Below are 72089 nucleotides of genomic sequence, written 5' to 3'. Positions count from 1 at the left end.
CGCTAACTGTGCTGAGCAGTCACTCAGCAGATGTGAGCTGCACAGACCTGAGACTTCTCAAACACATTTACATTATTCTTGTTAAAACAGTAGCAGTTGGATCAAGGTATAATTGACTTTTCCAATAACCGTATCAGTAAAAAGGAAAGGCCAAGGATGCATGGTTTCACTTATTATTTGGCTCATTTGTCATTTGTCAAAGAACTTGTGAACAAAGTATACGTCTCTAAACACTTTTTGGTACTTTGTTCTCCACCTGTTAAATTATAAGAATGTTTTGCGCTTGATACAACGGCTTTCACGTCGGGAGGACGTCTCAAAGCACTTGACAGGATTCCATGTAATGTGAAATGATTGTATTTTGTAGGTGAGACAGAAAACCTTGAGAATATTCCTCTATTAGTAGTCACTGTTGCTCGCTCCCAAAAATTCAATAAACAACCCCCCCCACCCCCCACTCCAGGTCTGATGAAGTAATGGACTTGCCACAGCTGTTTGGCTGAGTGCAGGTCTGCACCTTGAGCTTGTGTAGAGAAACTTGTTCGTTGGAGCCAACTAACCTTCCTATATAAATGCCAGACCCTCCTGCAACTGGTTTTAATACAGCTCAGTTGGTGAACTCCGACCCTTTCCATAAAACACCTGCCTCTATTAACACACGATTACGTTACACACCGGAGTGATTTTGTGAATCGGAATTTAATTCATAAAAGTAACCAATCATACAATAATGAACCCAGGTGCTGCAGCTTAGTGTAGTCCCCGGGGAGGTGTGTGATACAGTATTTTGGACAGCGGGATGCGGGACTATTGAGTTTCATTCTTTGTGTTGTGTGTGTGTGTCTGTGTGTGGAGAGGTTGGGGGTTGGAGATGATAAGATTCTCCAAAGCTCACTGAGTGTTCCCTGCAACAGGACAGGACGGCTACAGCAAAGATCTTAACCCATTGAAGCCTCAACCAGCTTCAGCCAAACCTATTCACTCTGTGTTTGTGTGTCAGCCTAGCGCAGCGGTAGTACTCTCCACTGTTAATCAGAAGGTTGTGGGTTCAACCCCCACATAGGCATTTGGAATCACATAGGCTAAGCTGACACTTCAATCCAGTGCTGAGGATGTGCTGGGTTGTCAAAGGTACCGTTCTTAGGATGAGATGTTAAACCGAGGTCCCAGCAGCCTGTTCAGGTGGACCTAAAAGATCCCATGGCACTATTCGAAAAGAGAAGGGAGTTTCCCCTCTCCTGGTATCGTGGCCAACAAATCCCCCAAATACAAAATGTGGTCACTCACTCCATTTCTGCTTGTGGGACACTGCTGTGCACAATTGGCTGCTGAGTTTCACTCAAAAGTCAATCCACTTTACAGTATATCCTGGGAAGCTCTTTGAGACATAGCAGCCAATTGTGCACAGCAGTGTCCCATAAACATGGATTGAATGACCAAATTTAGGACTTTGAGCTCAAAGTCAAGGATGACACTCCCAATGCCAGAGTGCTACATTGTCAGAGGTGCCATCATTCAGATGAGACATTAAACTGAGGTCTTGCCTGCCTGTTCAGGTGGATGCTAAAGATTCCATGGCACTACTTAAAAAAGAAGGGAATTTCTCCCGGTCTCCTGTCAGATAATCCCCAGACACTTTAAGACCTTGACATAATAGCTGCTATATAAATTAAATAATCATTATTATTATCATTATTATTGAGGAGCCAAAAGCATTGTCAATGTCTGAAAGTGAAGTGGAGGGAGAATTATAAAGCCAGCTTCCCATTGCACATCCCTACACTGCTGGTGAACGAAGCAGCTTTGCTCCCATGAGAAGAAATGCAGTCTAATTTCTTGTTACATGGGAATCCTTGTCAGCGCGGCAACCAGGGGAATAGAAACATGGAATACATCACGACATCAATGACATGATAATCGTCTCCACCAGTGGGGCTGTCCAGATGGATCAGATCTGAAAAAATCATAAGTGAATTATGGACATCTGGAGAAATTTATCTATTGTTAACACTAAAGAAAGAAAAATCGCACTGGATTTGTTTTTGTTCTGGAGGCAATAACATATAGTCCCGTAGTGTAGTGATTTGCGCGTTCGCCTCACAAGCGAGAGGACCTGGGTTTGATTCACTTACTTTGAGATATCTCAACAACATGATGAAGCACTATGTGTAAGGATTATTTTTAATACTGGAGTACAGTTCAATTGGCAGACTCTGGGATCTTATTCGTGTCAAATCATCAACTGTATTGCTTAGCCTGGTTCAGTCAGGAGTGCTCTCACCTCTCAGTCAGAAGGTTGTGGGTTCAAACTCCATATCAGGTCTCAGTCTAGGCTGACTCTCCAGTGCAGTGCTGCATTGTTGGAGGTGCTGTCCTTCGGATGAGATGATAAACCGAGGTCCTATCAGCTTGTTCAGGTGAATATTAAAGATTTTATGGAATTATTCAAAATAAGAAGAGAACTTTTCTCAGCAATCTGGCCAAAAATCCCTCAAATAAAATTGATCCATTCACTTCTCTTTATCTGTCTTTAAATCCCACTTTAAAATCAACTTCTTTGACCACCTTTCCCTCCCTTTCAGGATCCAACTCCACCGTGAGACTCTTAGAGACATTATCCCATGTGAAGGGCGTTACATGATGCTGTTGTTGGTGTGCGACATTGCTGTGTGCAGTTTGTTTAGCACTTTCGCTGACAGTCACTACACTTTATAGCAATCCCATACAGTGCTTTGAGACGTTTCAACAATATGAAAAAGCGCTGCGTCAAATGGAAGGATTATAATATCAACAACAACAAAAAAATTACATTTGTATAGCGCCTTTCACATCAGGAGGATGTCTCAAGGCGTTAGTCAATCAGTACTTTGAAACCGAGCTGAGGGTCAGGATCGAGTCGGATAATAATAATAATCCTTGCATTTGATATAGCGCTTTTCATGTCTTCTAGACGTCACAAAGTGCTTCACAGAATAGACTGTAAAGTGAAATGACTGTATATTTGTGGGCAAAATGTGGCAGCCAATTGCGGACAGCAGTGTCCCACAAATGGTCATGACCAATTTATTATTGTTTTTTTTCTTGAGGGCTTATTATCAGGCGTGTGGAGTAAGGAAACTTGCCCAAGGTTTCAACCTGCTGGGAATTGAACCCAGGTCTCTCGCTTGCAAAACGAATCCTCAAACCACTGAGCTACGGGACTCCACATGAAGAGTAGGGGGGTGACCGAAGGTACAGTCGAAGAGGGTCTTGAAACAATTCTTGAAAGAGGCAAGGGAGGGAATGAGACAGGGATTGGGGATGGAGTTCCAGAGGCTGGCGGCAGAGTAGCTGAAGGCCCGCCCACCACGGCAGGCATGACAGGGTATGTAAAGCAGGCCGGAGCCTGTTGAGGGGAGGGAGTGGGCAGGATGGTAGGGGGTTAGGAGATCGCAGTGGTAGTGGGGAGCAAGACCATGGAGGGCTTTGAAGGTGAGAATCAGGATGTTGAACTGCATTCTCTGTGTGATGAGAAGACAGTGGAGTCGGGCGAGGATGAGGTTGATAGGGTCACGGAGCCTGGTGCAGGAGAGGACATGGGCTGCAGAGTTCTGGATGATCTGCAGCCTATGGAAGGAGGAGTTTGGGAGGCCGACAAGCAGGGAGTTTGCATAATCGAGCCTGTATGTTATGAATGCGTGTAAGAGGGTCTCAGTGACCTATGGTGTTAGACAGTGGTGTTTGCTCTTGGTGAAGCATCCATGGACAATGAGCCTCATACCAGAGGTCATTCAGAGGCCAAATGCCAAGTGGACTATAACATTAGTGCCCCAAGAGCAGCAGGAAGCAGTCACTTCAGTGAGCGCATCTTCCCATTGAACACTGGCAGAGATTAATGCAGAGATTGTGCCAAGATTGTGAGCTCATGCACCGGTTTGAGGGCTTGAACCCACAACCTCCTGATCCAGTGTTAAGAAAAAACAACAAACAAAAATGGTGAAGGCTTTCTTGCTCAATTGGTAAAAAGCATCAATTCTCACTAAAACAGCCAAGATTTTGTATTAAATGTAGCGGATTTTAGTGAACAAAATCTTGAGAGAATTTTGATATAGTTTATAACAACGTGCTGTCCTGTAGTGTATTGGATCAAGCACTCGCCTCGCAAATGAGAGGACTCAGGTTTGATTCCCTGGCAGAGTGAAACCTTAGGCAAGTTTCCGTATTCTACACACCTTTGTTTACTTAGTAGTAAATAGGAACCTGGTTACTAGTCGATTGGCGGATCACTTTTCCAGAGATAATAATCCCTTAAAAACAATTAAAGAAAATAATAATTTGGTTTCTACTGTGAGTGGCACACTGCTGGGCAGAATTGGCTTCTGCGTTTTGCTCACAAAATATCCAGTCAATTCACTTCACAGTCTATTCTGTGAAGCGCTTTGAGATGTCTCGAAGACGTGATAAGCTGCTATATGAAATGCAAGGATTATTATAGAGAAAAGTGTATAAGACAATTTTATTCGAGCTTTGCGTTTTTCTTTTCTAAAGATATCAAGGGCCAGTAAAAGAGGAAGAACATGTCACCAGCGCCAGAAACTATAACATGAATCATGCAATGAACTCGTCAGATAAGGTCTCCGATAAAACTCCAGTTGAATTCCACATAATTTAAAATGACAAATCTACTGCTGCGATTTGTCTTTCCAATTATTGCTCCAAAGATTACTCCAGCTTTTTTTAAAAAAGAATTGTTTTTATTGGATGCGTTGCTGCTCCTTGAGAAATATTCAAAGTCTCTTGTGTGACAAAGCGTAGTTTTGTAATGAGCAAAGACACCTTATTTATAGTAAAAATGAGTGCAGATGAAATACTAGTCGAGATATTTCCAGAGTAATGCTCTCAGGGGAACTCAACTTGATACCTGGCCAGGACATTAATCTTGCAAAACCTCTGACAGGAACAACGAGATCTCATAAAAGCTATTTCCTCCCAAAAGGCCTTAAGCAATTCAAAGTCTATACTACGGCGTGCTTAAGCACTCATATCTGCCATGTTGAACAACCTATTTAGAAAAACCCACAATTACCAGGACCACACCTCTTCAAAAAGACACTTTAGCGATTAATTTCCTCTTGTTTCACTCAAACCATGCCCAGGAGGGACAGCTCAAACCGGAGGAGCGGGTTTGGTGTCTTTTATTTGTTTCCTGTGATCTCTTCGCCACCTGATGGTTCAACACAAATTCTGCAACTCACAGGTAAGAGGCAAAGTTTCAAAACTTCCAAACGTCCTAGCTCCTTCACAGGTCTGAACCATAGAGCTTTACAGTATATAACGTAGCCTTTCATGCCTGTGCTAGCTCTCTAAAAGAGCTATCCGTTTGAGTCCCACTCCCATGACCTTTTCCCACAGCCTTTTATGTTTTTTCCCTTATCAAAGTATTTGTCCTATTTCCTTTTGAAAGCTATTATAAAGCCACTATTTTTGGTAAAACATTTTTCCTAACCTCTGCCTTTGTTTTTTTTTGCTGATGATCTTAAATCTATGCCCTGCAGTTACTAAATTCTTTAAACTGTCAAGCCTGGCTCTTGCCTCTGAGTCAGCAGGTTGTGGGTTCAAACCCCACGTCGGGACTTTGACGTCACATACTCCAGGCTGATGGCCGATCAGTGATGCAGTGCTTGGAGTTTTGTTGCTTGGAGCTACCGTCCTTCAGATGAAACATCAAACTCACGTCCTGCCTGCCTGTTCGGCTGCAGGTTAAAGAGAAGGGAGTCTCTCCCTTCTCTTCATGGTTGTTTGTGGGAAATTGTGTGTCAGTGCGTTTGTATGTCAGTCTGGATCAGCGGTAGCACTCTCGCCTCTGTGTCAGAAGGTTGTAGATTCAAGCCCCACATTGCATGGGGACTTGGAATCACATAGACTAAACTGACACTCCAATGTCGTGCTGGGGGCATGTTACATTGTTGGAGGTGCCGTCATTCAGATGAGATGTTAAATCAAGATCCCGTCTGCCCATTCAGATGGACGTTAAAGATCCCATGGTGCTATTCGAAAAGAGAAGGGAGTTCCTCTTGGCCAACAATCCTCAAATAAAATTAGTTATTTGCTTTATGGCTGTTTTGGGGGAAATTGCTGCGTGCAAACTGGCTACAGCACAGAAAGCCATTCAGCTCATTGTGCTATGCTGGATTTTTGAATGACCAATCCATTCACAAAATCACAAGATTGGTTTGGATGAAAGAGGCCCTTTGGCCCATCTGATCTCATCCCTCCAGAACACCCACCCAATCACAGCATCAATTAGGGCAGTGTCTTCAATCACCCTTCCTGGCAATCCCATTCACCTTTCCTTTCCATACACTAGCAAATAACTCAGTTTCAGATATCTATGTAGTTCCCTCTGGAAAGCTAATATTGTTCCTGTTTCAATCACCATACCTGGCAGGGTATTCCACAAATTACAAGGAAATGCCTTCTGTTTTGCTAACTAGTTAACTTTTTTAAATTATTGCCCTCTGGTCATCGACTTCATCTCTGGTCAGTAACTCAAACAGATTTCTAAGGCAGTAATAAACTCACATCAAGTATGAGAATAGTGAAGCAATGCTATTAAGAGGTGTTAGATAGTTAAAACAAATCATTAAAGATCACAAAGAAAATGCAGCATGTGATATTATCACCAGTGATAATTATCACATCAACCAAAAGTCTGATCAAAATCAATTCATAGAATCATATCATAGAATCGTAAAGCGCAAAAAGAGGCCATTCGGACCATCGAGTCTGTGTCGGCTCTTTGAAAAGAGCAATGCAATGTCAATCCCACTCCCCTTTCTCCATAACTCTGCAAACCCGTCCTCCTCAAATACCTGTCCACCGCATTTTTAAAAGTAGCTATCGAATCGGCCTCGACCACCCTTTCAGGCAATGCGTTCCAGATTCGAACAACTCGCTACGTGAAAAAATTTCTTCTCACCTCCCCTCTGCTTCTTTTAGGAACTATTTTAAATCTGTGACCTCGAGTCACCGACACACCCACCAGTGGAAACAATTTTCCCTTTTTAACCTATCAAATCCCCTCATGATTGTGAAGACCTCTATTAGGTCTCCTCATAACCTTCTCTGCTCCAATGAGAATAATCCCAGCCTCTCGTGCCTTTCCTCATAATCAAGGTCCCTCATTCCTGGTACCATCCTCGTAAATCTCCTCTGCACTCTTCCCAATGCCTTAATATCCTTCCTATAGTGTGGTGCCCAGAACTGGACCACAATATTCTAACTGAGGCCTAACCAGTGTTTTATATAGGTTAATCATAACCTCCTGACTCTTGTACTCTATGCCCCTATTTATAAAGTCTAGTATCCCATATGCCCTTTTTACAGCCTTATCTACCTGTCCTGCCACCTTCAAGGATTCATTTACCTGCACCCCCAGGTCTCTCTGTTCTTTCACCCCCCTTTAAGATTGTATTACCACCCTGTATTGCCTCCCCTCATTCTTTCTTCCAAAATGCAATACCTCGCATTTCTCCACTTGATATTAGTTATTAATTAATAATTAATAGTTATTGCTTGGCTATGAAGGGATGTTGACACATTGTTGGTTGATGTGTTAACTCTCACCAGTACCTGCTCCATTTTCCTTCCCAAAGAATGACTGACAGCTCCAATTTAAGGCTCAGTATTCACAGGAAGTACTCAAAAGGGGAACAAATTGCAAACTGAGGAGATTAATATTGAAGCTTATTCCAGCTCTCTTGGGAGATTCTCTGGATCTTAAGCACATTGAAGCTGCTGGGTATGATTGACTGGCTCCTTCCAATCCTCTTCCCTCTGACAGTGGATAAAATAAACCACCTGGTTTAACAATAACATAAAATAACCATGACATTCTCAAGTTCGTTATGAGCTGGGGTGCCCAAGGGGAAACAACAATAATAATAATCCTTGTATTTGATAATGCGCCTTATCACGTTGTTGAGATATCTCAAAGTGCTTCACCAAATATATTGTAAAGTGGATTGACTATGTATTTTTTGGGCAACACACGGCAAGCAATTGCATACAGCAGTGCCCCACAAACAGTTGTGGATCGAGTGACCAAATGTTTTGTGAGGCAGAAGGGGTGAGGGATTATTACCCCTGGAAAGCAATCCGCCAATCAACTAACAACTGGGTTCCTACTTACTGCTGGGTAAACAGAGGTATATCAAACCCGGGTCCTCTCAATTGGGAGGCGAGAACACTTACCACTCCGCTACAGGCCTCCACAATATGAGGCTTCAGCATTCTGACAAGTGAGGGAATAGGGCAGATGATCGAGTGGTGTTATCACATAAGATTACAAGATCGGGATGTGTATAAGTGATGAAGCAAATATCTCCTGTATCTTTGTTGTCCTACTTGCCTGCTAAAAATAAGAAATCTTGCATTTGATATTCTGTCCCTATGCGCTCACTGCTTGGATGGAGTCTTTTGACGTTTTTCATTGGAAACACACCTCAAAGCACTTCAAGGAATTACTGTAAAGTGTAGTGACTGTGTATTTTGCAGACAAATGTTTCAGCGCCTCGGGACATCTTCCGGATGTGAAAGTCGACATGGAATGACAAGATAATCTTAATAATCCTTGTACTTGATATGCAAGGATTATTGCTTTATCATGTCTTTGAGACGACTCAAATCCCTTCACAGAATATAACAACAACAACTTGGATTTACATAGCGCACTCCACGCCGGAGATCATCTCAGAGCGCTTCACAGCAACGGTTCCCGGGACCGAGCCGAGGGGAGGGGGAGGAAGGTGACCAAAGGCACGGTCGAAAAGAAAGGTTTTCAGCAGAGACCTGAAAATAGGCAAAGGGAGTGAGGAAGGGAGTTCCGGAGCCTCGGGGCATAGTGGCTGAAGGCACGGCCGCCGAGGGTGGAGCGGAGGACTCGGGGGATGAGGAGGAGGCCAGACCCGGAGGAACGAAGGCAACGGATACTGTTTTGAGGAGAGAGGAGGTCAGAGAGGTAGGGGGGTGCAGAGGAGTGCAGGGACTTGAATATAAGGGTGAGGATCTTGAAATTGATCCTCTCTGGGATAGGCAGCCAGTGCAGTCTGGCAAGGACTGGGGTCATTGGGGAGTGATTTATATACCATAAAGTGAATAGACTGTATATTTTGTGGGCGAAATGTAGCAGCCAATTCCACACAGCAGTATCCCACAAACAGTTGTGGATTAAGTGACCAAATTATTATTTTTTTTGAAGGGACTATTACCCACGAAAAGCGATCCGCCAATCGTCTAACAACTGGGTTATTTCTTACTGCAAGGTAAACAGAGGAGTTTGAAGTAAGGAAACTTGCCTAAGGTTTCACCCTGCTAGGGAATCGATCCCGGATCCTCTTGCTGGTGTGTGCTCTAACAAGACTCCAAGCCTGAAGAGCCCAAAAGCTTTGGCTCTTCAACTCTGTAAAGAGAGATCTATAGGGGTAAAATTTACTGAACAAAAATACAGTCACTACACTTTACAGAAAATTTATAAAGCACCTTTTATGTTAAGGTACAATGTTGAAACTACAACAAAATTACATTTATAGAGCGCCTTTCACGTCCGGAGGATGTCCCAAAGTGCTGAACAGTCAGATATCGGGGGCCAGAGCATGGGGGAGGGGTGGTGTAGGGGTGAGGGAAAGTAGAGAGGTGAGAGGGAGACCAAAGGCACGGTCGAAGAGAAGAGTCTTGAGACCGGCCTTGAAGGAAGCAAGGGAGAAAGCGAGGTGAAGGGACTCTGGGATGGAGTTCCAGAGTGTGGGGCAGAGAGGCTGAAAGCCCGGCCACCGATGGTAGGACGGGTCGGGCGGGAGACATGGAGCAGGCCAGAGACTGATAAATAATAATAATAATAATCCTTGCATTTGATATAGCACTTTTCACGTTGGGAGGACGTCCCAAAGCTCTTCACAGAACACACTGTAAAGTGAATTGACTGTATATTTGTGGGTGAACGCAGCAGCCAATTGCGCACAGCAATGTCCCACAAACAGTCATAGATTGAAAATGACCAATTTATTATTGTTTTTGTTTTTGGAGGGATTATTATTAGGCGTGTGGAGAAAAGGAAACTTGCCCAAGGTTTCGCCCTCTGCCTGGAATTGAACTCAGGTCTCTCACTTGCAAAGCGAGTGCTCTAACCACTGAGCTACAGGACTCCACAAGTCCACAAGATGAACGGAGAGAGCGGGCAGGTTGGTAGGGAGTCAGCAGGTCAGAGAGGTAGGAGGGGGCAAGGCCATGGATGGCCTTAAAGGTGAGGATGAGGATCTTGAACTCAATCCTTTGGGGGATGGGGAGTCAGTGGAGTCAGGCGAGGGTGGGAGTGATGGGGTCGTGGAGCCCGGTGCGTGAGAGTACACGAGTTGCAGTTTTGGATGATCTGCAGCTTGTGAAGGGAAGAGTTGGGAAGGCCGATGAGGAGGGAGTTCCTGTAATCAAGCCTTGAGGTGACAAATGCATGTGAGAGTTTCGGCAGCCTGAGGGGTGAGGCAATGTTGCGGAGGTGGTGGTAGGCAGTGCCGGTCATGTCGTGGATGTGGGGGAGAAAGGACAGTTCAGGGTCAAACAAGACACCCAGGTTCCTGACTGGCTTAGTGAGGTTGAATGTACATCCATGGAGGCTGAGGCTGCCAGCACCTGAGGTGCGGAGGTGCTGGCACGAGTCAATCAGGAGGGCCTTGGTCTTGTTGACATTGAGTTGGAGAAAGTTATCCCTTGTCCAGGACTTGATGTCGGACAGGCAGTCGGTCACGACGCCAGTAGTCCTGGAGTTCAGGATGGAGGCAGAGAGGTAGAGTTGGGTGTCATCCTCATACATGTGGAAATTTACCCCAAGTCAGCGGATGATGTCACCAAGGGGGAGCATGTAGAGGGTGAAGAGGAGGGGACCAAGGACAGAGCCCTGAGGAACACCGCACGAGACAGTACGGGGGCTGGAGGAGAAAGCAGCTGGAGGAGAAAGCAGCTGCATTGAATGAAATTGAAAACATCAAAGACAAGAGGACAGCCACATGGCTTTTATCGTATCATGGCTGCTGTCATGATTTTAGATTTTAGATGAGAACGTGATGAACAAGAGGCTTAGATTAAGGAAAGTCAAAAAACTCCATCCAAGCGGTGGTAGGGCCAGAATGGCTAAACTGGAACGAACAAGGAGCAGTACCCAAGGAGATTGAGGCTCTGCAGGGAGGCGATTATTGAACTGTATCTAATGCTAGCAGATGACATGAGGATCCCCTTTGAGAAACACTGCTCTGACTGTGGCTGTGCAGGTCACACTTGCTCTGAATTGCTCACTGACTTATTCAAACACATGCTTGTGATTTAGTGGCCACTAATCAGAGTATGATGTCCATCTGGACTAATGGTATGGTTGATGCACTGTTGCAGAAGGTACTCACAGGCTTATCAATTGGTATATAGATACAAAACCAGAGAGTGTTAGCCTGGCACAGTTGAGTTAGAAAGTTGTGGGTTCTTTGAACCCACTGTCTAGTCTGACACTGCAATACAGTGCTGGAGGTGTGCTGCAGTGTCGGAGGTGCCACCCTTTAGATGAGAAATTAAACTGAGTTCCTGTCTGCCTGTACAGGTGGACATTAAAGATCCTGTGTCACTATTTGAAGAGAAGGGAGTTAAGGCTGTTATGTTAACTAGCAATATGTGGTATGAACACCCAACTTTCTGACGCAGAGGCAAGACCACGATAGTACCAGCCACACCAAATCTAAGAAATGCACCCACGTTGTGACCAACAACAAATAACATTGGTCATTCATTTCAAGATCATTTATGGGAAATTACTGTGTATAAATGGGCTGTCGAATCTGAACACCTAGGAACCTAGGTGTATGTTTGACCCTCAACTGTCTTTTCTTCTCCACATCCAAGCCATGACAAGCTCTGCCTTCCCTCACCTCCGTAACATCGCCCAACTCCGCCACTACCTCGCCCCTCAGGCCGCTGAAACTCTTGTTCATGCCTTCATCAACTCCAGGATCAACTCTGCAAACGCCCTGCTTGTCGGCCTTCCCAACTCCTCCCTCCGCAGGCTGCAGATAATCCAGAACTCTGCAGCCCGTGGTCTCTCTCACACCAAACTCCCCCATTCTCGCCCGACTCTATTGGCTCCCTATCCTTCAGAGGATACAGTTCAAGATCTTGGTCCTCACCTACAAAGCCCTCCATGGCCTCGCCCCACCCTACCTCTGCGACCTCCTAACCCACTACTAACTGCCCATTCCCTCCGCTCAGTCGGCTCCGGCCTGCTCCATGTCCCCCTACTCACCCGCCCCACCATTGGCGGGAGAGCCTTCAGCCACTCTGCCCCCAACCTCTGGAATTCCATCCCCCAATCACTCCACCTCACCCCCTCCTTAGCCTCCTTCAAGTACTGCCTCAAAATCCTCCTCTTCGACCATGCCATGGGTTACCCCCCCTTCCCCTCTCCTCCCTTCTCTCTCCCTGACCCCAGCTCATGTCTGAAATGCTGTACACTGTCCAGCGTCTTGGGACGTCCTCCCTAGGTGAAAGGCGCTATACAAATGTAATCTTGTTGTTGCCCAAAAATTCACAAGCACTCCACTTCACAGTAAATCCTATGAAGTTTTTTGAGATATGAAAGGCACTAAAGTAAATGCAAGGATTAATTATTATGTAAAGAAAAAATAAAAGTAATGAGGTTATAGAAGTTTAAGGTCAATCAATTACCAATTGTTGCAGTTAGGGCAATCTTCTGGACATGGAAAGAGATGTTACCTATCTAGCTATTCTCAAGCATACAAACAGATGTCTCATGCTAGCCTTGCACCCTTGGTAAATGTCAGACATATACCAATGATTACTAAATAGTATTTCAATCCTTGCATTTAATAGAGTAATCATATATTCAAAGGTAATTGCTATGGAGTACACAGTCACAAATTTGCACACAAGGTTTTACAAACAGCCATAAAGTGAATGAGTGAATTATCTGGATTATCGGCCAGGACACCAGAGAAAAAAAAACCTACCGGTTTTGAATAGCGCCATGGGATCTTTAACATCCCCTAAACATGCACACGGACTTCACTTTAACGTCCCAAAGATCTGCAGCTCCCACGATGCAGCACATACCCAATAGTGTACTGGAGTGTCAGCCTATGCCATTGGTAGCCAACCAAATCATTTATTCTTTATTGAATTTTTCTTCATTTATGGCATGTCATGGGTATCGTGGCTCCTGGAAACAAGATATTGATATGGCGCGGACTTGCCTGGACTGGTGTGGGTGTTTGGTGGGCCACTTCTTGATGCTCCAAAAAGTCGAACTCGTTCAACCAGTGGAGACCCCAGGCCTAGACCGCGACATTAAAGTCCTAACGTGGGGCTTGAATCCTAAATCTTCTGACCTGAAGACAAGAGTGCTACCAATTGAGCCAGGCTGGCAACCCTTAACCACACTAAACTGTTGTCAACAGGGACAATAACATGGGTGCCACTTCTTTATAGGCAGTAGGATTATTAGCAAAGTTATGGTGCCAGTATGACTCACACATGTCTCTCCCTCCCAGGCACCTCCCCTCAAACCGTCTTGCAGTTTTCTGCATTCAGAAGTAACAGAAAATATCCCACAGGGTTATAAGTATTTGCAGGAAACTAGCTTTGTAGGGGTGGCTGTGGTCAAGGGTTATGTTGATTCCAACCCACTTGATTTATGGGAATGATCTGAAGGGAAATGGCAATTGCTTGGGGCCATTGTGCACACAGGGCCATGATTTTCTGTTAATATTAGCTTTATATTCCAAGGGGTCACCACTACTGCCCACTTTTCCTTGGTGAATCAGGTCTTTCTGGGGTTCACATCCAGCTATTTCGCAGATTCGGAAGGAAATCTCGAAACGTAACACCTACCAACAACCAGTACCTTGGAGATAAAAAAATAACTACATACAAGATTGTGAAATATTCAGATGGAGAAAGCCCTTGGATCTATTTCATCTAATTGTTCCAAGAGTACAAGCCAATATTTTGTCATTCCTTCATCAGTGCTGCATGATTGTCGTCGGTGTGTAAAAACATGCTTACTGAAGTCTATCCTAAACTTGACATTCAGAATCCACATTTTGTCCTGCCGGGAATCGAACTCTGGTCTCTCATTTGCGAGCTGAGAGTTCTAACCACTGAGCTACAGAACTCCACTATGCTCTGATGAGGCTGCACCTAAAACACTGCGTACAGTATTGTTCCCTGCGACATAAGGCTTCCTAGGCCCGAGGCAGGACAGATGAGAGCAACAACGATGATTGCAGTGTTAAGTGTTAGAGGAATGAGCTATGAGCAACAATTAGACAAACTGCAAGGCTCTTCAACCTTGAAGACAATGACTCAAAGGGGACCTCAGACCTGTAGAAATTATAGATGGATTGTAAAAGTAAACCCAGAGCAATACTTTAGGATGCAACAACAGCAGAAGGGGACATTGGTTTAGAGTTGTAAAAGGCAACTTAATAACAAACACCAATGTTTTTCTTTACTGAAAGGGAATTAACAATTGGAACAGGTTCCAAAAAAGGTGGTTGAGGCCAGGACACTGATCTTGTTTAAAAAACACCTTGATGCTTGATGGGAGGTCAGTAGATATTCTGGAAGGATGAGATCAGATCACCTGAAGGCCCTTTTGCAACCAAATCTTATGATTTCTAGCAAATCAACTCTTTATTAGTTTGCATAGCCCAAGCTCATTGTTCATTATACCTAATTGGGGAACATCATTGTTGCTCTGCTCAATGCCTCTATAGGACCTTGTGCACTTCAGGAAAAAGTTCACCAGAAAAATGTACAAATCGAATGTGAACTGTTAAGATTTGAATTCACCCAAGGCCTGAAATTTCACTGCATTGCAATGTCAGCTAGACTGTGAGCTCAAACTCCTGACTTCGGGCTTGAACCCGCAACCTTCTGACTCAGAGATAGGTGAGAGTGCTACCAAATGAGCCAGGCCTTTACACGGTCAGCTTCATAGGATAAAACATACTGCAGGAAGGTGAAACTTTAATAACAGATTTTATTGTGCACAAACTCAGTTTTATATTTCACTGGTTATAATTTACTTTCAAACAGAATGAGGTCCAGTTGCTATCTATGTTCAAAAGATGTCAAATGATGATTTGAGATCACCGAGATTAGTTGATTTAATTGTGTGAAAATACAACCAAATCTTATTTTTCGGTGTAACAGAAGATAATATATCTAACATCTGAGTACAATTTAACTATGTAAAATAATGTACAGATTTTTTTAAAACTATTCCCACAGATTATCTCATTAATGAACTATACAACACGCATCTTGCATGCATCTCAACACTTCGTTCAATAAGTTGTACTGCTGAATCAAAGATTTGTGTCCTGAATAAAAATTGTGTTCTTTCCTCGCAGTTGGGTAGATGCACATCTTGAAGCTTCTGAAAGACAGAAAATTGAGCTTCCATTTAATTTAGATTTCCTACATTGGAGTGCAGTGGGGTCAGATTTGCAGGATTCTTGGCTGGTTGAATTAATTATAAGCTTCTTAAAGTGCTTTACAGAATATACTGTAAAGTGTATGTGTATTTTGCAGGTGAAACATGGTGGCCAATTGTGTATTGCAGTGTCCCACAAACAGTCGTGGATTGAGTCACCATTTTTTAAATATTTGGAGGGATTATTACCCCCAGAAAGCAATCTGCCAATCAACTAACAACCGGGTTCCTACTTACTGCTAGCTAAACAGAGGTGTGGAGTAAGGAAAATTGCCTACGTTTTCGCCTCGGCCGAGAGTCAAATCCGGGTCCTCTCGCTTGAGCGGCGAGCATGCTAGCCACTATGCTACGAGACTCCGAGGCTATAAAGTTACAAAGGGTACAGTGACAGGGTGGGGCATTGGGATTAAAAGACCTCTTAAGATTTAATAAAGAGGTGCAACAGGCTCGATGGGTTGAACAGCCTCCTCCTATTCTCAGTTTCCTACACTCCTATGATTCACAGGAAACGATTGTAAATAATGAATCCTGCAGGAGTATCCTCTCATACTCCGCTTAAATGCAGACCTCAATTTTGACTTCTGTGAAAACAGACCTCAGCTGAAGGAAAGGATTGTTCTGGTGTCCAACAAAAAGCTGTTGTACAAGTGGACTCCCAGACAGTCGGTTTGCAACATCCAGGTAACTGCAGGATCCACTGTTATCAAATCCTTTTGTAAATCTTGCAAATTACACTCCAGCTTCTTTAGTAAGTGCACACTAGAAGTTTTTTTTATATTTTCCCTTTACTTACCTTTTCTAATATTTAAATTATCCCACCAGCACCCCCAACTGAATTTAAAATCTTTGTGCATATTTTGTTCACACAGAGGTTGAAACCTATTCCTGGGCCACATCAGAAGCTTTAAGGATAGAAATTACCATTTGTTCCCATTGGCAATGTAGTTTCATTGTCAACTACATTTCTTTTCTCTTCAACACATCCTTTAATTCCTTTAGTTCTTCAGAAATCCAGTTGGTTCTTGAACTCATTTATACAATCTGCTTCAATAATATTCCCTGCAACCCGCTCCACAGGTTAATTGCACTATGACAGAAATGTTTCCTTGCTGTGTCTCTTACTTCAAACTTACTAACATGTATCCCTAGTCTAAAACCTTTATCATATTGAATCCTTGTAACACTATAAAATTTGCTGCTGTGGAGCTATTTTGAGCAATTAAACTCAAGATTGGATAAATCAGATACAAGATCTGGAGCAATTGAACATCGGATAGATTTTAATGTAGACGAATGAGAATTAATGCATATTGGAATAGTCAACGTGTACAGAATGAAAGGCTATTCACTATACTTGGATTTGGGTGCCTCCACTTATTACAAATACACCATGTGTTCATTTTGCACACGTCCAAACACAACACTATTTGCAGCATGCCAGCAATTGTGGGTGCCTGTGACAAGAATGGAGAAAACTCCAAAGGTAGGTAGATGTTACTTTGTGTTTCTTCTCCAAGACAAGACTCCAAGTCTCCAAGTTTTATTCATAAAAACACGTTTTCCGTGCTATTCCACAGGCAATGCCCCCACCCAATCCTTTGTTGACCTGCAATACTCAATTCTCTAGAAGTCCAGCAATTCTTTCTCAACTTGGCATCATTTTTACAGATTTTAAATTCACAAAACATCAAAAGACATTTTCACTGGTCACTGAACAAGTGTATAAACACTTATCCCAAGTAAATTGCTAATCCTATAAATGATCGGTTCATTTCATTTGGCTGAAAGTCTTGTCAATTTTCCAACAACATCTGGAGGATGGAAAGTGATAATAGCATTGAAATCATTTATTCGTAGAAACACTCTGAGCTATGTTTAGACTGCCCAGTGGAGCCTAGTTTGGTCTTGAGATTAGATTTAGGGCAATTTGCCCAAAAAACAGTAAACTCTGAAAACAGTTTCCAATCTCATATCTCCAAAACTCCAAACCATAGAAAAAAATCCTGAATACAGCAGCAAGAAGAGTAGCTATAAATTAATGACACCACATGGTTATGCGTTAGGATTGCGTGATGTTTCCCGTTGTGATTCATCTGAGTGGATATTGATATGACTTTGTTATGGCCGACCCCACTATATCACGCCCACTTTAACGCAGGTTCACTTAAAGAGTGCGGTCGTGGACCTGTATATCAGAAGCCGGAATTGGCCAGCTTCCTGCATATAGCACTCAGGCACAGAAGACCACTCGGTGTCAAGGAATCTCAGCAACCACTGGAAATGCTCGTCCATGTGAGGCACACAGGAAGTGACATAAGCAGCTAACTGCTGACCCAGAAGAAATGAACAACATCCATTTTCATGGCACATAATGTTCTAATACAAAGTCTGAGGACTCACACCACTGCATTACAATGGGGTCGGCCTTTAGTAAATCCAAAGCAGTAAAATTGCAGCCACGTTCATCAGTCTGAACAAAACACAATGCTAAAACTCTGTTCAATAGATTATTCTCCGCTTGCCAAGAAATTTATTGGCCTGTGGGCAGTTATTCTCTATCGTCATTTCCAGGTATTGACACAGAGGGTTTACAAACTCATAGCACCCAACATAATCAACAGCAACAAACTCAGTCAACAACAACAAGATTCCATTTATAGAGTGCCTTTCACGTCGGGAGGACGTCCCAAGGCGCTGTGTCAATAATAACCCTCATTGTGTTCAGAGAAGCATAGGGATCTATCCCATGCTGATCGCTAAGAATCTTCGCATGACATGTATAGAATGCATAAATACCGTGCTGTAAAAATATTAGGAGTAATGGTGAAAAAGCTATAACATGGTATTAACAATATGATAATACAAGTAATGGTGGCAAAGGCAGGATGGGACCAATGGTTTCCTATTTGTGCTGCAATTTTTTCTTTTTTTTTCAATTTTTTCCTAATCTCAGGTCTCTGCTGAAGACCTTTCTTTTCGACCGCGTCTTTGGTCACCTTCCTCCCCCTCTCCCTGGCTCGGTCCCGGGATCCATTACCGTGAAGCGCTGAGACGCCGTCCAGCATGGAGGGCGCTATATAAATCCAAGTTGTTGTTGTTGCTGCTGCAAACGTCTGTACCTAATGGAAAATCCCATCCAAAGACACAACTAAAACCTTTCTATTTTTAACAATCGCCACACGTCGATTCAACTTGTGCCTCAACCTTCACTCTTCAAACTTGCTTCAAAATGCAACATGGCTTGTACCAATTTGAAAACCCATTTCAGGCATAGTGTAATTTATAAAAGTTTAAATTTGTTAAGACTCTTCCCAGAGGAATGTAAACTAGATGTTCGGATTGTTGAAGAGCTGCAGAAAATGCTTCAAATGGAAACATGAATTTTCTAGGTTTGCGGGACCAGGAGGCAGTGCTAGCAAAATGATAGGCACAGTGGAGTCCTGTAGCTCAGTGGTTAGAGCACTTGCTTTGCAAGTGAGAGACCGGAGTTCAATTCCAAGCAGGGTGAAACCTTGGGCAAGTTTCCTTATTCCACACACCTAATAATAATCCCTCCAAAAAAACAAAACAATAATAAATTGGTCATTTTCAATCCACGACTGTTTGTGGGACATTGCTGTGCGCAATTGGTTGCTGCGTTCGCCCACAAATATACAGTCAATTCACTTTACAGTGTGTTCTGTGAAGCGCTTTGGGACGTCTAGAAGACGTGAAAAGCGCTATATCAAATGCAAGGATTATTATTATTATTATGAGCAGTTGTGATTTGGAAGGGACACTGCAGTGTTTTCAAAGTCTGCAGAGACCTCTGCAGTACACTTATTATACTGCACCTATAAATAGTTTGATATGTTTAAAGTGCCACACTTTAAAAATACTCATTTCATTTTTGTGCGAAACAAGAACCTGGTGTGCAACAGCTGTTGCTTTCGTTGTAATATTATATGTTACATACATATCAAATTACAAAAATTATACTCACAAATAGCAACTAAACTATAGCCAGAAAATATCAGAAAAACCATATATCTGAATTAGCATCTATAACATCAATGTGCTTCATATGTAGTGACAATTTTATTTTTTGTAGGCAAACATAGCTATTTTGATCAAGTTCCACAAATAAGGTGAACAACATTTTATTTACAGAACTGTTGACCAGGACACTGAAAGAGAAGAAAGTTTGTTGCAAACAGTGCCATGAGAACATCAATGTATACTTGAATAGGACCCGAGTTTAACATCTCATAAAAGGTAGTACATCCGAAAAAATCAACACTGCCCCAGTACTGACCTGGAGTCTTAGCCTAAATTGGGCTTGAACTAGAATGGTACCAATTGAGCCATCCTAACAACTATGCACTGAACCAGTGTGAAACCAAAGTAAGTTACCAAAGCCAGTAAAGTTGGATTTCACACACACACACACATATATATATATATATACATATACACACACACAGTTTCCTTTCTCCTCTCAATCATGCTGAAGTTTTCAATGCACTGCCGTCACTGATGTATTGGTGTAATTTTTAAAGGCCCATCAATTTAAGTTTAATCAATTTGCTTCAGTCATTTTATCCCCAATCTGGGGCGATGCAGTTGAAAAAGCACTCAAACCGACTCACAATATAAAGTATGTTTTCTGCAAAGAAATCCCCTGTACATAACACCTTGACTCTGATCGGAGATCTGCTTGGAGCTGAGGTCTCGCGAGTCAGCAAGATGCACAGGAGATTCCCTATAGAAAACAGTTTCTGGCACAAAGTACTTTTCTAGCGATTATTTTAGAGGACTTATGCAGCAAAATATTTCAATAACAATGTGATTTCTATAACAGGATTAAATGCTTAACTCAGTTGGTGGTACTATCGACTCTGGCTCAGAAAGTTCAGGTTCCAGGCCCAGGTTTGGACTTGAGCTCAGACTAGACTGATACTCCAGGGCAGTACTGGGAGAAGCAGTGTATTGTCAATTTGCCAGCATTCCGACATGGCGTTAAAACCAAAGTTCAAACTCAGTTTAAAGACACTATTTGGATATTAAAGATCCTTCTTGAATAGAAATGGGAATTTCTCCCGGTGTCCTGGCAAACAGTCTTCTAGATTAGTTAATCAATTATTGTCTGTTTGATCTCATTTCTGGAACTTTACTGGTACAAATTGCTACCTACAAAGCACTCACTATATTTAACAGTAATTATCTATGAAACGCTTGAAGACAGTTCAATGGGATAAAAATGCAAATTATTTCTGATCACAAAAGTGCACTAGATTTTAATATCAATCTTTGAAGCATGTTAAACCAAATAGGTCAGCACTAACCTGTTCTGCATTTTATTATCCAAGTAATTTATGGTCCTGAAAAAGTAAAGAGAGAACAATTATATTCAAGCAATAAACCCTAGGTTATGTTAATTCTTGTATTTCGTGAATTTTTTTGCAACACTGAAAAGACAAAAACTCTATATGCCACTCATTTTAAGCAAAAAAATGTTTGGAGTACATTTTAATTTCTTCTGTCATAGAAGGAAATTGGGTCCAATTGTCAACAGGCGCTAATCTGCTATTCTAATTTTTATGATGAGTTTAGTATAAAGCAGTTCAAAAGCTGTAATTTAAACACTAATAGAACAAACTCCGGATGTGTCTCGGTGCATTCCGTTCAAATAAACACATATATTGTACATGTTGCAGCTCAGACTAAATCATTGCAGACATCATACAAGCCAAAATAGTTTCCATTATAATCAACTGATTGACAGCTGTGGGCAACAGTCTTCATTCACTGACAGAACAGAACAAAGTAGTGTATATTACCCACTGACTTACATAGTTGTCACTTCAGGCTATATCTCCAGTAGATAGGCAGAATGCACTTTTGACATATCACTGCGTTTTCAAGGATATTCAAAATTACCTTGCATTTTATGCACATTTTTCTATCCTACTTTGTCTCAATATGACATGCTCTCAGGCACTTGCCAGTGACACTAACAACTGGCTCATAAAACACTGAATTGCAGCTCAGAGTGTATGGAGTTTCCTCTTCTCACTAGCAAGAAAAGCTCCCAAATAGAAAGTCCTATATTCCATCCATGACAGGATCACAACATGCTGTGTTATAACACTTGCCCATTGCCCACACTTGTCCAGCGTTAGCTCTTCCATGGACAGAAGCAAGCTGATGGTCTGCCAGCTGGCTCCATGACACACAAACATTCAAAAACAGCGTCGTAGAGAGAAGAAACAACTACAAACAAACCAATTCTGAGTCACCCACCAAGAAATGCTGAATGAACATGCAGAGAAACCAAGCTCCAGCAATTCATTCGTTCTTAATAAAACAAATTCATAATAAAATCATCACCTCAAAAACATGTCACCTCAAAGTCAGAGTAATAAAACAAAATGTATAATCGCTATATTTTTCTCCTATGGTGGATTAACTTTAGTCCAAGGATATAATGAAACATTCATGGAAACTTGGGTTCCTGCCTTAGTGTCTCCAGTCTTGTGTGATGTAAATTCTTTCTGGTTGAGTTACCCATTACCTCATGCTGTCTAACTTTTTTTTATTCCTAGTTCAATTTGGATTTTAGTGCTTCATTTCAGCACTCTTGTATTAAATGAGCTACTGATAACAAAAATGCTAATTGAATAAGAGGGTCACAAGTCCTTTTTTGTCCCACACATCAAAAATCAGCCATTGAATCAGAGTACCCAGCCTCATGGTTTTTGGTTGGTTTTTCCATCAACCTCACATCTTCTCTACCACAATACGATCCCCTCCCCAGGCCACAGGGCATTGTTGGTAGTTTGCACTGGGTATTCTACTGTATTTGACAAAAATGATAACTAATTTGGGACTCAATGCTGTCGAAAGGATGACAGGCAAGATACTATTATTACTACTTTTGTATGGCAAGAAAGGTGATTAGCAATGTTCAAATAGCCAAATCCAGATTAGTGAGCCAGTGGGTAGCTTCAGAAGTAGCTTGGTGTAAGTCTGAAATACTGTGGGAAAATGCTTCAAGCGGGCATTGATTTACATTGTGGTCCATAGTTTACGACTGGTATCCAGTCACATTGCTCGTTGTCTCTCACCTTCCAGAGGTGGAAGAAAGGCAAGATGCTCCCTGATTTCAATCACTGAAGCCCTGTAACTACCCAGTCAGGTGCTTGAGTCAGGTTTAGATCAATTTACACTCTATTCTTCCTCTTCCCCCACCCCCTCCAACCAGCTTCTCAGTTCAGTTTCTCAATGTCTAGAATATTTGCTGGATATCAACATTTTGTGCCAAAGAACTTTTGCATCTTTTAGATTGCAATGCAATTGATTCAATTTGAAATTACATCTGTCAAGTAATAACCAGTGCAATTAATTTTAAGCCAATATTTCCTCTCACTTGTTTCTATGAAAATGGATTCTATTGTACTATATAACTATAAAGGGAATTTCAAGTCATTAGTAGCTTCAGTCAGATCCTTTTCTCATTCTCACTGTACCAATACTAATCCTTTGCATGTTTATATAGGCCAATTTAACACCCATCATACTCAGAGCTGAAGTCTAGACAGTGTAATGTCTTGCCAGAATTTGTTAAGCAGTCACATTAAGATAAATTAACAATCATATTTAAAAAATACAATTGGACTTCATTACATCTGAACACTCGTGCCAACCTTTCTTATAAGATCACAAGAGAACATAGAATTATAGAATTATACAGCACGAGGGCCATTCGGCCCATCGTGTCTGGCCGGCTCTTTGAAAAGAGCAATCCAAATCAATCCCACTCCCCCGCTCCCTCCCCCTAGCTCTGAAAACATACTCTCCCCAAATAATTATCTACTTCTCTCTTAAAAGTTGTTATCGAATTGGCTTCCACCTCCCTTTCAGGCAATGCATTCCAGATCCGAACAACTCGCTGTGTGAAAATATTTCTCCTCACCTCCCCTGTTTCTTTTAACAATTATTTTAAATTGGTGTCCTCGGGTTACCGACCCACCCGCCAGTGGAAATAGCTTCTCTTTGTTCATCCTATCGAATCCCCTCATAATCTTGAAAACTTCTATTGAGTCTCCTCTTAACCTTCTCTGCTCCAAGGAGAATAATCCTAGTTTCTCTAACCTCTTCTCATAACTGAAGTCCCTCATTCCTGATACCATCCTGGTAGATTTCCTTTGCACCCTCTCCAATGCCTTGACATCCTTCCTGAAGTGTGGCGCCCTGAACTGAACACAGTCTCTAGCTGAAACTTAACCAGTGTTTTATAAAGGTTCATCATAACTTCCCTACTTTGGTATTCTATGCCCCTATTTATAAAGCCTGGTATCCCACATGCTTTTTTAACAGCTTTATCTACCTGTCCTGCCACCATCAAAGATTTACTTATATGAACCCTTAGGTCTCTCTGCTCCTTCACTCTCCTTAAGATTGTATCATCAGCTTATATTGCCTCTTCTCATTCTTCCTCCCAAAATGTATCACTTCACATTTCTCCACATTAAACTTCATCTGCCATGTGTCTGCCCATTTTACCAGTCTGTCTATGTCCTCTTGTGGACTGCTACTATCCTCTTCACCGTTTACTACTTTTCCTAGCTTTGTATCATCTGCAAACTTGGAAATTGTACTCCCTATACCCAAGTCCAGATCATTTATACATAAATCAAAAAGAGATGTGGTCCCAATAACGAGCCCTGGGGAACACCCTCCACATCATTCACTCTTCAGTCTTCCCATCACAGCATCAAATTTTAAATGTCCTGGCCTCAATCATGCCTCCTGGTAACCTGTTCCAGTTATTAATCACTCTCTCGATAAAGCGATACTTTCTGGTATATCTCCTAAAATAACACTTTGTAACCCTAAACCTGTGTTCTCTTGTTCTGTCATCTCAGTGCATGTAAAAGTAATGTTTTGGGTTTACTTTCTCAATCTCACGGAATATTATATGAAATCCATTGATCACTGTAGCCATGAGAATGGCTCAAATCCAAACAATAAGATGACTTTTAAGTAGTTTAATTACAATGGATAGTTTAATTACTGCACATCCTCCATTGCAATGCCTTTAGTTACCAGTGCTAAAAAAATACAATCCTATTACCCAATGCATGAATTTGATTTGCAAGTGTTACCAATCATTTCTATCCAACATGTATAATAATGAACAGCACAAGTTAAGGTAGATCCATCCTTGTATCCTAACTTGGCAGCTTGAGTCAAAAAATGGTTGTCAGATAATTTTTCCCTGCTCACTGCTAAACTGACGCAGTCCCAAAGTAAATATTGTAGAATTGTTACCTACTGGAATTAAAAGTATTGTGCACCATCCAGGGAAAATATCCATTTAGTCTAACATGTGTGTTCATCGAGATTAGAAAACATGGGTGGTGGTAATGACCAGGGAAATCATTTTATTTGTAAAGGCCCGGTTATAGCTTAGAAGACTATAAAACATCTTTCATACTGCTGAATATCATAACCTATTTCTTTTAACTTTATATATCCCAAATAATTCTTCACATGAATTATACACAAACTATTCATCAGAGATATAAAAAGTGAATAGTGACACTTACTCATTAGAAGGTTTGCAATGGTTATTGGAGGCCTAGAAAGTGACGAAGCTGGTATTGAGCAATAAGGTACGTTTCTGTAACTGGAAGTATCCCAAGTATCTCTACGACCAGGTACAGCAGCTAACAGAGAGCCTGAAAGCCCAATTCTTTGCACAGGCGTTGAGAGAGGTGTACTCCTGTAAAATAAATAACAAATCCATTCTTGATGGTAATAAGCAGCACAACACACTAGTAACGCATGTCTGACCAACACAACACAGAAAAAGCACTCATTTACAGAAAATAATGTAAACCTTGCTGTTGTTACAGAAGCACATTCTGAAAGCCCCAATATTTTTAAGAGATACTCCAAGAAAACTATTTTTAGGGTAACTGTTTTAGTTCTCTTTGCTCCCATTTTCTCTGCTCTCATGTCATCACCTATCCCAGCTGAGCAAATGGGTTCAAGATCTCTACATCAATTCTGGAAGCTGGACGAGAGAAGATTGGAGTGATCTGACCTGGAATTTTATTTCTTTCTCTGGGGGAAGGGGAGGAAAGAGGATGAAGAGTCCATGGCTTCATTGTGGGACATTCTTGTGCATAATTGGCTGCTGCGTTTCAACCAAAAAATATACAGTGAATCCGCTTTACAATATATTCTGTGAAGTGCTTTGAGAGTCTCAACAATGTGACAATGTGAAAAAAAATCAATAAATTGGTCATTTCAAACCATGACTGTTTGTGGGACACTGCTGTGCGCAATTGGCTGCCACATTTCGTCCACACAAAAAAATACAGGTAATTCACTTTACAGTCTATTCTGTGAAGCGCTTTGAGACATCTAGAAGACGTGAAAAGCGCTGTATCAAATGCAAGGATTTTTATTATTATTATTATTAAGGTGCTATATCAAACGGATGGGATATTATTACTATATATTATTAAGCATCATTGTTTAACAGATTAAATGTATGCAATTCAAGGGTATACGCTGTTATGCTACTCCATGGCATCGGGAGCAATCCTGTCAACAAGTTTGCAATTTGGCTATGGAGTTCCTGTGGTGCTTCACAGGCAGTCTACCACAGCAGGGTAGACTCTGGGGGGAAATAATCCCTTCAAAACAAAAATAAATTTTAAAAATAATAATTTGGTCACTCAATCCACGACTGTTTGTGGGACACTGCTGTGCTCAATTGGCTGCCGCATTTCACCCACAAAATATACAGTCAATTCACTTTACAGCATATTCTATGAGGTGCTTTGAGACAACTTGAAGACATGATAAGGCGCAATATCAAATGCAAGGATTATTATTGTAAGAATTGCACACAAACACGTACACACAAGCATGTAACAGGTTAGAAACAGCTTTAAATATGTTAGATTATTTCCAAGCATGAGACACATTGTTCATTACATACCTAAAAGCTCCTAGTTCAGCCATTCCTCTGTAATGTACAAAACCTAAACCAAAAATTACTTTTTGTCAATGACGCCCCATAAAGAAAACATTTAAATAAATCAGGGAAACTTTTCATTCAATAGACAACAATTAGCAAGGCCAAAAAATTGGCATTTTTTGCCATGTATTTTGCCCTCCTTACAAGCACACTCAGTGGTACTCCCACAAGAGAATAAATGTGTGTATGGAGGGTGGGGGGAAGATGGTTCTTGGCCTTTAAAGATATCATCACAATTATAAGTAATTCAAGGAAGGGTTTTGTTGTTTCCACCTCCAAATGTACTCACACCATCTTCCTGAAGCTATATATTTCTCTAATGGTTTGGTGCCAAGAGTGCCCTTACCCCAAACCTGACTCTCGTGGCATGTCTTCATGTGTGTGTACATAAAGTGAGTGTCAGAAGAGTGATTTGACTGTGGGCTTCTCACAATTTATGGGCTTATTCTATGTTGTCCTCACCAGTAGGCGTTCACAATCCAACGGGTTCACTGGACAGTATTGATTAATCGGGACACTATCCAAAGTGGGGCTTTTTCCAATTTTCCATGAATCCTGTTCCTTTGTGAAGGAAAAGATTTGCTGGAGCACCACATTGGCCAATACCAACAAACATATTGGGCCTTGGAATCACATAGGCTAAGCTGACACCCCAATGAATGCTGGGGGGGTGGTGAGGATGTTGCATTGTCGGAGGTGCCGCCCTCACATGAGACGTTAAACCCAGGTCCAGTCTGCCGTTCAGGTGGATGTTAAAGATTCATGGCTCTATTCAAAAATAGAAGGGAGTTTCTCCTGGTATCCTGGCTAATAATCCCTCAAGTAAAACTATTCATTTACTGCAGGGTTGTTTGTGGGACACTGCTGTGTGCAAATTGGCTGTCGCATTTGCCCATAAATAATCACTCCACTTCACAGTAAATCCTATGAAGCGCTTTGGGACATCCTCCTGATGTGCAAGGATGATTATTATTATTTTAGTGTTATTATTAATAAACATACTTGCGCAAATCATTCTGCAGGAAAGCTGCAATCACTACTGGGATCTTGGTGAATACACTCAGTTGCCATCACTCAACCAAATGGTAGAAATGACAAGGATGTTGGAGCCTGCTATTTTCTATCGATTCCCCGATTCCCTTTGTGTAACCATGCATTTTTAACATCAAACAAAGCAAACTAGTGTTCCTTCTTCACAATATGATGGAGGGTAACCACTTTTGAAAAGTTTTCCAGAAAAAGGAGGGCAGGACATAAAGAGATTTTCCCATGAAAGTCCACATCGTTAAAATCACTATGTTCAGTGTCAAGAGGGATGTTTCCCCCTAAGAGCACAGCGTGACTAGGTTCTTATAAACAATCAGAGTGGAGGATGACCAGAGGAAATAGCTTCTCTGTATCTACCCTATCAAATCCCTTTATCATCTTAAACACTTCAATCAAATCACCCCTCAACCTTCTAAACTCAAGGGAATAAAATCTAAGTTTATGCAGCTTTTCCTCGTAACTAACATCAACAACAAAATTATATTTATAGAGCGCCTTTCACGTCGGGAGGACATCCCAAAGTACTGCAAATCTCCCAAAACTTAACCCTTTTAGGCCTGGTAACATCCCAGTGAGCCTGCGCTGCACCCCTCCAGGGCCAATATATCTTTCCTGAGATGTGGTGCCCAAAACTGAACGCACTCTCCAGATGGGGTCTGACTAACGCTCTATACAACTGAAGCTTCATTTCTTCCCCTTTGTATTCCAGGCCTCGAGATAAAAGCCAACATTCCATTCACCTTTTTGATTACTTTTTGCACGTGGGAACTAGTTTTTAGTGATTTGTGGATATGGCCACCTTTTGCTCCTCCACAGTTCTTAGTCTCTCTTCATAAAGAAAATATTCTGCTTCATCTTTTTTTCAATCCATAGTGGATGAGCTTGCACTTCCCTACATTGAACTTCCCAACACAACAGCCAGACCAAAGATATGACAGGTTTCATCAACTGAGAAAAAAATTATTTTAACCTTTAAATTGTGAGCACTAAACATTCCCTGTACAACCACAAGTTTCTTAAAGGGACAGTAATCCCAGGTATTTTTCCACCTAGGATGATGGCAACATTTTTCTTGTATTTGAGGACTGAACAAGCAGAAAGAATAATTTCTCAGAGGAAATTATGTATGAATTTCTCTAATTTCACTGTTGATTTCTTAAATGCTTTTTTTTGCATTTAGGTTAACCGAGTGGACAATTCTCCAGCTCACCCAACATCAACTTTGTACATCCACAGAGCCTTGAAGAGTGTAGGCTCCATACTTGGTGAATACTTTAGATATCTCTTTGAATGTCAGGGAATGTTTACTGATCACAATTTGAAGGTTAAAATAAATATTTTTTCAGTCGTCAAATCCTGTCGTTTTTTTGGTCCAGCTGTTATTTCCTAAGATTCAAACAGTTTGGATTCCTCCAGGGAAGGAAATAATTAGTTGGAGACCTACTGGTATTTTGCTGGATTTCTGCCCACTTAGCAGTTTGTTCCCTTCACAGATATTTCATTCTTTGTTTTAGTACTGCTACCTTGGAATGCAATTGTTCCCTTGATCTTCCAATACAGATCCCTGGATCAGAAGATCAAAAGAATAACTGGAATTAACAAGCTCCCTTGACGGTCTAGTGGGTAAAGGCAGTGCCCAGTGAGCACTAGGCCATACAGGCGAGAACGTTAGGCTTGAATTCCAGTCTGTGCTGAGTTAGCTAATCTCAGCCGACACAGCAGTTGATACGCAAAAAAAACTTCAACATATCCGGTTTAAGGAGAGAAAGAAAAAAAAATCTGGAACACTTCCTTCTTCAAATTACTACCCAGAGACCCCCTACCTATGCCACCTATACCTATGCTACCTTAAAAACTGCCACCATCATGCCCACCCTGAAAAAACCCTCCCTTGATGCGTTGCAGCTATCAAGCTACCGGCCCATCTCCAACCTCCCCTTTCTCTCCAAGGTCCTGGAAAGAGTTGTCGCCTCCCAACTGCGCTCTTTCCTTTCCACCCATTCACTTTTCGAACCCCTTCAGTCAGGTTTCCGTGCTGCCCATAGCACAGAAACTGCCCTGGTCAAGGTCACCAATGATATCCTGACCATCTGTGACCAGGGCTCCCTCTGCCTCCTCGTCCTCCTCGACCTATCGGCAGCATTCGATACGGTCGACCACGCTATCCTACTCCACCGCTTGTCCTCCCACCTCAACCTTCAAGGCACTGTCCTTGAGTGGTTTAGGTCGTACCTTTCTCACCGTCTTCACTTTGTCTCGACGAATGGCTTCTCCTCCACCCCCGTACTGTCTCATGTGGTGTCCCTCAGGGCTCTGTCCTCGGTCCCCTCCTCTTCACCCTCTATATGCTCCCCCTTGGTGACATCATCCGCAGACATGGAGTTAACTTCCACATGTATGCGGATGACACCCAACTCTACCTTTCCTCCTCTACTCTCAACTCCACGACCACCGATGTCCTGACAGCCTGCCTGTCCGACATCGAGTCCTGGACGAGAGACAACTTTCTTCAGCTCAACGTGCGAAAAACCGAGGCCCTCCTGATTGGCTCACGTCAGCGCCTCCGCACCTCAGGCGCTGACACCATCAGCATCCAAGGCTGCACTCTCCACCTCTCAAAGCCAGTCAGGAACCTCGGCGTTTTGTTCGACCCTGAGCTGTCCTTTCTCCCTCACATCCGCACCACAACTGGCACCGCCTTCCATCACCTCCGGAACATCGCCAGACTACGGCATTACCTCACCCCTCACGCTGCTGAAACCCTGGTTCACGCCTTTGTCACCTCAAGGCTGGACTATGGGAACTCTCTCCTCGCCGGCCTTCCCGCCACCTCCCTCCACAAGCTGCAGGTCATTCAGAACTCTGCAGCTCGTGTACTGTCCCGCACCAGGCTTCGGGACCACATCACTCCCACCCTCGCTCGCCTCCACTGGCTCCCCATCCCCCAGAGGATTGATTTCAAGATCCTCATCCTCACCTACAAGGCCATTCACGGCCTTGCTCCCTCCTACCTCTCCAACCTACTATCCCCCTACCTACCTGCCCGTACCCTCCGTTCCTCCGGCTCCGGTCTGCTCCACGTCCCCCGCCCCAATCGCCCTACCATCGGTGGTCGGGCCTTCAGCCTCTCAGCCCCGAGGCTCTGGAACTCTATCCCCCAGTGCCTTCGCCGCTTCCTCCCTCTCCTCCTTCAAGGCCGGTCTCAAAACCTTTCTCTTTGACCGAGCCTTCAGCTCCCCTCTCGACTCTCTTCCCCTTCCTCGCTCCCTCCCTTCACTCCCCTCACCCTGACCATTTCCCCCGTCCTCGCTCCCTCCCTTCCCTCCCCTCACCCTGACCATTTCCCCCCTGCTCGGGTCATGACCCAACTGTGCAGCGCCTTGGGACGTCCTCCTGACGTGAAAGGCGCTTTATAAATGGAATCTTGTTGTTGTTGTTGTTGTTGAAAGGCTTGTGAGTAGATGTTATTTGAGGACATGAATGGGCTCAGCTGTAATGCCAACACTGTTGGATAGCCTGCCTCTACACCCTATCAAGGTTCAAATATTAATAATAGACAACAAAAATCAGAAGTCGCTGGGACACTCAGCAGGTCAGGCAGCATCTATGGAGAAAGGAAAGTGAGTAAACGTTTCGGGTCCACGATCCTTTGTCAGAACTGGGGCATGTAGGGAGAAAGTATGTAAGATCTACATTGAGATTCCACCATATTACAGCAACTTCCATTTATACAGCATCTTTCTCTTAAGAGAACATATGGAAATGCTTTGGAGACCATGTGGTTCCACCAAGCAAGGAGGGAAGCAGAAGTGGATATGAGGATGTTGACTGAAAGCACGGTCAAAAAAATGGGTTTGGGGAAAATTTTGAAATGAGGAAAACAAGGCAAAGGAACTGAGGAACTAATCGTAAACAAGTTTACTGTTTCACTGTCAGCATGATTTATAGTAACAGACAACCAAACTCAAATTTGGTAACATGGGAATAACGCTAAAGGTCAAAGATAGGGCTCTTGATATAGGACAACACTTGCTGAATATCTGCAACACTTTGGTGCTTAAAGCTTTTTGGCAGCTTCAGCTGTGCATGTCAGAGTAATTGTTTTTCCACTGAAGACGGGTGCCGAATTCCTTTACCACTGCACTTAAAATACCTTCACAGCACTCTACTTCTCCAGTTAGGAGAACCATACCCATCACACCTAAGGTTTGCAGTGTTGAGGTCATGGCTAACTCAGAGTCAGCCTTACATTATTGATCATCTAACAGTTCACCACCATAAATGTGAATTGAGTTAGATCCTACTTACCCCCACCCACCTGAGAAGGATCACTTAAACATAGTTTTCATTTTATTGACCCCAAAAAGGCAAATTTTTCAGAATTGAAACCTAAAAACTTTCAATTCCAAATCCAGCGCTCAATTGCTTAAACAACCCAACATATATTCTAGGCAATCCTTTCATTCTATGGGTTCCAGTAATATTCAGTTACTGTCATGTAAATATGTGGTAAACACTGATAAGTTATGTATTCAATTCACATTTATCATATCTGCATTTATCTGCAGAAATATAAGACACAAAACACTCTGAGCTTTCAATGCACGAGTCTGTTTAGGGTTGACAATCGAAAACAAAAGTGTGAAGCTTACCCATTCGTCCATCCTGGGGTGGACTGATTAATGATAGTCTTGTAGGACCCACAGACATCTCACACTGTACACAAGGCAAAAATATCAGTAAGCAAAGGAATTGCACAGAAAACAATTATAATCTATTAGATTAGCACTATGAATCCTTAATAGACATCAATAAATAAAGATCCGAATATGCACTGACATCAGGCGGTCAGCTCAGATAAAAGTTAGAACTCTTTGACTTCCAGACTTTCAAAGGTCACTTTACTTTAAACATGTTATCCTTCCACCCTTCTTGAATGCATCCAGTCAAATACATCGATACCGAGACTCCTCATGAGTATTATAGATACAATTTAGATTCATGATGAAATTTACTACTATAGTATCTATGAACAATATTCAAGCAACTGCATGGTGAATCTTAGCAGCCATCAGAGCTATCTGGAACCCAACTTGATAAGTGCTGCTGATCTCTCTGTGGTGCCGGTACCACAAACAAACCAAAAGCAGCCAAACAGAATGCAGAGGATACAATGAAAGTAGTTAAGCCATTTCATGCTGACCGGTCACCATGGCAATGATGGCAGTATTTTATAGTACATCACAAACTACACCTGGCAGTCTGTCATTTGGGGCTAAAAGAACATTAATAAAAATTATGTTTGTATGAAAGTTTAAAACTGAACATACATATTGTATGAATAGAATACTTTGTAAAAATACTGTATTTAATTCAATTGTTTTTGATATTGTATAAAGACTTGAAGGAGAATGGGGGTAAGGCAGGACAGTGTGATAGAATGAACACCTTGCTCTGAGAGCCAATGGGCTGAAAATGTCTATGATTCTTTAAATTCTTATTTTACTGAAAAAGAAGCAGAAAAATCATCTTGTTATTTGATTGCTATAGTTTATCATCCTCGTAAATTTGTAGATTAAATACATTTTACAACTTCCTTTGTGGGATCGTTTTTAGAAAACCGTCAATAACTCGCTGGAGCTTTGAAACTCATCTGAGAACCCCCATCGCCTCATTATGCACCATCATCAGTTTACCTTAGCAGTTTAAACATAATCACTACCTTGTGCCTGGATAGGTTGGTCAGCTCACAAATGGAATACATTTTACATTCACTGCATTATCAATGCATCTTTTAGTCATACCCTGAAAGTGGTGAGAGATGCCAACAATTTGAAATAGCAATACTCTCTGATTATATTTAAATGTTGGGTGGAAGGCAATTGGGACTTTGCATTCACTGGTAAACACTGTTAATTAAACATTATTTCCATTGTTACTTTCGTATATTATCAGGTTTCAGGTAGCCGAAACATGTTTATGAAATGTTATTCAGTAGATATATCAGGTTATTGTTTATGGTACAATACTACTGTATTTAATACTCTTCTGGGTGTCCCTTCAAAGACATAAAAGCCATAGAGAGGGTACAAAAGAAGATTCACTAGAATAGCATTAAGGTTGAGAGGGAATATAGAGAAACTGGGTCTGGTTTCACTAGGGCAGAAAAGGGAACTTAATAGAGGTGTTCATAAATTCAAAATTATGAGGGATTCTGATAAGGTAATTGGTCAGAGTCTATTCCCACCGGTAAACAGAGGGCATGAATTTAAGATCATTACCCAATAGGGAAAGGTTAGAATTTTAAAAATGAGTTTATTAGGACATGGAATACTGTACCAAAAACAGTGGTTGAAGCAGAATCTACAATAACCATTAAAAGGGAATTAGCAAAACATTCTGAAAAGGAAAAAGATAAAGGGTGTGAGGAAAAAGCAGGGGAACAGAACTGAAGAGAAGGCTCTCACTAAAAGCCGCCCGAAGCATGACGGGGCTGAACAGCCATTTTTCTTTACTGAAAATTCTATGATTTATCCCAAACTTCTGTAATTTTCAGTGATAGGCAAACCTACCTTTTCTGATGGACTCGGTCTTGGGTCAACCTCCATATTGTGCGACCTACTTGGAAGTAGTTTATGCAAATCAAATGACCTTTACTGATGCAATTTAGGCATTTAAGACGTTATAAATCCAATCTATTAATTCTAGCCTAATGCCGTTAATGTACAAGGTTTATACCTTAGGAATGAGGGTTTTTTTTTAGCATAAAGGCCACACTTTCTATTAAAAACAATCTTCCAAATCTTCCTCCATTTAACTCATTTGCTAATGGCATAATTAAGACCTTTCTAATGTGGGGCATCTTTCAGTTGCTAAAGGATATGGCTAAAGAGTAAGGCAATGGGATTAAAAGAGTTACTAAATTCTAATAAATTTGTGAAACAGGTTCAATGAGCTGAATGGTCTCCTGTTCCTATTTTCTATGTTTGGTTCTTCATTAACAATGAAAATCTGTACTGAGTCCAGCAGACTATTTGTGGATCTTTTTAGTTTCCAAACCAAGCTTGTGTCGTGTTACAGTTTCTTCACGAATGAGATGCCAAAGCATCTCAGAAACCGTAATATAAACAGACTTGATAAAATATTGTATGTAAGGAAAATGTGGAGGCACTGACACTTTAAAATGATCATTATGCAATGTAGAAAGAAAATATAAGCGGAGTCTCCTTGGAGCTGAATTCTAAGGTGACGTGCTTGGTGACGGAATGTCGGAATCGAGGCAGCCCTCTGTGGCGGTCTTGGTAGTCCGGTTCCTGAGCCAGACAGGTCTGCAGTATTCCAGGGCACAGCTAATGACAGCACAGCCAACCGAGCTCATTGGCAGGACCTGGAAGGCCAGACCAGTCACTGGGGCACAGTCACAGTCATCTCACTCAGCTCCTGTTAACCCTGCAAGTCAAAGCCTTAATAGAGTAGGGTGGCCCTAACTGAACAAGCAGCAGGAAAGCTTGCCAGGCAGCGATATCAATGGCAAACTATGTGGTTTTAGCCGGTTAGACTCCAGCAGTACCCCAACACACACTCTGAGATCCCCAAGCCTTGGCACTTGCCAACCTGTGCCTAATACTTTCCGGAATTAGGTAAGTAGGATGCGTCCCTCCAAGGAAATAGTGCACATTTCATTCCAGCAATCTATATCTGGGATTTCCATGTGTAGGTGGGATGCATCTGTTTTGGATACTCTTAAGCATTGTGATGGATTTGCGCATACGTCAGATCATTTTTGGCTGACCAAAAAATAGACATAAAATAAAATAGCTCTCAGTTTCACAGTATACATCAGAACCGAAACTGCAAGAACACATATTAAACAAATAGTAAAAGGCCAGAAGAATTTCCTATCTTTCTGCTGAACTGCAAGATTGTCTTATATAATTTCCTATATAAACTCCTGTTATATCTCTTAAGTGCAACATTTGAGAAAAATCAGAAGCATATTTTTGAATGCAACACATATTTACATACATTTCACCTGAGGATGGCCTGGAGTATGGAACTGCAGTATACATTGCTGACTTCGTTAAAGGTGCTACAGGGAAAGAAAACGTCTCAAGTCAATTTCTGAAGAAGACAGATGTACAGTTCATTTTCAAAATGACGTACACATTTTACAGCAAGAAGAATGGGGAAACCTATCTTAAAAAAAATTCAAAAATGATCAATTATTAAAAGGAAAACTAAATACAGGGAACAACTCAAATAATAGCAGCCAACATTTACAGGTGCAATTTGCTTTGTTAATCCTACAGTTCCAAGTTTACTTTCTCTAACCTGTTAAGCAAAAAAAACATTTAAAATGAAACCAATTCAAGAGAACTTAACAGAATTAAAGACCAATATTGCAATATACTACACAATATTACTGGACAATGAGAGTACATATGAGATTTGGATCTATTAAGCAACATGTGTAAGATGGCCTATATGCCAAGGAAATAAATGTATGTGCAAACCCTGGATTGTCCTGTGCTTTGAGACGTTTTCCCGACGTGAAAGGTGCTATAAATGTAAATTTGTTTTATTTAGATCATCACACAAAAACAAAAGAGCAGGTTTATGAGAATTGTTTTTCTTACATACTGTGTAAGACTATCAGAAATAGTGGTTGAAGCAGAATCCACAATTGTTCTTAAAAGTGCTTTGAGAAAAAAAACGGCATTGGCTATATTTTTCATTAATTTTCATTGGTTATGGGTGGCATTTCACAACAGTAACAAGAATGACAACTTAACCAAAACAAGGTATTTTGATGTGGTACATTGGCTGAGGGACTCATATGGATCATCAAATAAATAAAATCTAAAAAGAACAGCAAGTTGTTGTAGTACCAAATTGTAGCCTTTTGCAGCCGAGTACTACATTAATAAGTACTTCATAACATTTAATGTCAAAGTTATTTACAGAACTGAACAGCAAGTGGATGTAATGGTATGTAAGACAAAGTGGAAAAATAAGCACAAATGAGCGAAAGCAAACATAAATAGCAAGTTCACAGGACTGGTCTGCATTAACAAGGTCTATCCAATCTCATCCCTCCACTACACCCACCCTACATCCTCCCTAGCTTGTCTAATCGTTGTTCACTGCTTATTCCTCTAACACTGGGGATCATCCTCGTTGCTCTCCTCTGTCCTGCTTCTTGGTCATGGGCAGCCCCTCTGTGTCGTACTGACTAGAACTATATCGAGCATTCGAGGTGCATCCTGACCAGACCACTGTATAGCCTAAATATATCTGGGGAATCTAAACTCAACTGATTTAGCATTATAGCCCAGCATCCTGTTTGCCTTGTTATTGCTGTTCCTCCAGTCAGGAACTGTTTCAACATGTTTCATTAAGCACCTAGTATTATTTCATGGGTTTTTGTAAAGCTTATATCATGCAGATATATTAAAATGAAAGAATAACAAGTCAATCAAATCTACTCCCAGTTTAATCCTGCAAATACACACACTATACTTTACAGAAACACTCGAGCACCTTGAATGGCTTCAGCATATTAAGGCGACGTATCAAATGCAAAGATTATTGTAATTACATCCACTAAAAATATACAATTATGCATTTCTGGTATTGAATATTTAAAGCACTACAGTGAAGAATAATTTATTGGTTAACATTATTTTCCGAGAATGCTTAAAAACGCATGTTTTTTTAAAAAATCTGCAGAAATACAAGGACAATCCTCAGAGTCAATTCTCAAGAGTTAAATAAGAAAATGATGCACCTTTTACTTACATTGAACAAATTCCCTTAAGGAAGTTGAAGTAGATAATCGTGCTGTCTGTTGCCTGATATTAATAAGAAAAGTAAAATTATTTTCAATTTTTAATCAGATTTTCACTCATGAATTGCGAGTGTTATCAAGAGCATTCAAAGGACTTTCTTAATGTTACTAAATTTCAAGAGTTCTGCACATAGAGCATCTGAATGGAATTGGTGTTTGAAGCCAAGTTAATGAAAATTTTTGTGCTTAAAAGAAATGTCAGCCTTGGCTAAGCGGGTAGCATGCTCGCCTCTGACTCAGAGGATTTTGGGATCAAGGCCCACATCAGGACTTTGAGCTCATAATCTTGGTTGACTGGCTGGAGGAGCACTGCATTGTTAGATGTGCAGTCCTTCAGGTGAGATGTTAAACCGAGGTTCAGATGGTCTTTAAAAATCCCAAGGCCCTCTTCAAATAGTAGAGGGAGTTTCTCCTGGTGTCCTGGTTAATAACGCCCCAGGCCAAATTGGTCATTCACAATGTGACCAATGGAATATTGCTGTGAGCAAAATTGATCTACACAATACTTTGACACATTATGTCAACAAGAATTATTTTATTATTAGTCCATTTGTGGACAACTCCTTTGCTGAAAGATCCGAAGATAACTTTAGAAGCAAATCCATGGTCTTCTATTCTTTGTGGCTGCCAGATGCTAATCTGCCTGAGGCTTTGTACCTGCACTAATCCCTTTATCTAAAGAGCATATTTGCACTCTCTGTTAATCCAAGCATTAGTCCAGACAAGGACTGATAAATATGAGGTATTGGCAACCACAAAGATAATCATTGCTTTCAGCCTTGTTTCCGAGTTGGGTTTTCACTGCACCCAACAAGTAGAAACCTATAGCTTCAAATTGAAGGCCCTTCTGCTATAATTGGTGCTGCCTCAACCTTCAATTTAAACCTGAAAATATTTTTTTTTTCTCAGACAGATTAACAAGACTTCACTAGCAAGACTGTCCTGCGCTCAAGGAAAGCAGCAAGTGATTTGTGGAGTTCAATAAACCTTACCTTTGATGGTGCAAAGAATTTTCTAGTTGTGCAATGTAGTTCTGTTTTTCTACAAGTTCTCTGTAAAATGAACAAACAACACCTTTTTGAACCATGAATTTTGATCCCATAACAATTTGATAGCCAAAGGTTAAGTTTTGTGCTTGGTTTAGTATCAGTGATCTGTAGAATCAGAATTGTAATAATACAGCGCCTTATCACATCATTGAGACGTCTTAAAACGCTTGTAAACTGTAAAGTGGATTGACTGCACACTTTGCTGTGCGCAATTGGCTGCCGCATTTTTCCCGCAGTGTCCCACAAACAGTTATTGATGGAGCAACCAATTTTTTTTGAGGAATTATTACCCCCGGAAAGCAATTTACCAATCAACTAACAAGGTTCCTATTTATCGGCTTCAAAAACAGGTGTTTGGAGAAAGGAAACTTGTTTAAGGTTTCACCCCACCCAGGAATTTAACCCAGGTCCTTTCACTTGCGAGGCAAATGCGCTAACTACTACACTACAGTACTCCATTGTGTAATGGTTAGCAATTCAGTCCACTGTGTCTCTCCTAGCTTTCTGAAACAGCAATTAATTTAGTTGCACGCCTCTGGCCTTTCCCCATACATTTTACAAGTTATTTCAAATAGTTGTCTAACTCCCTTTTAGAAAAGGTACAGGCCAACCTTGTATAGAACAGGGTGGTTAAAGACTCCATTAACTCAGACCTCCATATTATAATGGGCATGCCAAAAGAAAAATAGCTGCCTTTGCATCTGGGTCATCAGATCGTCACTGACATCACTTCCGGTGTGTTGCATCACTTATGATATCAATTCCTGTGCACAGCGAGAAAGAGTCGCTGATGTCACTTCTTGAGCATAGTTATTTTGTTAGTGACCTGACCTTAACCTTGCGCACTCTATTTAAGAATTTACCAATATATACATGATTATAATAATAGTCCTTTGCATTTGATACAGCGCCTTATCAGACGTCTCAAAGCGCTCCACAGAATATACCATAAAATGAATTGAGTGTATACTTTGTGGGTGAAACCTGGTAGCCAATTACACTTCCACAAACATTCGTGGATTGAATAGCCAATTTTTTTTTAAGGAAGTATTACCCCCGAAAAGCAATCCGTAATCTGCTAACAATCAGGTTCTTACTTACTGCTAGGTAAACAGAGGCATGTGGAGTAAGGAAACTTGCCCAACGTTTCTCTCTACCCTGTGGGAATTGAACCCATGTCTCTCGCTTGCGAGGCGAGTGCTCTAACCACTAAGCTACAGGATTCCTGTATACATAGATGTGGAAAATACTATTCAAGCCAAGCAATATTATTCTCATTTACAAATGAGTGGCTACCTTGGTGTTGTCTGCTTCAACTGATGTTCAATGATAGCATTCGATATAATGCTCTCAAGTATTTTCCCCCTTACAGTTTCTACAGTTCTAACGTTCTACAGTTTCTTTATTCTCAAACATTCATCAGTCACTTTACATTATATTCTGTGATGCACTTTGAGTCGTCTAACGACGTGATAAGGCACTAACTCAAATGTAAGTGTTATTATTATATTATTATTTTCTTCCCTTTAAACTCTTTCAGCCCTATTCACTATCTCCCTAGAGTATGTCCACGTTGCCATGTTGGAGATAGAGGGGTCTTCTTGGATCTCCAGGGTCTCCAAGGAGGGAGTGCACATTGCATTCCAATGCACAGGGGTTTCCATGCATAGTTGGGCTGCATGGAACTCAGTTTGGTTTGGATACTCTTTAGCATGGTGATGGGTTTCCACCGTGTACACGAGGAACGTGCTAAAGATGCTAAAGATGAACCATGCTAAAGAGAGAAAAAATTACTATGTCCACGCAGTGTTCTTAATCACGTACAAAACCCCAAAAGATTTCAGCTGCAGAATCTACGACAAGGAATCTCCTACCTCTGCATTTGTTCTTTTCTTTCTGTAATTTGCTGTACATGTGCTTCTAACGTTGCATGCTAAAATTTTAAAAGAAATATTATCAATCATATTGCCTATGAACTAAAAGTACAAATCATATTATACTATCATTGTGATCTATCATCTTGCATGGCAAATAAAGAACAGTTGGGTACAAAGCATTAGATTATAAAAATAATTTGATATAGTGTCTAATCACGTCTTCGAGATGCTTCAAAGCGCTTTACAGAATATACTGTAAAGTGAACTGATTATTTATTTTGTGAGCGAAACTTGGCAGCTAATTGAACACAGCAGTGTCCCACAAATAGTTGTGGATTGAGTGACCAAATCATTATTATTTATTTATTTTCAAAGGGATTATTACCCCGGAAAGAGATTCGCCAATTGAGTTCCTAAATACTGCTGGGTAAACAGAGGTGTGTGGAGTAAGGAAACTTGCTAACGTTTCACCCTGCCTGGGAATCAAACTCAGATTTTCTTGTGAGGCAAGTGTTCTAACCAATACGTGGCAGGACTCCACCAGCACTCCAGATTGATCTGACGAGTCCCTCACCTTGTTTAATATTAAATTTGGCCACCTTGATCCATTAGATCAAGTGGTTTCATTACTCATAAACTTCTATCTTATATCTTCCACCTCGCACTCTCTTTATCCAGATTTAAATCTCACTTTAAAACCTACCTCTGTAACCACACCTAAAAAGTAGATGTGACCTTGGTTTAATATCTCACCCAAGGACAATATAACGCTCCCCATTCACCCAGAACCATGGGCTCAACCCACAACCTTCTGATCCAGAGAGGAAAAGTGCTACAACTGACACGGGCAAATACTGTATATACTGACATTCTACTTCAAGCAGAATGGATTAAAGTCTAAGAGAGACACATCTATGATTAATTATCTCAACTATAAGTCAGCATTTTTTTCTCCTAGTGTCCTGGCCCAACAATCCCTCAAATAAAATTGGTCTTCTCATGGCTGTTTGTGGGACATTGCGGTATGCAATTCGGCTGCCGAATTTGTCTACAAATACACAGTTCCTCCACTTCACTGTAAATCCTGTGAAGCAATGTGAAAGGTACTATATCAAATGTAAGGGTCATTATTATAATAATAGTCCTTGCATTTGATATAGTGCTTTTCACGTCTTCTTGACGTCTCAAAGCGCTTCACAGAATTACTGTAAAGTGAATTGATTGTATATTTGTGGGCAAAACGCGGCACAGCAGTGTCCCACGAACAATCGTGGATTGAAGTGACCAATTTTTTTTAGGGATTATTATCAGGGGTGTGGAGTAAGGAAACTTGCCCAAGGTTTCACCCTGCCGGGAATCAAACCCAGGTCTCTCGCTTGTGAGGCGAGTGCTCTATCTTAGGCTCCTATTCTGAATACAGAACCTACTGTGTGAAATCACTGATTAGTTAAGTTTAAAGTTAATGCACTAGTACTCTCTAATATAAAGCCAGCAATGCCTGGGCCAATAGCATGGGCCAATAGAAAAGTGCGGATATATTTGCCTCAAATTGTGGGGTAATTGCAGAGAATTTTGATAAATTTGCGAGGAATTGCGGAAAGTTGATTGGTGCTAATCAGAGATGCATTTTGTGAAACAACCCAGATTAAAACTATAGGCATATAATTCCTGAACATGCAGTTATGTTTAAAGTACTAAAAATATTAATTTGAATAGTACAGCACTTACCAAGAATTGGTCGCAGGAGCTTAGTTTAAGCCGGGCGAAGCCAATTTCCCACTGACGCCACTTCCACAATCCCAACACTCCCTACGCCGCGCATGCACGACCGGAGCCGCTCCAGCCACAGTAGCAGCATCGAGCAGACAGCGCGCAGAGGCCCAGTATAGGTTTGTGACGGAGGGGAGTGTTTATAGCGCGATTGTAGCGGAGAGCGTTTGTGGTGGATTCCACAGAGAAAGTGCATCCACACTTTTCTATTCGCCCAGCGCATTGCCCTGGTGATCTCCCTTTCTTTCTGTCTTTGTCTATCTGTCTTTTGTCTATCAATGATTGATCTTTATTCCCTGTTTCTACTGTTATAACAAGAAAGGCTTGCATTTTATAGCACCTTATTGTGTCGCTTTACAGTAATTGCTGTCATGACTAGCACCTTTTTTGTATGAAAACATGACATTTATTTTACACAAGTGAAGTCCCTCAAACCACAGGAGATGAATGTTCAATTTATCTGTGGCGATTAATTTGCAGAGATTAATATTGATGGAAATTCAAAGACCTTATTTACTTACGTTTTGTTTTTCACATGCACGCAAATGTCTTTTGTGTTTCTCTTGGAATTCCATAATCTAGAAATAACACGGAAGGCAGGGTGACTACAGAACCAATTATATGCATTCACAATAAGTCAGAAATGCTTGTTCAATAACATATGAAAAAAATATTACCTGTGTAAATTCGTTTATGTATCGCTCACAAACTTTCTCTGAGTCTGTAAAAAGTGCCTGAAGATCAGGATCCATCTATACAAAAAAAAACTAAACGTGTATTATTTAGCAGGAAAGCCATTCTGAATGAATCCCTACCAAGCCTTAAGAACATTCCTTGTAAATGTAATATATAGTCTACAGGCATAGACAGCAAAAAAGGTGAGACAGTTAGGTCAAGTCATTCAAGAAATCAACGTACACTGCATAAAATGCTCCTTACATTGCACCAACTGGTGCGGAACAAACAACATTTCAGCAGCAAGTGCAGCTGGGAGTTTATGCTATCCACTCAGATCACTAAGTAGTGGGACAAGGGAGTATGTAACCTGAAATATGCATGGAATGCTGCTTACCAGCGACCAGCTGTTGACATCTACAAAAGCTGTCCAGACAGACAGTCTTTTTCTATTTGAGACAACTGAAATGCTATTTGGTGCGCAGATTTTTTTAAATAAAATCTTGAAACAAACAGTTGAAAAGCAGGCTTAGAAAATGCATCTGACAATTGAGGCAGGAACGCTAGGAACGGAATGGTTAAAACACCATCACATGCTATCGCATGTTGTAAGGGTATGGTATCCCCAATCAATTCTGAAAGTAAGCCATTCAGACAATCACAAAGCTTTATTTTTAAATATTGAGTGAATTCACCACACACTGTAATAACTGTGAACATTATTGAATCCTTCTTGACGTTTGGGGGCTCCAAGAAAATAAAAGATCATTGTACATATTGGTTTGAAAAGACTCCTTTTTCCAAAGGCTGGAGTTGTACTATATGATGCTACATTTTCCTTTCCTAATGAAAAACAATATTTGTATGAAAGGAACAGTGGCCATTTCTACCTACAGACTGAAGAAAATAGCAGCCATTGCAGTATATATCACTGTTATCTCATTTATATGTAACAGGTGCAGCTCAGTCCCAAGATGGTACAGTACAACAACAACAAAATTACATTTATAGAGCGCCTTTCACGTCGGGAGGACGTCCCAAAGCGCTAAACAGTCAGGTGTTGGGGCCTGAGCATGGGGGAGGGGTGGTGTAGGGGTGAGGGAAGGCAGAGAGGTGGGAGGGAGACCAAAGGCACGGTCGAAGAGAAGGGTCTTGAGACCGGCCTTGAAGGAGTCAAGGGAGGAAGCGAGGTGAAGGGACTGTGGGAAGGAGTTCCAGAGTGTGGGGGGAGAGGCTGAAAGCCCGGCCACCGATGGTAGGGCGGGTCGGGCGGGAGACATGGAGCAGATCAGAGCCCGCTGAACGGAGAAAGCGGCCAGATTGATAGGGAGTCAGCAGGTCAGAGAGGTAGGAGGGGGCAGGGCCATAGATGCCCGCTCCCTACAGTATGCAGCCAAATAATGATCCAGTTCACTGCTTAGAGACAACCTTTTTCTACCTTAATGCAATATTCATCTCACCAGATAAGAAAATAACTTGATATATATCTTAATTATGTATCTGCATTTAAAAATATGTACCAAATATTTGCATAATTTACTTAAATAAAAGATATACACTCATGTCATAAAATGTAGTCAGATTTGTCACTGGTTTCTTACAACAATATTGCATTATAAGTGTTTTGGACCCGAGCTGCAGTTTGAGATTGGGGAGGGTGGAGGGCAGGGGGGGAAGCAGGGTGAGCGAAAGCACTGTGAAAGAGAAGGGTCTTGACATGGGTCTTGAAGGAGGCAAGGGAGGGGGCGAAGCGGAGGGACTGCGGGATGGAGTTCCAGAGGGTGGGGCCAGAGTGGCAGAAGTCCCGAATACCAATAATGGGGCGGGCAAGGCGAGGGACCTGAAGCAGGCTGGAGCCCGCTGAGCGGAGGGAGCGGGTAGGACGGTAGGGGGTTAGGAGGTTGCAGAGATAGGGGGGAGCAAAGCCACGGAGGCTTTAAAAGTGAGGACTAGGATCTTGAATGGTATCTTCTGTGTGATGGTAAGCCAGTGGAGTCGGGTGAGGATGGTGATAGAGTCACGGAACCTGGTGCGGGAGATGGCATGGGATGAAGAGTTAAACTTAAACTTCCCACTGATGTTTTAAAAGTCTGCAAGAAGTTCTACATATATATATATATACCTTGTCTGAGAGAAATAAGGTGCGGCAATCTGCTTTACAAACGCAGCATTTTTTCATACTTCCTAAAAGATAATCAAGCACAAGATCTAGAAAAACAGTGCACATATAGGAGACAAAAGTATTCAAAATGTATACAATATCTTTGTTGGCGTAGTGAAATATAGAATCATTTTTGAAAAAAATTGGGGGGGATATCTTTTTTGAGAAAATGCAAAATTCACAACTATTTTAAGGTGTTTTAAAAGGGAATGAAAGTCATGGGGAGTTACTACACCGAGACTCCAGCAGTACCTCAATATACACTCTGAGGTCCCCAAGCCTTGACTTTTGCCAACCTGCGCCTAATACTTTCTGGAATTAGGTAAGCAGGATGCATCCCTCCAGGGAGAGAGTGTGGATTCCATTTTAACAATCTAACTCTGGGATTTCCATGTGTAGGTGGGATAATAATAATAATCCTTGCATCTGATTTAGCGCTTTATCACGTCTTCAAGAGGTCTCAAAGCGCTTCACAGAATATACTGTAAAGTGAATTGACTGTATACCTTGTGGGCGAAGCGTGGCAACCAACTGCGCACACAGTGTCCCACAAACAGTTGTGGACTGAAGTGATTTAAAATATTATTATTATTTTTCTTTGAAGGAATTATTACCTCTGGAAAAGCGATCCACCAATCAACTAACAACCAGGTTCCAACTTACTGCTAGGTTAACAGAGGCGTGTGGAGTAAGGACTTGCCCGACAGTTCGCCTTGTTGGGAATCGAACCTAGGTCTCTCGCTTGCGAGGCAAGTGCTCCAACCACTGAGTTACAAGGATGCATGGAACTCTCAGTTTGGTTTGGATACTTTTAAGCATGGCTGATGGGTTTCTGCACGTGTCAGACAGCAGCTGACCAAAACCAATAGAAGCAATAAAACGGTCATTAAGATACATACCTGTAGCGATGAACGTTTCTTTAATCCATGGGATCCGTCTTTTCAACTGTTAAGCACCTCAATGACATCCCCAAAAGGTTTAAGGAACACAGTTGTGCAGCAGTAGCTGCAGTGAGCTGCTTTGAGATAACCATTTTGGACTGTCTGGGAGTGAACCACCAGAAATAACTCTTATTCTTATACTCATTTTAGTGCCTTTCACATCAGGTGGACATCTCAAAATGCTTCACAGTATATACTGTAAAGTGTAGCAACTGTATTTTGTGGTTGAATTTGTGCACAGCAAAGCACGATGTCAGCGAGTATGGAACAATACTAATCTGGCCTCGGGGTGGTTGGCATTGAATTGACTCACACTGAGCTCGCCTTCAATAGACAATTTGCCAGATCCCGGTCATCCTTTTAGTAATGCAGCAGAGCAGTCAGCATGTGCCAGGGATTAAAAACATTTGAGAATTTATTGTTCTGTATTTCAAAAATACTGTATTTTTTTCTTCTAAATCTAAGAGAGCACTTTGAACAGAAAATATTCCCCATGAAACATCCCTTCCCCTTTAGCATGTCAAAAATTAGACAAGAGGCACTATAAATCAATGCATTTTACACAAAATGCCAACTCTAGCCAACAGAACCTATAAGTTGTTGTTGCATAGAGGTGCATCAATTAGATGCTTATGAAAACATAAGCTCACTGAGCAGCTTGGGAAGAGTTGCCTTGCCATATAAAAAGGCAATCTCGCAGAACAAAGCTCCTAGTGGGATGCAAGAAAAATATTCGATCATAGCAGGAAGCTTGGTGAGGACAAGATTGTGTATAACCTTCAGGATTGCAGACATTCAAGATGAGAACCTATTATCCTGAGACCTCTGCTGTCTGCTGATAGAGAGTATGTAAGTCTGTGCTTTTCAATCTGTTGAGGTAGGTGACATCTAGGAGATTGGCACTCCTTTCAAACAATAAGTCATCTTGTTTAAAATAAATATTGTATTAGTTCATTCCTACCTTTCTTGAGGCATGCTTCACAGACAACATGTCCACAATTAGTAAGTGCAAAACTGCAGCAATTTGGTCTGGGCTGCTGAAAACAGAAGTTACAAAATATCCTGGGAGCCATGTTATCCAGATAATCTGAACAAGAAAAACAATTCAAATGCAATGTTTGAATACTAATTTCACAAGGCAATTCTTAAGTCTTTCTGATCTCAAATCAATAGGGCTGTCAGTAAACAACAATAACAAATTAACATATATATTGCCTTTTATGTTTCATGTTGGGAGGACCATCCCAAAGTTCTTGATAGTCGTGGCTTGGCACCCGAGCTGATGCTGGGAGCTGAGGAGGGTGGGGAGAGGAAAGATGACCAATAGGTTGAAAGTGTGATAGGTGGGTTGAAAGTTCGACTGCCAACAGTGGGGCAAGTGGGTGCTGGGGGGGGGGAGTGTGATGCAATATGAAGCACGCCAGTCACTGAGCGAAGGGAGCAGTTGGGTTGGTACTATTTGAGGAGGGTGCAGAGGCAAAATAATATTGAAAAAAAATCACTGCCAAGAAGAAAACTAAACATCTGCAAACAGTAGTTGCTGAAGTTGCTAGCAACCAAAACTGCATTTATTTGGATTAGCGAGTCTCCTGAGTTGAGTCCCACTCCCAATCATTAATCCTCCCTCCCAGGATGACCTTTACCACTCCCGGATAGTTTTGCTCACAGACAGCCAGGTTTCTAGGGAAAAAGGCATCTCTCAATTTATCAGTATATATGAATGCACTCAAATTAAGTTTCCGGCAAACAACCACTTACCTAAAACACAAAAAGTTACTAGTAATTCCAGGGCAAAATTTTGGGCAAGTGTGATTTTTTTTAGCATATATGCTATATTTCTTGCAATTTTTAATATACTTTTGGTCAAGAGACAACACTAATCCTGTTATTAATGGTTAATTTGGTGACATTAATATCAGTTCAACAATTCTGCTGCAGTTCAACAATTCTACAGCTCATGCTTTGCGATGTCTCAATGTCACAATTAAGCAAGGCGGTATAACAAATGCAACGATTATTGTTATTATTATGATAGAAATTACAGCAGTGTCGAAGGAGACTGAATTCCATAATTAGTCAGTATCGTCATTATTATTGTAGAATGCGACAAGGATGGTTGAAGGCAAACTAGATGGACCTTGGTCTCTTTTCGTCTAGCAATTCCTGTGCTCCTATGATTAAACCGATGCTGGATTTAGTTGGTGGCTCCAGGAGAAAACAGACACTTAAGTGTTTCTTTGTGCAGCTGCTGCGTTTATGAATCAAAATAAGGTTCTGTCCCACAGATTCAGGAAAAACTGCTGGAATCTTCACCCGATTAGCTTCCACCTAAACAACAGTGGACCCAGAGGTCTGAATTTCAGGTATAAGAACATAAGAACATAAGAAATAGGAGGAGTAGGCCACTCGGGCCCTAAGTCTGCCCCGCCATTTAATAAGATCATGGCTGATCTTCTAACCTAATTCCATTTACCCGCCGGGTAAACATTTTACCCAGAAAATGTTAACAGCAGTGTTGCTTTTAACATTTTCTGCTACTGCTGTTTAGCGAGCGGGTTACGTGAGAGCTCCACAAGTTTCTCTGCATCCTAAACTGGTGGTTAACATTAAGGGTAACTGTAAAGGCTTTTGAAAGAGAAAAGAGAAAAAAAGGGGAGGGACAATTTAGGATTGAAGGGGGAAAACTTGTATTTGAGAGTGAAAGAATTGTTGCACTACTGACCACATGTGTGGCATTTTATGTGGTTGCTTGTATTTACGGATTTTTTATTCTCAAAACCCCTTATCAAGCATGGCAAAATTCACTTTTCAAATTGGGATCTTCAACATCCACGTGAATAGGCAGAGAATATCCGTTTTTCATCCGAAATCGGACATAGTTGACAATGCAGCACTTAACCACTGGCAGCAGAGCCCTCAGCCACTCTGCTCCCAACCACTGGAATTCCATCCCCCAATCACTCTGCCTCGCCCCCTCCTTAGCCTCCTTTAAGTCCCGCCTCAAGACCCTCCTCTTCGACCATGCCATTGGTCACCCCCTTCCCCTCCCCTCCCTTCTCCCCCCCTGACTCCAGCTCGGGTCAGAAATACTGTACACTGTCCAGCACCTTGGGATATCCTCCCAACGTGAAAGACGCTATACAAATGTAATCTTGTTGTTGCTGTTAACCAGCAAGCACTGAATGGATTATGAAATGGAATAACAGTCCTAAATGGAATAAGTCCTAAAGGACTCGCCTCGCCCCTCCCTTGCCTCCTTCAAGACCCATCTCAAGACCCTCCTCCGATCGTGCTTTCGATCACCCTGCTTCCTCTCTGCCCTCTACCTTCCCCTCCATCCGAATCCCGACCCCCAGCTCGGGTCCGAAACACTGAATGTACAGCGCCTTGGGACGTCCTCCCGACGCGAAAGGTGCTATACAAATGTAATGTTGTTGTTGTTGTTGAATCCACAATCTCTAACTCAGAGGTGAGAATGCTACAAACTGAGACAAGCAAACTCTTCACTCCTTCTGTAATTCCTTCTGTAACTCTTTCTGCATCCTCTGACTGTGCTGGTCTCTTTAATTTATTATCACCAACATATGTGGCAGTCTTACAATTATTATTGTAATTAAATATATTTATTTATTAATTAATTACAATAAATGTATGGAAAAGGCTCCCTAGGGAGATAGTGGAACCAGAAAGTGTTGATTCTTTCAAAAGCAAATTAGATAAGATTTATTTTAGGAAATAATATCTTGGGATACAGTATATAGTTTGGGACATGACATATGCATGTGAATGCCAGGATGATGGAAGGCATACTGGATGGACCTTGGTCTTCTTTCATCTAGCAATTCTTATGTTCTTACATTCTTATTGACAGTGCCTTTTTGTAACAATTATATAAAATGCAAGCAAAACACAAATGCAAACGCTCTTTTCCCACCTTCAAACGAAATAGCATGAAAGGTACAGAGCCGTTTACAGATTACACGGGACAAAGGAATTTAGCCAATTGGTGCTTCTTGACTTAGGAAACTTCTAAAGGTTGCTGAGCTTAAATAAGAAAATCATTAACTTCTGCAAACATGGGAAACAAATTAGTTTGACAAGTATATTTTAGCTGGTGTGGCTACTGATAAACTGACCATATCTAAAACCTTGAAAGAGTTTGTGCCTGCAGATGCGAGATTCTCATTCTCCTTCAGCCACAAGGGTTGCTCAACATCTCAAGGGCACAAAATTGTCAAGATAAATGGAATTATCTTAAACTAAAATGTTTTCTGAAACACATTACTTTAAAATCCATTTTTGTGTGAAACTGAATTATTTCAACAGTTACAAAATACTGTTTTTTTTAACAGTTGTGAGTTAAGTTCAAGTAACTCAAAAACAGAGCTCAACTTCTGAGAATTTTGTTTGCTATTAGTTTAACTTTAGTGTTCTTGGCAAATGTCGCAATATATCAGCCCTTAACAATGGAAGTTAATCAGTAATACCCAAATATTCTAAAGACTGTTGAAAAAGCACAGCTCTGTACTGAACAGGGGATACTGGATGCTTGGTAATGGAAGTGTGGAAGAAAATAAGAGTAACAGAAGAAACAGTAGAATTGTGAGTTTGAGAGGGACAAGGTTATCAGCAAAATGGGATAGGGGTGGAGAAGCTGGGAGAGAGATGAGGGCCGAGGGGCTATGCCGATAGGGGAGATAACAAAAGGAATGTGTGGGACTGAAGACTGTGGGAAGGGATGTGTGGTAAGGTCTGCATTATGGAAGAGATGGAAATTAATCTGTGCTGACTAATTAGTCACTGGCGCAAAAATAGGCTGGCTTGGGATATAAGATCACTTATTAGACCATATGTGATCCAACATATGATCTAAAACCTTTAATTTTTATTACCTTTTACAGTAATTCCTTTCCAAACATTATGCATTATATCGGCAAGGAAGACCAATAAACTTTTTTCTGAATAATACTTGCACTAAAAGAATTCCCAAACATACCTATTGAAATCTCCCTTAATACATAATAAAATCCATAATCATAGTGTGACTAACATTTGTCATTTTTTCTCAGCTTGTAGTTTTCAGACAAGTCACCAAAAGATCTCAAAGTAATAATAATAATAACCCTAATTCTTGCATTTGATATATCTTATATCCCAAACACCTCATCGTATTGGTGAGACGTCTCAAAGCATATCACAGAATATATTATAATTATAATATATTCACAGTGTCTCCGCTCAAGCTCTGTCGTCTATCAGTGACAGGCTCTGTAAGTAGTACACTCAGTCCAGTCTCTTGGTTTGCTTCAGTGTCCAGTACACGCATAATTATATAGAAAGCATGTGACCTGGGGAAGTGTACTGCGAAAGTTACTTTTGGAGTCTTACAGACCAGGTTTTCTGAGTTAAATCCTATGGAGTCCCCTCAACCTTCACCCCTCAACAAGCATTGTAGCTTAGTGGTTAGCACTCGTCTTACAAGCAAGAGGATCTCGGTTCAATTCCCAGGCAGAGTGAAACATTGGGCAAGAGTCCTTACTGACATGTCTGTTTGCTTAGCAGTAAGTAGGAACCCGGTTGTTAGTCGATTAGAAGGCCTGCTGTGTTTCGCCCACAAAATATACTGTCAATTCCCTTTAAAGTATACTCTGTGAAGCGCTTTGAGATGTCTGGAAGACACGAGCTAAGGCGCTATATCAAATGCAAGGATTAGTATATTGTAAAATGTTATACAATAAATAAGTGATAATAATATCATGGGATATCACGGCTCCCCCCCAGCCCCATAGTGAGGCTCCCCCCAGCCCTGCGGTGAGGCTCAGGCCTGTCCCGCGGCGAGGCTCAGGCCTGCCCCGCGGTGAGGCTCAGGCCTGCCCCGCGGTGAGGCTCCCCCCAGCCCCGCGGTGAGGCTCAGGCCTGCCCCGCGGTGAGGCTCAGGCCTCTCCCGCGGTGAGGCTCAGGCCTCTCCCGCGGTGAGGCTCAGGCCTCTCCCGCGGTGAGGCTCAGGCCTGCCCCGCGGTGAGGCTCAGGCCTGTCCCGCGGCGAGGCTCAGGCCTGTCCCGCGGCGAGGCTCAGGCCTGCCCCGCGGCGAGGCTCAGGCCTGCCCCGCGGCGAGGCTCAGGCCTGTCCCGCGGCGAGGCTCAGGCCTGCCCCGCGGTGAGGCTCCCCCCAGCCCCGCGGTGAGGCTCAGGCCTGCCCCGCGGTGAGGCTCAGGCCTCTCCCGCGGTGAGGCTCAGGCCTCTCCCACGGTGAGGCTCAGGCCTGCCCCGCGGTGAGGCTCAGGCCTGTCCCGCGGCGAGGCTCAGGCCTGTCCCGCGGCGAGGCTCAGGCTTGTCCCGCGGTGAGGCTCAGGCCTGCCCCGCGGTGAGGCTCAGGCCTGCCCCGCGGTGAGGCTCAGGCCTCTCCCGCGGTGAGGCTCAGGCTTGTCCCGCGGTGAGGCTCAGGCCTGTCCCGCGGCGAGGCTCAGGCCTGTCCCGCGGCGAGGCTCAGGCCTGTCCCGCGGCGAGGCTCAGGCCTGCCCCGCAGACAGGATGCCACCCAGAAGCCTCTGGAGTCAGACGTGCCAAAAGTAAAACAAACACATTGGCTTTTACAGCGGAAGCACACCCGAGCCGCGGGTACCTGGGGACCAGCTGCTCAGCGCCGGCTGTTCCCTTGGCGACGCCGCCCTCACACCTCCATCGATGCGGCTGCGCAGTGACGAGCGACTCACCACCAGACTCGCGCGGGGTGGAGCGAGGACCACGACTGCGCCTGCGCACATCCCAGGATCACGTGACCGTCCGCCACCGCCCCCCCCCCCCCCCCGTGGGGCGCCTGCGCAGTCTGGGTCGTGGGTGACAAACTGAGAGTGTTCGTCAACACAGACAGCGAGTTGCTATGTGCAGCCTCACAGCCACATGATGGTGTCAGGCCGGGCCTCAACAACAACAACAACAACAAATTGCATTTAAGCCCTATCTTGCCCAAGAGGCCCAATATAACTGCAAATTGTTATGTAGCTCATCTCAAGATGGTGGACAGTTAAGGGTTTGATCTTGAGTTGGGGGTCGAGGGGGTGGGAGAACGATGGAAAGAAAGCGCGGTCACATTGCAAGGTCTTGAGATGGGCTCTGAAGGAGGCAGGGGGTGAGGCAAGGCCCAGGGGCTCCGGGTGAAATTCCAGAGGGTGGGGGCCGCAGGGCTGAAGGCCTTGGAGCAGGCCATTCCCCGCCAAAGGGAGGGAATGGGAAGGTTGGTAAGGTGTGCGTAGATCGCAGGGGTTAGGGAGGAGCAAGACCGTGAAGGGCTTTGTAAGTGAGGATGCGGATTTTAAACTTGCAACAGCAATTTACTCTTACACACCAGTCCTTCACGTTTAAGAGCTGACCAGCATAGGCCAAACAGCCTCCTTCTGTGCTGCAAATATCTGGTCCTAACGTCTCAAAAACACTGGGAGAAACGACCATTGTTCAACTTCACTAGAAAATTATTTTGATATGCATGTGAGTCTGAAACCTTAAAATCAATTAAAAATAGTCAGCTATGAGAGCATGCATATGTGCAACTCCAGCTGATTTGGATATTCTTTAATCATGGTGATGGATTTCCACGTATGTCAGATATTCAACAGACCACCCAAAAAAATTCATTGAGGCAGCTGTAAAATCTGGGTGACAGACTGGTTCAGTTGGTTGCACTCTCCTCTGAGTCAGAAGATTGGGGGTTGAAGTCCCTCATCAGGACTTTTAGTTCATATAGTCTTTGCTGACACTCCAATGCAGTGCTCCCTCGTTAAAAAAATCTTTCTGACATTGACTGTCTGGCTAAAACATGGACAAATTATCATATTATTGCCGGTTGCAGAAACTTTTAAGCATCTATAGAGCCATATGAATCACCAGCTCTTCGATACATTCAGCCAGTGCACCCTAATGATGTAAACTCAGCAGTGAAACTCTAGAGGACTTTATTTAGGTGACTCACACCAAAACAGTCATTATTCATTTGTCAGAGTACTTCTAATATAAATTTGAAAAATCAAATCAAATTAGCACATAAACATAAATATTTTATTATTAATGATAGTAATCCTTGCATTTGACATAGAGCTTTATCACATTGTCAAACCATCTGAAAGCATTTCACGGATTTTACTGTAAAATGTGGTGACTTTTGTAGGTGAAAGCGGCAGCTGAGCAACATCCAGAAATAGCCATGAAGTGAATGAATAATTTCATGTGTATTAATCTATTCAGCCATTCTGAGTGGTAATTGTCTCAAGTTGTTAACCAACCATAATACACTTTGTCTTCTGAAAATAACCTGCTGAATGTCATATTATTCAATCATCATTTTTTATGTCATCTTTATAATGTCAAAGAATTCATTTCATTCTACATTGTGAAAGTGAATTGAATTGTATGATTTCTATCTGCCAATTGACAAAATGCAGTTATAGACAGCAGCTGGAAGGCCTTGTATTGCTCAACTGGAAAAAAGAACTATCAATAACCAATTGGTTTGGAAGCCAGCCAGCTGCACTTGGCACATTTATTTGTTTCTCAATTGAGAAAAAGCTGCTGCAATTACATAGGAAGATAGGAATTGTACAAGAGCAGAAAGACCATTTGATCCATATGGTTAGTTCAATTTTCTAAATACAGTTATTCTTATCTCTCATATCCCGTCTTCCATCCTCACCACTAACATACACCATCCAATTCCTTCACAGAATCACACTTGGGTCTAATTTGTGATAATAACAGTATTTTTGTATTTGACATAGCATGTTTCACGTCTGCAGGAAAAGAACTTAAAGAACTTCGCAGGATTTCCTTTAAAATACAGTGACTGTATTTTGTGGTCAATAAGTGATACTGTGTTTCAAAAGTGGATTTCTTGCACAGATTAGTTGCCACATTTGTCTATTTGACAACATTCACTTTATTAGTAATTAATTTTATTTTGTAAAGAGCTTTGAAACGTTTTATTCTATGTGAAAAGAGCTATAAGCTAATATTGGATTTTTATCAGCGTGATAGAGTTGGGTAACAGAAATATTAAGAGATTTGGCGAACAGTTGAGGAATTGTGATTAAAAGATCTGCCAAGATCTAATAAATTAGTGGAACACTCCCGATAGATTGAATGGACTCTTAATTGTAGTTAATTGGTATTTACAATTTGCATGTATTGGATGCATGTAATTTGCCCTCCAGTTTTTTTATGGACTCTGCAGACTAGCATTTGGGGTTTGACAGACAAAAATTCCCGATTCAATCTTCACAACCCAAGATTCACAAACTGGAAGTCCCCATTAAAGCAATAAACTCAGTTTGTGAATATAATGTAGCACAAATACCATAATAATAATAAAAAACTGCTCCTACAGCATGCATTATGTCAGACTAGCTTTTTGGCAATCAAGAAATCTTTCATGTGCTTCATTTGCCAGACTCCCACTGAAAGTAGGATAATGGTTTGAATGACGGCCCACCACAATACATTGTTGTTGGTGTCTTCACTGGTTTGGCGAAATTGTTCTTCACGTGTCTGTAAATCAGAAAGAAGATTCATGGTTTTGCTTCAATGATCCTGTGCACTGAAAATATGTTTCTAAGAACCACAGTGAATTCTGAATTCACTTTATTGTGATTGTAAGATTTTCACTAAAAGTCATAATTCTTCACTCATTTCAATTACAACACAATTCACTTCAATACGAGTGAAATTTATGTAAGAGTGAAATGTATGTAACGCTTTTCACGTTGGAAGGATAGGAGGATATCTCAAAGCACAGCTGTCTGGGCACCCGAGCTGGGGGGAGGTGGTATGCTGTGGCGTGGGGGGTGGGTGGGTGGTTGTTGAGAAGACAATCAAAGCTTATTCAAAGAACTAAGTCTAAAGACAGGCTTTACAAATTGTCTTCCCTCTTCCTGCATCATCCCCTGTTGCAATTATGCTCAACTTCCTGTCTCCTACTCAATCCTATTCTTAATAATAATAATAATAATAATAATAATAATAATAATAATAATAATAATAATAATAATAATAATAATGCTTGCATTTGATATAGCGCTTTTCACGTCGGGAGGATGTCCCAGGCTAGTCTGACATAAAGCTTCACAGAATATACTGAAAGCGCTTCACAGAATATACTGTAAAGTGAATTGACTGTATATTTGTGGGCGAATGCGGCAGCCAATTGCGCACAGCAATGTCCCGCAAACAATCGTAGATTGAAAATGACCAATTTATTATTGTTTTTAGTTTTTGGAGGGATTATTTCTTCCCTAGAACCTCAAGACAGTGGAAGTCCTTAGCTTCCCAGGGACTCTAAAGGGCAATTCTAAGGCAGACATTGATAGGAATTGTTTTGCACAGAGGGTTTAACACATGGAAAAGGTTATCAGGAAGAATGGTTGAGGCCAGGATGTTGGATTAATTTAAGAAACAGCTTGATGCTGTACAGGCTGAGATCAAAATGAGTTGAAGGCCTTCTTCATCTGCAGCTTTCATGTGATCTGGACTGCAGCAATTCCACTCTGCTTCACCATATACTGCCTTCAAATGAAACAATGCCTCTTTGCCACTTGGCATAAAGGCTTCCTCAGTCCTCATTGTTGAAAAATAAAACAGAGGCATCTTGATTCTGAAATTGCCTGAGAGAGAAGCCACCCTCAAAGCTGGAGGGGCCCATTCAGTCCCAAACCTACCATCAAGGTCAGATTTTTAATAAAATGTCCAAATTGTGCCTCTATCCTTGTCACATCGAACACCTCCTCCCTCCTCCAATCTCTCATGACACAGAAGGTGTAAAGGGTGCCATCTCTGGTCTCAACTACTCTATTCCTAACCCCTCAGGAATGGGAAATCTAAAACTAGCTGGCATTACGTCTGCTGGTACCTGCAAGCTTAAGAAACATGTATTTTAACAGTCAATAGTGACCAAGTGACAATAATTTCAACATCCCTGTAATGGTGATTATCAATGTCACAGGTCTATGAGCTGACGAGTTGATAGGATAGATGTTGATAGGCTATTCCCACTTGCTGATAGACCAAAATTACAGGGCATAAATATAATAATAATATAATAATAATAATAATCCTTGCATTTGATATAGCGCGTTTCACGACGGGAGGACGTCCCAAAGCGCTTCACAGAACACACTGTAAAGTGAATTGACTGTATATTTGCGGGCGAACGCGGCAGCCAATTGCGCACAGCAATGTCCCACAAACAGTCGTAGATTGAAAATGACCAATTTATTATTGTTTTTGGTTTTGGAGGGATTATTATTAGGCTCTGTGTGGAGTAAGGAAACTTGCCCAAGGTTTCGCCCTCTGCCTGGAATTGAACTCAGGTCTCTCACTTGCAAAGCGAGTGCTCTAACCACTGAGCTACAGGACTCCACAATATCCCAAATATTGACTCCAAAATATAAGAGCCAATTGCAGATCTAATAGGAAGTTTTGGAAGAAATTCTTCATTCATTGTGGTGAGAATATGGAACTCACTGCTGGAAGCTGTGGTTGAAGTAAAAAGCATCAATGTAGTTGAGGAAAATGAATAAATGAGAGAAAAGGGAATAGAGGGGTATAGGTGAGGGGAATAGGTGGAGTGTGGGGTGGGGAGTCACGAGCAAAATCAACACCAGCGCAGACTAGTTGAGCCAAACAGCTTGTTTCTATATTTATCACTCTATGTAACTCTATATGTACATTTACCAAAATGAGCCTCAGTGGCAGCATTTTGCACTCAAAGGAGTTCAAAAAGATGATGTCTTGTCGCTGTGGATCAATAGCAATGAGCAATTCTCTGGATTGCTGGATGTTTGAACAGATGTTTTTTTGTCACAACGGGGTCAAAACTGTGCAATTCCTAACCACATTCCTCTGTTCTTTAATTAGGGAATGGAATGTGTTTAGCAACACTGCAATTTTGACCCCTATCGCTTTTTTTTACACATAGAAACCCCAAAGTGCCTGAAATATGACAACTCTGTCTGTTCAGAAATTAAACCAAGACTAGCCTGACCCAGCTGCTGAAAGTGGTTCACAGTTGAGTTTGGCAACAGGTCCCAGCAGAAGCTAACACTGAAACCATTGGCCAGACATTCTGATTCCCTTATAAAATCAAGACTGCACTACAGGGACTTATAAATACTCTCGACTTTTGTGCTTAAATTCTCTGGCTCATTCAGCATGTTCATTGCGAAAAGACACTTAGATTTACTGATTCTGCTTGGTTTAACACTAACATCTTCACAGCACTGTAAAACTTTATATTTATCTCCCCACTTAAAGTCATTGCAGAAAGCAGATTGACCATGATGGTTAACCCCCCCACCCCCTCCACCACCAACACCCAACATAAATATCCTGCATCTGTAACATATTAAGCAATTGTTTACATTCTCCGCACACAAACATTTTGGATTCAGCTTGTTATTCACAGTAAACTCTTGCCAGGAAAAGAGCTGGCGGGGAATGTTTATAGAGATCTTTGTATATTGCCCCTTTAATTGTCTTCCTTGCTCTTTCTGAGGTGATGACTTATGGTCACCATCAGTCTTCCTAAGTACACCCTCTCCTCCCCCGATGGCCACTTTTTTAAATTGAGTGTCATTCAGCTCTTATCTACGAAGGCATATCACAGCACGTTATCCAAAGATCAGTTCCTCCCAATAGCTCAGTGGGAACAATGCACTGTTTGGTATGGTATGGAGCCATACACTCTATATACTCAAATCTAAGGAGACCCAAATGTAAGGCACAGGCAGATTTTAGAGAGCTTGAGAGGAAAAAAAGGGATCACTTTACTGTAATTCCAAGTGGCCACAGACACACCTGATTTTGGAGGTACTTGTCCACCTCCAAGTACCTCCAAAATCAGGTGTTCATTAGAATCGATGGCCACTTGGATTTGCAATAAAGTGTAGCATTTTCACCTCTGAGTATGAAGGTTGTCGCTTCAAACCCCATGTTGGGACTGACAGTATAGGCTGACAGTCCAGTGCCAGGCAGAGGCTGTGCTGCGCTGTTGGAGGCATCATCTTTTGGATGAGATGTTAAAGCAAGTTTTCAACTACATGTTCAGGTGGATGTTAAAGATTCCATAGCACTATTTGAAAAGAGAAGGGAGTTTCCCTCGGAGTCCTGGTCTGCAATCCCCCAGATGAAATTGTTCTTTTACTTCATGGCTGTTTGTAGCTCTATGCAAATTGGCTGTTGCATCCGCTCACAAAATAAACAGTCACTACAATTTACCGTATGTCCTGTGAAGCATCCCGAGAGGTCCTTCTGATGTGAAAGGTGCTATGTCAAATGTAAGTTTATTTTACAAAACATTTTAATGAAAGAAAATCCAAAAAAATCTTAGATTCCAGTAAATAGGATACAGACCTCATCTGTATTGATTTAGTGCCAGTTGCAGGAGCTCTACAGTTCACATTTGTGTCCCCTGCAGGGGAAAATCAGCCAGAGCCCTGTCCACAACCAACATTCAATCAGGTGTCACTATACAGTAACCAGAGGCAGTAAATTTGGCCAATTTTTACATACAAACATAGGAATGTACAAAATCAAGTGAGACTATTGAAGTCCATCTTGCTAGTCCACATTTTTTAAAAATCGTATCGTTCTATCAACCGAAGTCCAGGCTGAGATTGCTGCACAGTGCTGGGAGGTGAAGAGCTTCAGATGAGATGTTAAAACAAATAAAGTCCTTTCTGTCTGTTCAGGTGGATACTAAAGGTCCCAGAAAATGAAGGGAGGTTCTTACAATATCCTCACCAATAATTTTCCAAATTACTTGGTGATTCGTCTCATGGCTGTTTGCAGAAGGTTGCTGCTTGCAAAATGGCAGCTAAATTTGGCTGACAGATTTGGCCGGACCATGTCAAATCCTACCGCTCCGCCCTCGCCTCCGCTAAATCATCATTCTACTCCAAGACAATCTTGGAGGCCAAGGACAACACCAAGCTCCTCTTCTCCATCACAAACCGACTCCTCCGCCCACCCTCTCATGCCTCACCCATCCCCACCTCTAATGCCAACTGCAAAGCAATGCTGGAATTTCCTCGAATCCAAAGTCAAGGGAGTCCGCTCAGCTGCCTCTGCCACTGCAACTGCTACCCGCTCCCAATCTTCTCCTCCCACCCCAGCCCCTACCCATCCCTCCCTCCACACCTTTGAACCTGTCTCCCCTTCCTCTCTCATCGCTAGCATAACCCGTATGAAACCCGCCACCTGCTCCCTCGACCCCATCCCTACGCCCCTTCCTTACCTCCCAGCTCCACCTCCTTGCACCTTTACTCACTGACATTGACAACCTCTCCCTGTCCTCTGGTACTGTTCACACCCCTTTAAAAACTGCTGTCATCACTCCTATCCTTAAAGAACCCTCCCTGGACCTTTCTCTACTCCCTTCCTACCGCCCCATCTCTAACTTCCCCTTCCTCTCCAAGGTCTTGGAACAAGTTGTTGCTTCTCAGCTTCGCTCCTTCCCCTCCCACTACTCCCTTCTCGAACCCTTCCAAAGGGTTTCCGTGCCGCCCACAGCACAGAAACCGCCCTGGTCAAAGTGACAAATGACGTTCTGTCCACCTGCGACCAGGGCTCCCTCTGCCTCCTCGTCCTCCTTGACCTCTCTGCTGCTTTCGACACCGTCAACCACTCTATCTTCATCCACTGCCTCTCCTCTCACCTCAACCTCCACGGCGCTGTCCTTGATTGGTTCAGATTGTACCTCTCACACCACCTGCACTTCATCTTCTCAAACAGCTTCTAGTCCCCGGACCGTCTCATGCGGGGTTCCTCAGGTCTCTGTCCTTGGTCCCCTCCTCTTCAACATCTATATGCTCCCCCTTGGTGACATCATCCACAGACATGGGGTCAACTTCCACATGTATGTGGATGACACCCAACTGTACCTCTCTGCCTCCACCCTTGACTCCAGGACCACTGCTGTCCTGACAGAATGTCTGTCAGACATCAAGTCCTGGATGAGAGCGAACTTTCTTCAGTTGAATGTCAACAAGCACCGAGGCTCTCCTGATTGGTTCCTGTCAGAGCCTCCTCACCTCAGGCGCTGACAGCATCACCATCCATGGTTGCACACTCCACCTTGCTAAGCCAGTCTGGAACCATGGGGTCTTGTTTGACCCTCAACTATCGTTTCTACCCCATATCTCTGCCATGACTCGCTCTGCCTTCCCCAACCTCCGCAACGTCACCTGGCTCTGCCACTGTCTCACACCGCAGGCCACCGAAACCCTCATACACGTCCTCGTTACATTCGAGGCTCGACTCTGCAAACTCACTGCTTGTCGGCCTCCCCAACTCTTCTATTCACAGGCTGCAGATCATCCAGAACTCTGCAGCCCATGTCCTCTCTCACACTTGGCTCCGCAACCCTATCACCCCCATCCTCGCCCAACTCCACTGGCTTCCAATCACACAGAGGATACAGTTCAAGATCCTGGTCCTCACCTTCAAAGCCCTCCATGGTCTTGCTCCCCTCTACCTCTCCAACCTCCTAACCCCCTACCACCCTGTTTGCTCCCTCTGCTCAACGGGCTCCGCCTTGCTTCACATCCTCTGCCTTGCTCGCCCCATTATCGGCGGATGGGCCTTCCGCCACTCTGCACCCAATCTCTGGAACTCCATCCCGCAGTCCCTCCATCTCGCCCCTTCCCTCACCACCTTCAACACCCAACTCAAGACACTCCTCTTCAACCGTGCTTTCAATCTCCCTGCTTCCCCCCTTGCCCTCCACCCTCCCCCACCCAATCCTCAGCTCGGGTCCATAACTCTGTCTGTCCAACGCCTTGGGACATCCTCCCGACATGAAAGGCACTATACAAATGTAATTTTGTTGTTATTGTTGTAACTTTCCTACAAATACACAGTCACTACACTTTACAACAAATCCTGTGTATTGCTTTAAGACATCCTCCTGACGTGAAAGGAGCGATGTTAAATATTTTTTGTTTTTATTTTGTTATTATTATGAACAGGAATTCCCTTTGAAACACTTGGAGATGTTTCCATGTTACCAGCACTGTATTAAATACAAGGATTATTATTATAACCCTCAATTGAATTCTTCACCAAATAGCTATTTAATTCCCTCTTGAATTTGTCTGCACAAACTACCTCTGCAACCTTACTGGGTCATCTAATATATATTTTCACCATAAAGTAATTCAGTTGGTTCTATTTGTTAATATATTTTCTGAACTTGAGACCATATACTTGTCTCTGTTCCAATTGCATTGGCCTCCACCTTGTAAGAATGATACTAAACACCTTACTTGTTTAATATATGGCTCAATACCATATCAAGAGACTCAGCAAGGAAGTGGGTGATGGCCATGTAGTTATTTGGGCATGTAGAGCCGAGCTTATATATTACTTGGTGATTCGCCTCATGGCTGTTAGGGGGACGATACTGTGTGAGGGAATGAGATGGGGATGAAGATGGGTGATCTGGTCAAGATGTAGGAAAATGTTCTTTCTTGAGGATCAGATGTAAAGAATGAAGGAGAGCTGAGGGTTGAACCAAACGCCAAGATTGTGCTCTGTTCAGTGAGTTGGAGAGAGAAGCCAGGTTCCTTGAGGAAGTTGGAGCCAGCACTTCACATATGCTGAAGAAATATTGTTAGTTACCAACATACAGCAGAGCAGAACAGAACTTGGAAACTATTTTGTCAGTTAAAAGTATGTAAGATTAAACAAATGTTTTACTGTAATTCACTGAAAATTCTGGACTATCTACATGACTTAGAATTAAATAATTTACCTCAGAAATGTTCATTTATAATAATATAATAATTCTTGCATTGATACAGCGCTTTTCACGTCTTCTAGACGTCTCAAAGTGCTTCACAGAATACACTGTAAAGTGAATTGATTGAATATTTGTGGGCGAAAAGCAGCAGCCAATTGCGCACAGCAGTGTCCTACAAACAGTCATGGATTGAAGTGACCAATTTATTATTGTTTTTGTTTTTTGGAGGGATTATTATTAGGCGTGTGGAATCGAACCCAGGTTTCTCACTTGCGAGGCGATTAGGGTCTGAATCGTTCTCACCCCTCTGTCACCTCCAGACTTTACTTCTCCCATCAACATATTTCATCTGGATTGCTTACTTCTGGATTATTTAATCTCAAAATAGTTTGATCATTTATCATCTGAATACTTATAGGCTGTGCCAGTTTGTTGGCACAGTAAATACCTTGACATACTTTGCCCACTGGTGCCATGGTTCTGACTTACCCTCTGGTAATTTTGCTGTTTGCCAATTTGGCGAATCCGCTCTACCACATGTTGGATTCTCTCCTCAACCTCATCCATTTTGTCCTTGGTTTCAGCAAGAGACTCATCAATGGGAGGCTCCCCAACCTGAACATCCAAATGGACACGCTGCAAAGCAAACGCCCATGGGGAAGAGGAGAGAGAAATGGGTACAGTACTGTAAATGAAGAATACACGCTTGATGTCAACAGCTTTCTGCCTTTCTGGATTCTATTTTGAGTGTTTTGTAATCCGCTACACTTCACAGAATGTTTTAACATTACGCCATTAGGGTCATTGAGAAAAGTTTATCCTTTTCTTTTCAAATTGGGGCCAACAATGAGTAAACAAAGGAGTCAGAATGGAAAAAACTCTACTCTGTTATCAAAATGAAAGCATTTCCAAAAGGCTGTGTACAGATCTAGGACCTTTGTGTTTTATTCAGCTGACTGCCAAATCAAGCATTGCATTTACCACTGAACCAGTGAGCGTTCAGCTATGCCCGTATTCTCTCCAGTGTAGTTGAACCACATTGAGACATCCTCCCAGTGTGAAAGAAGGATGTGTCAAAGTACCCACTGGATCTCGATTCCTGAAACCCCCCACCTCCTTCAAGGCCTGTGTCAAGACCTTCCTCTTTGACTGGGCTTCGGCCACACTCCTACCCCCACTCCCCCTACCCTGCAACTCTCTTGATTCTAACCCCCACCTCAGGTGCAATCCCTTAGCTGTGTAGCATCTGTAAAGTGAATTGACTGTATATTTGTGGGCGAATGCGGCAGCCAATTGCGCACAGTAATGTCCCACAAACAGCCGTAGATTGAAAAAGACCAATTTTTATTATTATTTTTGGTTTTGGAGGGATTATTATTAGGCTCTATGTGGAATAAGGAAACTTGCCCAAGGTTTCGCGCTGCCTGGAATTGAACTCAGGTCTCTTGCTTGCAAAGCGAGTGCTCTAACCACTGAGCTACAGGACTCCAGGGCTCCAATGACTTGGAGCTTTAAAGCAATTGAGACTTCCTTTTCATTTATTCTAATAATTCCATTCTTCTGAGAAAAGGAACATTTGCATTGCATTTAGGTCAGAAGAAATGCTAATACATTTTCTTACCAGCTTATTTCCAGCAAATACCGCTAATTGGGTTGAATTGGATATCAGGCAGATGTAGTGTTCTCCTGGCAAGTGTGAGGTGAACGTAAAACGACTCTCTGAACCGTATAACTTATGCATCATTGTCTGTTATAACATGAGAAAAACAAGTGACTAGACAGTGTTTATTTGTCAATGTAGATCTTATGTGAATGGAAAAATAGCTCCTATAAATAATCCTTGCATTTGATATTACCTTATCGTGTTGAAATGTCTCAGAGCACTTCAGAGTTTTCTGTAGAATTTAGTGACTGCATTTTTGGGCAAATGCGGCTGTCAATTTGTGCACAACACTTGTCTACAAATGTGAAGTGAATGATCAGTTGTTTTAGATGGAAGATGATTGGCCAGGACATCAGGAGAAACTCCCGTTTTCATCAAAGTGTCATTGGGTTCTTTAGCATCCATCTGAACAGGTGCAGGGAACCTCCATTTAATGTCTGATCTGAAGGATGGCATCTCTGATGATGCAAAACTACCCCAGCACTGCATTGGCGTCTCAGCCTAGATTGTGAGCTCAAAGCTCCAATCTAGGGCTGGAACGCACAACTGTCTGACTCAGAGGCGAGTGTTACCAACTGAGCAGCCCAGCCACATTTCTATATATCAACCCATACCGAATACTTAATTCCAATCTATAGCATCATCCTGTTCCATTGCAGCATCAAGATGTTTCTTAAATGATTCCCAGAGTTTTATGTCTAGTGGATTCAAGGGACAAAATCCCTGCTCATGGGCCTTTGTTTGGGAAACCATTGCAGTAAAATACCTACTTCCACGATAAAGTATTTGCACAATTTTTAGAAATGTCTCTTGTTACGGTTCAAAAATATTTGCATTAAGGGAAATAAGACAACAAACTTAGCAAAGTATCAACATGACATAGTTTAGCAAAAGGCAAGTCACCTGTTCAATGATGAGAGCAAAGGGGAAGGTTAGAAGGAATTTCTTTACAAATTCTTAGCATGTGGAATGCCCAAACAGATGTGATGTCGAGGCATAATCCATATTTGCTTTCAAGAGGAAATTAAATAGATACCCAAAAAGGAATCATTTGCATGAGTATGGGGGAAAAGACAAGTAAATGGGACTGAATGGATGGCTCTTTCAACACAGACATGATGAGCCAAAATGCTTTCTATGCTGTAAATTTCTGTAGTTTTAAATCACAGCAGGGCTCAACATTCCCACCTGACTGTCAAAAGTTGGAATATGTTTAGCCAGTTGTTGGCTGTGTAGCTAGATGGGGAGTCCCATGGAATCTTCACTGCTGTCACCAAATCTATACTCAGCAGACACTAAGCCACTGGGAGTCCAAAGTTCATTTTACAAAGGAGAGCATTGCTGAGGTGATGAGCTATGAAATAGTTAAAAACAAAGGTGTTGTACCTTTCCATCCGGTCCTTTGATAGTCACAAACATACCCAAACCTGGTGCGGAGGAAAGAAAGCCATGGGCAAGAAAATCCCACGCCTGCATTTTGTACCTTCCTAAAACAAAAGAAGAAGGTTCAAACTCAAATGATCTGGCTTTCATTCAAATATCTGTAGCATTGGCAAGAAGAGATGATTTTTTAAGTGTTATTAATCTAATTTGAAACTGAACTTTGAAGTTTAATCCGTGTGAAATAACAAGGCTGTGGGCAGCGAAATGACCAAGGACGCTCACAGATAAGCACCATTATTATTGTGAAATGTTGATCCTGGCATCATATCTCTCTCTGAGTCCCTTCTTCGCGCCCCCCAACCCCAGAGGCAATCAAAGAGGTATATTTTAAGGTGGGATTTGAAGATAGATAGAGAGGGAATGAGGTGAGATAACTATTTTGTTTGTGCAAATAGACATGGTTAAAAAAATCCTTTAAGTATCTTGGCATGTCTTCCTGACGTGAAAGTTGTTATATAAATGCAAGTTATTGTTTGTTGGTGTTTAAGCGATCTCGCTGTTCAATATCCACAGCAACAGAACAAGAACCATTGATTGCATTTGGCCTACAATTTTAAGATATAATGTAAGATGTTTTGGTGAGATGAAAAGGTGCTTATGCAAGGATAATTGGTATTTTTAAGTGTTTTTGTTAAGTTATTGATATTTTTATTTTAAAGTAAATATGCTTTTGCAAGTAAAGATGGCACCAGCACGCTGCCCATAACAGCCATAGTTGACCGGAACTGGCTCAGTTGGTAGAACTCTCGTCTCTGAATCAGAAGGTTGCGGGTTCGTGTCAGGACCTGGAACTCATTTATCCAGTCTGACACTCCAATGCAGTGCTGGGAAGTGTGCTGCATTGTTAGAGATGCCGTCCTTCGGATGAGATGTTAAACAGAGGTTCCACCTGCCTGTTCAGGTGGACGTTAAAAATCCCATGGCACGATTTGAAAAGAGGAAGGAGTTTCTCCCAACGTCCTGGCCAACAATCCCCCAAATAAAATTGGTCACTCACTCCATTGTTGTTTGTGGGACATTGCTGTGAACATATTGGCTGCTGTGTTGACCCACAAAGCATAATCACTCCACTTTACAGTATCCGGTGAAGCACTTTGGGACGTATTCCTGACATGAAAGGCATTCTACCAAATGCAAGGATTATGATTATTAATAGGACACCAAGAGAAGCCTCCCTTCACTTTTGATAGTATTGTGGTACTTTGATGTCCGCCTGAAACAAGTAGATGGGAGCTCAGTCCAAAGAACAATACCCCGAGCACTGAAGTGGAATTAATAACAACAACAAGAAATTACATTTGTATTGCACCTTTCACGTCAGGAGGACGTCCCAAGGCACTGAGCAATCAGGAATTTGGACCCGAGCAGGGGATTGGGATCAGGATGGGTGGAGGGCAGTGAGGGCAGGGATACGAGTTTGAGTGAAGGCGCGGTCGAAGAGCAAGGTCTTGAGATGTGCCTTGAAGGAAGCAAAGGAGGAGTGAGGTGAAGGGACTGTGGGATGGAGTTCTAAAGGGTGGGGACAGAGAGGCTGAAGGCCTGACTGCTGGGCAGCGGATGTGAATCAGGCCAGAGCCTGCTGAGCGGAGGTAGTGGACAGGTTGATATGGGTTTAGCGGGTCACAGAGGTAGGAAGGAGCAAAGTGCAGGAGAGAACACGAAGTGCAGAGTTCCAAATAATCTGCAGCTTGTGGAGGGAAGAGTTGGGAATGCTGACAAGCAGGGAATTGGCGTAGTCGAGCTTAGGTGTGATAAATGCAAGGATGAGGGTTTTGGCAGCCTGAGGGGTGAGGCAGTGGCAGAGCCCGGTGATGTTGCAGAGGTGGGGGAAGGCAGAGCTGGTTATGGTACAGCTGTGAAAGGACAGTTGAGGACCAAATAAGATGCCAAGGTTCCTGACTGGCTCAGTGAGGTGGAGTGTGCATCTCATACAGCAGCAAGAGTGCTATAGATTGAGCCAAATGGACTCAATAAATACAGTAGACTTACCTGTAACCAGAGTATCGACAGGGATATCCTCTATAATGCATTTTTCTTCTCGTTCTCCTTGATGAAAATAGAGAGCAAAAGAAAGGCCCCAACAGGAACTCCACAGAAACACTAGCAATGGACACTTCATGCTAATACAGAACTCCAGTTGCATTGAGAGACACTTACATCAACAGAGGAGGGGGAAAGCACTGTAGTAACACGTCACACAAAAACAGAGGGTGGATTTTCCCTGAATCTTGATCTTTGGCATTGACTTTGGTGCATTGGGAATGTTGTCATGTTATAAGCGCCACCCAGTGGAAGCATCGCTTTGGTTGCAATCTGTGCAGCTGGACCTACAATAGTTACCAATGTTAATACAACAAAATATTTTATGTATGCCTGTTGTAATAATTGCATTTGATATAACACATTTCATGTCGGAAGGACGTCTCCAAGCGCTTCATAGAATTTACTGCAAAATGGTAGTGACTGTATTTTTTGTAGGCATATGCATGTATATATATGCGCTCACCTACATCTCTGACCTGCTGTCTCCCTACCAACCTATCCGCTCCCTCCGTTCAGCGGGCTCCGGCCTGCTCCATGTCTCCCTCCTGACCAGCCCTACCATCAGTGGCCCAGCTTTCAGCCTCTCTGCCCCCACACTCTGGAACTCCATCCTTTGCCTCATTTCTTCCCTTGCCTGCTTCAAGGCCGATCTCAAAACCCTCTTCTTCGATCGTACCTTCGGTCGCCCTCCCACCCCTCTGCCTTCCCTCACCCACGCCCCACCCCTCTCCCATGCTCGGGTCCTGACCCCTGACTATCCAGCGCCTTGGGACATCCTCCCGACGTGAAAGGCTTTCTATAAATGTAATTTTGTTGTTGTTATATATATGTATATGGATTCATAGATTTTCAAATGTTCTGTTTAATATGATTTTATTTACAATAGGGATGGCAACTTATTCCTTTTAGGACTTCAAAACATCTTATCACATTGAGATTTCTCAAAATGAGTCACTGGTTATGTTTGCTTTGGTGACTGTTTCTGTAGATAAAAACACAGCAGCTATTTATACCAGTGTGAGCCCACAATCAGCCACAGTATGAATGATGAATTTATTTGGAGGATTGTCAGCCAGCACACCAGGAAAAACTCTTCTAATTTCTAAGCATTGCTGTGGAATCTTTTAATATCTGTCCACCTGATCAGGCAAACAGGAGCGCAGTTTAATTATCCTCAAGCCACACCTTTAACTGTGCAGTGCAGTTAAAGTAAAAACCTGATTATCTGGGGATCTGAAGTCAAAACATCTAGGCTTCTGTTTTTTCTCGTGAATATGAAGTGTCATGGAATAGGTATAGCATGGATCAGATGCAAAGGGAAGCATACACTTTTGATGGACACACATACATACCCGTGTATAGATACAGATGTGTAAACACAGACACGTAAAGACATTCGTACACCTACATTTGCTACATAGGTAGGAGAGCGCCCCTCACTGGTACATTCTCCAATGGCCATCACCACCCTTTGACCTGTTTCTTTGATTTAACTTGAGTTGAAAACACACTTATCACTTTAATGTTTCACTGATGTCTTGATTAATGAATCCTGTGACTTATACAAGGTCAACAGTTGGCTCAGTTGGGAGTGCTCTCGCCTAAAGCAACAGCAACTTGCATTTATAAAGAGCCCTTTATGCAGGGGACAATCTCAAAGAGATTGACAATGGCAAAGATTGACACCAAGCTGGGGAGAAAGGGGAAGTGACTGCAGGGCATTGCCAAAGAGGAAGGTCTTCAGGTGCGATCTGAAGACAGTCAAAGAGTAATCAAGGCAGAGGGATTTAGTTCCAGAGTTTCAGGGCATAATGGCTGAAAGTACAGCCACTGGAAGGGAGATGATGGAAGTACAGAAGGCAGGAGACGGCTAAACGAAGGCCAGATTGAGATTTTTTTTTTGGTCAGTTGGGTATCTGACACATGCGGAAAACCCATCACCATGTTTAAGAGTATCCAAACCAAGCTGAGAATTACATGCATCCCACCTACACATGGAAATTCCAGATATAGATTGTTGGAATGAAATGTGCACTCTCTCCCTGGAGGGACACATCCTGTTTACCTAATTCCGGAAAATATAAGGGGCAGGTTGACGAGAGCCAAGACTTGAGGACTCCAGAGTATGTATTGGGGTACTAGTGGAGTCTAACCAGCCAAAAACACATAGCTTGCCATTGATAAAATCTGTCTGATAAGCTTTCCTATTGCTTAACCAGCTGGGACCACCTATTAGGGCTTTGGCCTGCAGGGTTAACAGAAGCTGAGCAGGTTGATTCCCTGCCCCCAGTGACTGGTCTGCCCTTCCAGGTCCTGCCAATGGCTGGCTGTGCTGTCATCAGCAGTGCCCTGGAATACTGTGGACCTGCCTGGCTCAGGAACCGGACTACCGAGACCACCACAGAGGGCCGGCTCGATTCTGACATTCTGTTGCCAGGCATGTCACCTTGGAGCCTGTTCAGCTCCAAGGAAGCCCTGCTTAGCCCCCACCACCGGAGGATATTGCTAGCCGGTCATTCAATATCCAAAAAGTGCAGGTTTGAGCCCTCACTAGGTAGATGGCAGTTAGAGGAGTAGGTTGTGGGCAGGTTGGAGAGATAGAGAGGTGCCAGGGTATTAAGCGATCTTGAAATCAACCCATTCTGCAAGGGAGCCAGTGGACTCTGGCAAGGACTAGAATGACCGGGATGCAGAGTTTGGTATAGATGAGGATTCAAGTGCTGGAATTTTGAATCAAAGCCAGAAGGGTTCAGGCCCCACATTGAGACTTGGAGCTCATAGTCTAGGCTGACACTCCAGTTCAGGGCTGGGGAAACAATGCTTTGTTGGAAGTGCAGTTCTTCCGAAACCCACCACCATGCTTATAAAAATATCTATACTCCTGAGAGTTCCACATCTGCAGGGAAATTTCCCATTGCCTGGAATAGAATGGTGCACTGATAATAATATAATAATAATAATAATAATAATCCTTGCATTTGATATAGCGCTTTTCATGTCGGGAGGACGTCCCAAAGCGCTTCACAGAACACACTGTAAAGTGAATTGACTGTATATTTGTGGGCGAACGCGGCAGCCAATTGCGCACAGCAATGTCCCACAAACAGCCGTAGATTGAAAATGACCAATTTATTATTGTTTTGGGTTTTGGAGGGATTATTATTAGGAGTGTGGAGTAAGGAAACTTGCCCAAGGTTTTGCCCTGCCTGGAATTGAACTCAGGTCTCTCGCTTGCAAAGCGAGTGCTCTAACCACTGAGCTACAGGACTCCACTGATGTGAAAAGGTGCTATATCAAATGCAACAATTATTAGCAGGATACAATGTATTTTGTGGGCAAACGCAGCAATCAATTTGTGCACAGCAATGTCCCACAAATGTCCTTGAGCACTTCAGGATGTCCTCCTGTGGTGAAAGGCACTATATAAGTACAATCCCGGGGATGCTCGGCAGCCAATCACTGCACCCACCAATCTCCACTCAGCTATGAATTACACACAAAGTTCACAGATGTCCAGGGTGATCAAATGGAGATTTATTTCATGATGAATGAACCATAGAATTTTACAACACAGAAGGAGGCCATTCAGTCCATTGTGCCTGAGCCGGCTCTCTGCTGGGGAGAAATTCCACCCCATTTCCACTTAACTCTGTGTAGTGTTTCAGAGCGGCCAATGTATAGCAGATTGCTGAATTCATACTTAACTTTGAAGCCAGTTCTCCAAAGTTCTTGAAAGAAACTCAAGNAAAAAACAGTTTCAAAATTAAGGCTGCATTTAAGAATTGCCAATTTCTGAATGTTTTAAAATGCTACATAAATAGAGAGAATCTAGCCCCAGAGTAAGAGCTATTCATTTAGTCCCACTCCCCTGTCCTTATCCCCTTACCCTTTTATTCTTTCTGATCGTTCCTTTTGAAAGTTATTATAAATTCTGTTTCATCCACTTTTTTTTTGATGTGGTGTCCCATGCCCTAATAATAACTCAGTGTGTAAAAACAAATTTCTGAAAACCGCTCTCATTTGCTTTTTTGTGGCTAGTAATCTTAAATTGATGCTATCTAAAGACACAATTGTTATTTCTCTTTGGGTGAACACTGTCACTGATCGAGGACATCTGTGTGTGTTTGGGGGTGGAGGGAGAGGTACAGCATATTTGCTGATCCAGACACAGCTGGGCACATTGCCAGATAGACCGAGGAGGAACTTCAAAACCGATGTTAAATCAGAGACGGG

General features: G+C 42.3%; 3 protein-coding genes across 3 annotated transcripts in view; all 3 read right to left on the bottom strand.

Moving 5' to 3' along the window:
• Positions 1–15089: 15089 nt before the first annotated feature.
• Positions 15090–52691, bottom strand: LOC103181475 (probable E3 SUMO-protein ligase RNF212). Its single transcript, XM_007897986.2, has 15 exons — positions 52550–52691; positions 46890–47015; positions 44949–45010; positions 42829–42903; positions 42673–42729; positions 40379–40437; positions 38448–38507; positions 37407–37459; positions 35634–35697; positions 34181–34226; positions 32261–32324; positions 26523–26565; positions 25117–25292; positions 20851–20886; positions 15090–15469 (listed from the first exon to the last, which is right to left on the bottom strand). Exons 1-14 carry the CDS (start codon positions 52689–52691, stop codon positions 20879–20881), a joined length of 1035 nt encoding a protein of 344 aa, XP_007896177.2. The 3' UTR covers positions 15090–15469; positions 20851–20878.
• A 2187-nt stretch (positions 52692–54878) lies between these two features.
• Positions 54879–67958, bottom strand: LOC103181473 (transmembrane emp24 domain-containing protein 11). Its single transcript, XM_007897985.2, has 5 exons — positions 67803–67958; positions 65757–65857; positions 64329–64454; positions 63197–63343; positions 54879–55461 (listed from the first exon to the last, which is right to left on the bottom strand). Exons 1-5 carry the CDS (start codon positions 67954–67956, stop codon positions 55312–55314), a joined length of 678 nt encoding a protein of 225 aa, XP_007896176.1. The 5' UTR covers positions 67957–67958; the 3' UTR covers positions 54879–55311.
• A 3410-nt stretch (positions 67959–71368) lies between these two features.
• Positions 71369–72089, bottom strand: part of spon2b (spondin 2b, extracellular matrix protein) — a 13157-nt gene continuing 12436 nt past the window's right edge. Inside the window, exon 7 of the mRNA XM_007897984.2 lies at positions 71369–72089. This exon is cut by the window's right edge and continues 743 nt beyond it. The gene's annotated coding sequence lies outside the window, so the exon portion shown is untranslated.

The sequence above is a fragment of the Callorhinchus milii genome, unplaced genomic scaffold, assembly GCF_018977255.1.
Source record: "Callorhinchus milii isolate IMCB2004 unplaced genomic scaffold, IMCB_Cmil_1.0 Scaffold1, whole genome shotgun sequence".
In the NCBI taxonomy this organism is placed as follows: Eukaryota; Metazoa; Chordata; class Chondrichthyes; order Chimaeriformes; family Callorhinchidae; genus Callorhinchus; species Callorhinchus milii.
This window is presented reverse-complemented; position numbering and strand designations above follow the sequence as displayed.

Coding starts and splice junctions, on each gene's coding strand:
- LOC103181475 (XM_007897986.2), bottom strand. CDS start 52,691: ATGTGCGCAGGCGCAGTCGTGGTCCTCGCTCCACCCCGCGCGAGTCTG. Junction 45,011..46,889: donor TGAAGCATGCCTCAAGAAAG/GTAGGAATGAAC, acceptor ATTATCTTTTAG/GAAGTATGAAAAAATGCTGC. Junction 34,227..35,633: donor AGGCCATCCTCAGGTGAAAT/GTATGTAAATAT, acceptor ACTTCCAAGTAG/GTCGCACAATATGGAGGTTG.
- LOC103181473 (XM_007897985.2), bottom strand. CDS start 67,956: ATGCAACTGGAGTTCTGTATTAGCATGAAGTGTCCATTGCTAGTGTTT. Junction 63,344..64,328: donor TATTTGCTGGAAATAAGCTG/GTAAGAAAATGT, acceptor TTTGCTTTGCAG/CGTGTCCATTTGGATGTTCA. Junction 55,462..63,196: donor AACAGCAAAATTACCAGAGG/GTAAGTCAGAAC, acceptor TCTGATTTACAG/ACACGTGAAGAACAATTTCG.